The sequence below is a fragment of the Procambarus clarkii genome, unplaced genomic scaffold, assembly GCF_040958095.1.
Source record: "Procambarus clarkii isolate CNS0578487 unplaced genomic scaffold, FALCON_Pclarkii_2.0 HiC_scaffold_539, whole genome shotgun sequence".
NCBI lineage: Eukaryota > Metazoa > Arthropoda > Malacostraca > Decapoda > Cambaridae > Procambarus > Procambarus clarkii.
The window spans coordinates 69,006-139,768 of record NW_027189572.1 but is presented as its reverse complement, the minus strand read 5'-3'; the positions used below and the strand labels follow the sequence as shown (position 1 = coordinate 139,768).

Here is a 70,763-nt window from a genome sequence, read left to right as displayed (position 1 = left end):
CAAGCAAGTATTGACCCCTCCAGTGCTGTAAGTGTTGACCCGTCTCAAGCAAGTATTGACCCCCCCTCCAGTGCTGTAAGTGTTGACACGTCTCAAGCAAGTATTGACCCCTCCAGTGCTGTAAGTGTTGACACGTCTCAAGCAAGTATTGACCCCTCCAGTGCTGTAAGTGTTGACACGTCTCAAGCAAGTATTGACCCCCTCCAGTGCTGTAAGTGTGACACGTCTCAAGCAAGTATTGATCCCTCCAGTGCTGTAAGTGTTGACACGTCTCAAGCAAGTATTGACCCCTCCAGTGCTCTAAGTGTTGACACGTCTCAAGCAAGTATTGACCCCTCCAGTGCTGTAAATGTTGACACGTCTCAAGCAAGTATTGACCCCTCCAGTGCTGTAGGTGTTGACACGTCTCAAGCAAGTATTGACCCCCTCCAGTGCTGTAAGTGTTGACACGTCTCAAGCAAGTATTGACCCCTCCAGTGCTGTAAGTGTTGACACGTCTCAAGCAAGTATTGACCCCTCCAGTGCTGTAAGTGTTGACACGTCTCAAGCAAGTATTGACCCCTCAGTGCTGTAAGTGTTGACACGTCTCAAGCAAGTATTGACCCCTCCAGTGCTGTAAGTGTTGACACGTCTCATGCAAGTATTGACCCTTTAAATGCTGTAAGTGTTGACACGTCTCAAGCAAGTATTGACCCCTCCAGTGCTGTAAGTGTTGACACGCCTCAAGCACGTATTAACCCCTCCTCCAGTGCTGTAAGTGTTGACACGTCTCAAGCAAGTATTGACCCTCCCTCCAGTGCTGTAAGTGTTGACAGGTCTCAAGCAAGTATTGACCACTCCAGTGCTGTAGGTATTGTCACGTCTCAAGCAAGTATTGACCCCTCCAGTGCTGTAAGTGTTGACACGTCTCAAGCAAGTATTGACCCCCCCAGTGTTGCAAGTCTTGACACGTCTCAAGCAAGTATTGACCCCCCCCCCTCCAGTGCTGTAAGTGTTGACACGTCTCAAGCAAGTATTGACCCCTGTAGTGCTGTAAGTGTTGACACGTCCTCAAGCAAGTATTGACCCCTCCAGTGCTGTAAGTGTTGACACGCCTCAAGCAAGTATTGACCCCCCTCCAGTGCTGTAAGTGTTATCACGTCTCAAGCAAGTATTGACCCCTCCAGTGCTGTAAGTGTTGACACGTCTCAAGCAAGTATTGACCCCTCCAGTGCTGTAAGTGTTATCACGTCTCAAGCAAGTATTGACCCCTCCAGTGCTATAAGTGTTGTCACGTCTCAAGCAAGTATTGACCCCCCTCCCTCCCGTGCTGTAAGTGTTGACACGTCTCAAGCAAGTATTGACCCCTCCAGTGCTGTAAGTGTTGTCACGTCTCAAGCAAGTATTGACCCTCCTCCAGTGATGTAAGTATTGACACGTCTCAAGCAAGTATTGACCCCCTCCTCCAGTGCTGTAAGTGTTGACACGTCTCAAGCAAGTACTGACCCCTCCAGTGCTGTAAGTGTTGACCCGTCTCAAGCAAGTATTGACCCTCATCCAGTGCTGTAATTGTTATCACGTCTCAAGCAAGTATTGACCCCTCCAGTGCTGTAAGTGTTGACACGTCTCAAGCAAGTATTGACCCCCTCCAGTGCTGTAAGTGTTATCACGTCTCAAGCAAGTATTGACCCCTCCAGTGCTGTAAGTGTTGACCCGTCTCAAGCAAGTATTGACCCCCCCTCCAGTGCTGTAAGTGTTGACACGTCTCAAGCAAGTATTGACCCCTCCAGTGCTGTAAGTGTTGACACGTCTCAAGCAAGTATTGACCCCTCCAGTGCTGTAAGTGTTGACACGTCTCAAGCAAGTATTGACCCCTCCAGTGCTGTAAGTGTTGACACGTCTCAAGCAAGTATTGATCCCTCCAGTGCTGTAAGTGTTGACACGTCTCAAGCAAGTATTGACCCCTCCAGTGCTGTAAGTGTTGTCACGTCTCAAGCAAGTATTGACCCCTCCAGTGCTGTAAGTGTTGAAACGTCTCAAGCAAGTATTGACCCCTCCAATGCTGTAAGTGTTGTCACGTCTCAAGCAAGTATTGACCCCTCCAGTGCTGTAAGTGTTGTCACGTCTCAAGCAAGTATTGACCCCTCCAGTGCTGTAGGTGTTGACACGCCTCAAGCAAGTATTGACCCCCTCCAGTGCTGTAAGTGAGTCACGTCCCAAGCAAGTATTGACACCACTCCAGTGCTGCAAGTGTTGTCACGTCTCATGCAAGTATTGACCCTCCCCTCCAGTGCTGTAAGTGTTGACACGTCTCAAGCAAGTATTGACCCCTCCAGTGCTGTAAATGTTGACACGTCTCAAGCAAGTATTGACCCCTCCAGTGCTGTAAGTGTTGACACGTCTCAAGTAAGTATTGACCCTTCCAGTGCTGTAAGTGTTGACACGTCTCAAGCAAGTATTGACCCCCCTCCAGTGCTGTAAGTGTTGACACGTCTCAAGCAAGTATTGACCCCTCCAATGCTGTAAGTGTTGACACGTCTCAAGCAAGTATTGACCCCTCCAGTGCTGTAAGTGTTGACACGTCTCAAGCAAGTATTGACCCCTCCAGTGCTGTAAGTGTTGACACGTCTGTAGCAAGTATTGACCCCTCCAGTGCTGTAAGTGTTGACACGTCTCAAGCAAGTATTGACCCCTCCAGTGCTGTAAGTGTTGACACGTCTCAAGCAAGTATTGACCCCTCCAGTGCTGTAAGTGTTGACACGTCTCAAGCAAGTATTGACCCCCCAGTGTTGCAAGTCTTGACACGTCTCAAGCAAGTATTGACCCCCCCCCCTCCAGTGCTGTAAGTGTTGACACGTCTCAAGCAAGTATTGACCCCTGTAGTGCTGTAAGTGTTGACACGTCTCAAGCAAGTATTGACCCCTCCAGTGCTGTAAGTGTTGACACGCCTCAAGCAAGTATTGACCCCCCTCCAGTGCTGTAAGTGTTATCACGTCTCAAGCAAGTATTGACCCCTCCAGTGCTGTAAGTGTTGACACGTCTCAAGCAAGTATTGACCCCTCCAGTGCTGTAAGTGTTATCACGTCTCAAGCAAGTATTGACCCCTCCAGTGCTATAAGTGTTGTCACGTCTCAAGCAAGTATTGACCCCCTCCCTCCCGTGCTGTAAGTGTTGACACGTCTCAAGCAAGTATTGACCCCTCCAGTGCTGTAAGTGTTGTCACGTCTCAAGCAAGTATTGACCCTCCTCCAGTGATGTAAGTATTGACACGTCTCAAGCAAGTATTGACCCCCTCCCTCCAGTGCTGTAAGTGTTGACACGTCTCAAGCAAGTACTGACCCCTCCAGTGCTGTAAGTGTGACCCGTCTCAAGCAAGTATTGACCCTCCATCCAGTGCTGTAATTGTTATCACGTCTCAAGCAAGTATTGACCCCTCCAGTGCTGTAAGTGTTGACACGTCTCAAGCAAGTATTGACCCCTCCAGTGCTGTAAGTGTTATCACGTCTCAAGCAAGTATTGACCCCTCCAGTGCTGTAAGTGTTGACCCGTCTCAAGCAAGTATTGACCCCCCCTCCAGTGCTGTAAGTGTTGACACGTCTCAAGCAAGTATTGACCCCTCCAGTGCTGTAAGTGTTGACACGTCTCAAGCAAGTATTGACCCCTCCAGTGCTGTAAGTGTTGACACGTCTCAAGCAAGTATTGACCCCTCCAGTGCTGTAAGTGTTGACACGTCTCAAGCAAGTATTGATCCCTCCAGTGCTGTAAGTGTTGACACGTCTCAAGCAAGTATTGACCCCTCCAGTGCTGTAAGTGTTGTCACGTCTCAAGCAAGTATTGACCCCTCCAGTGCTGTAAGTGTTGAAACGTCTCAAGCAAGTATTGACCCCTCCAATGCTGTAAGTGTTGTCACGTCTCAAGCAAGTATTGACCCCTCCAGTGCTGTAAGTGTTGTCACGTCTCAAGCAAGTATTGACCCCTCCAGTGCTGTAGGTGTTGACACGCCTCAAGCAAGTATTGACCCCCTCCAGTGCTGTAAGTGAGTCACGTCCCCAAGCAAGTATTGACACCACTCCAGTGCTGCAAGTGTTGTCACGTCTCATGCAAGTATTGACCCTCCCCTCCAGTGCTGTAAGTGTTGACACGTCTCAAGCAAGTATTGACCCCTCCAGTGCTGTAAATGTTGACACGTCTCAAGCAAGTATTGACCCCTCCAGTGCTGTAAGTGTTGACACGTCTCAAGTAAGTATGACCCTTCCAGTGCTGTAAGTGTTGACACGTCTCAAGCAAGTATTGACCCCCTCCAGTGCTGTAAGTGTTGACACGTCTCAAGCAAGTATTGACCCCTCCAATGCTGTAAGTGTTGACACGTCTCAAGCAAGTATTGACCCCTCCAGTGCTGTAAGTGTTGACACGTCTCAAGCAAGTATTGACCCCTCCAGTGCTGTAAGTGTTGACACGTCTGTAGCAAGTATTGACCCCTCCAGTGCTGTAAGTGTTGACACGTCTCAAGCAAGTATTGACCCCTCCAGTGCTGTAAGTGTTGACACGTCTCAAGCAAGTATTGACCCCTCCAGTGCTGTAAGTGTTGACACGTCTCAAGCAAGTATTGACCCCCCCTCCAGTGCTGTTAGTGTTGACACGTCTCAAGCAAGTATTGACCACTCCATTGCTGTAGGTATTGTCACGTCTCAAGCAAGTATTGACCCCTCCAGTGCTGTAAGTGTTGACACGTCTCAAGCAAGTATTGACCCCCCAGTGCTGCAAGTCTTGACACGTCTCAAGCAAGTATTGACCCCCCCTCCAGTGCTGTAAGTGTTGACACGTCTCAAGCAAGTATTGACCCCTGTAGTGCTGTAAGTGTTGACACGTCTCAAGCAAGTATTGACCCCTCCAGTGCTGTAAGTGTTGTCACGTCTCAAGCAAGTATTGACCCCTCCAGTGCTGTAAGTGTTGACACGTCTCAAGCAAGTATTGACCCCTCCAGTGCTGTAAGTGTTGTCACGTCTCAAGCAAGTATTGACCCCTCCAGTGCTGTAAGTGTTGTCACGTCTCAAGCAAGTATTGACCCCTCCAGTGCTGTAGGTGTTGACACGCCTCAAGCAAGTATTGACCCCCTCCAGTGCTGTAAGTGAGTCACGCCTCAAGCAAGTATTGACCCTCCCCTCCAGTGCTGTAAGTGTTGACACGTCTCAAGCAAGTATTGACCCCTCCAGTGCTGTAAGTGTTGTCACGTCTCAAGCAAGTATTGACCCCCCCCTCTCCAGTGCTGTAAGTGTTGACACTTCTCAAGCATGTATTGACCCCTCCAGTGCTGTAAGTGTTGACACATCTCAAACAAGTATTGACCCCTCCAGTCCTTTAAGTGTTGTCACGTCTCAAGCAAGTATTGACTCCTCCAGTGCTGTAAGTGTTGTCACGTCTCAAGAAAGTATTGACCCCTCCAATGCTGTAAGTGTTGACACGTCTCAAGCAAGTATTGACCCCCCCAGTGCTGCAAGTATTGACCACCCCAGTGCTGCAAGTCTTGACACGTCTCAAGCAAGTATTGACCCCCCCCTCCAGTGCTGTAAGTGTTGACACGTCTCAAGCAAGTATTGACCCCTGTAGTGCTGTAAAAGTTGACACGTCTCAAGCAAGTATTGACCCCTCCAGTGCTGTAAGTGTTGTCACGTCTCAAGCAAGTATTGACCCCTCCAGTGCTGTAAGTGTTGACACGTCTCAAGCAAGTATTGACCCCTCCAGTGCTGTAAGTGTTGTCACGTCTCAAGCAAGTATTGACCCCCTCCAGTGCTGTAAGTGAGTCACGTCTCAAGCAAGTATTGACACCACTCCAGTGCTGCAAGTGTTGTCACGTCTCATGCAAGTATTGACCCTCCCCTCCAGTGCTGTAAGTGTTGACACGTCTCAAGCAAGTATTGACCCCTCCAGTGCTGTAAGTGTTGACACGTCTCAAGCAAGTATTGACCCCTCCAGTGCTGTAAGTGTTGACACGTTTCAAGCAAGTATTGACCCTTCCAGTGCTGTAAGTGTTGACACGTCTCAAGCAAGTATTGACCCCCCTCCAGTGCTGTAAGTGTTGACACGTCTCAAGCAAGTATTGACCCCTCCAATGCTGTAAGTGTTGACACGTCTCAAGCAAGTATTGACCCCTCCAGTGCTGTAAGTGTTGACACGTCTCAAGCAAGTATTGACCCCTGCAGTGCTGTAAGTGTTGACACGTCTGTAGCAAGTATTGACCCATCCAGTGCTGTAAGTGTTTGACGTCAACACTTACAGCACTGGATGGGTCAATACTTGCTACAGACGTGTCAACACTTACAGCACTGGCAGGGGTCAATACTTGCTTGAGACGTGTCAACACTTACAGCACTGGAGGGGTCAATACTTGCTTGAGACGTGTCAACACTTACAGCATTGGAGGGGTCAATACTTGCTTGAGACGTGTCAACACTTACAGCACTGGAGGGGGGTCAATACTTGCTTGAGACGTGTCAACACTTACAGCACTGGAAGGGGTCAATACTTGCTTGAAACGTGTCAACACTTACAGCACTGGAGGGGTCAATACTTGCTTGAGACGTGTCAACACTTACAGCACTGGAGGGGTCAATACTTGCTTGAGACGTGTCAACACTTACAGCACTGGAGGGGAGGGTCAATACTTGCATGAGACGTGACAACACTTGCAGCACTGGAGTGGTGTCAATACTTGCTTGAGACGTGACTCACTTACAGCACTGGAGGGGGTCAATACTTGCTTGAGACGTGACAACACTTACAGCACTGGAGGGGTCAATACTTGCTTGAGACGTGTCAACACTTACAGCACTGGAGGGGTCAATACTTGCTTGAGACGTGACAACACTTACAGCACTGGAGGGGTCAATACTTGCTTGAGACGTGTCAACTTTTACAGCACTACAGGGGTCAATACTTGCTTGAGACGTGTCAACACTTACAGCACTGGAGGGGGGGGGTCAATACTTGCTTGAGACGTGTCAAGACTTGCAGCACTGGGGGGTCAATACTTGCAGCACTGGGGGGGTCAATACTTGCTTGAGACGAGTCAACACTTACAGCATTGTAGGGGTCAATACTTGCTTGAGACGTGACAACACTTACAGCACTGGAGGAGTCAATACTTGCTTGAGACGTGACAACACTTAAAGGACTGGAGGGGTCAATACTTGCTTGAGACGTGTCAACACTTACAGCACTGGAGGGGTCAATACATGCTTGAGAAGTGTCAACACTTACAGCACTGGAGAGGGGGGGTCAATACTTGCTTGAGACGTGACAACACTTACAGCACTGGAGGGGTCAATACTTGCTTGAGACGTGTCAACACTTACAGCACTGGAGGGGAGGGTCAATACTTGCTTGAGGCGTGACTCACTTACAGCACTGGAGGGGGTCAATACTTGCTTGAGGCGTGTCAACACCTACAGCACTGGAGGGGTCAATACTTGCTTGAGACGTGACAACACTTACAGCACTGGAGGGGTCAATACTTGCTTGAGACGTGACAACACTTACAGCACTGGAGGGGTCAATACTTGCTTGAGACGTGTCAACACTTACAGCACTGGAGGGGTCAATACTTGCTTGAGACGTGACAACACTTACAGCACTGGAGGGGTCAATACTTGCTTGAGACGTGTCAACACTTACAGCACTACAGGGGTCAATACTTGCTTGAGACGTGTCAACACTTACAGCACTGGAGGGGGGGTCAATACTTGCTTGAGACGTGTCAAGACTTGCAGCACTGGGGGGGTCAATACTTGCTTGAGACGTGTCAACACTTACAGCACTGGAGGGGTCAATACTTGCTTGAGACGTGACAATACCTACAGCAATGGAGTGGTCAATACTTGCTTGAGACGTGTCAACACTAACAGCACTGGAGGGGGGGTCAATACTTGCTTGAGACGTGTCAACACTTACAGCACTGGAGGGGTCAATACTTGCTTGAGACGTGTCAACACTTACAGCACTGGAGGGGTCAATACTTGCTTGAGACGTGTCAACACTTACAGCACTGGAGGGGTCAATACTTGCTACAGACGTGTCAACACTTACAGCACTGGAGGGGTCAATACTTGCTTGAGACGTGTCAACACTTACAGCACTGGAGGGGTCAATACTTGCTTGAGACGTGTCAACACTTACAGCATTGGAGGGGTCAATACTTGCTTGAGACGTGTCAACACTTACAGCACTGGAGGGGGGTCAATACTTGCTTGAGACGTGTCAACACTTACAGCACTGGAAGGGTCAATACTTACTTGAGACGTGTCAACACTTACAGCACTGGAGGGGTCAATACTTGCTTGAGACGTGTCAACACTTACAGCACTGGAGGGGTCAATACTTGCTTGAGACGTGTCAACACTTACAGCACTGGAGGGGAGGGTCAATACTTGCATGAGACGTGACAACACTTGCAGCACTGGAGTGGTGTCAATACTTGCTTGGGACGTGACTCACTTACAGCACTGGAGGGGGTCAATACTTGCTTGAGGCGTGTCAACACCTACAGCACTGGAGGGGTCAATACTTGCTTGAGACGTGACAACACTTACAGCACTGGAGGGGTCAATACTTGCTTGAGACGTGACAACACTTACAGCATTGGAGGGGTCAATACTTGCTTGAGACGTTTCAACACTTACAGCACTGGAGGGGTCAATACTTGCTTGAGACGTGACAACACTTACAGCACTGGAGGGGTCAATACTTGCTTGAGACGTGTCAACACTTACAGCACTGGAGGGATCAATACTTGCTTGAGACGTGTCAACACTTACAGCACTGGAGGGGTCAATACTTGCTTGAGACGTGTCAACACTTACAGCACTGGAGGGGTCAATACTTGCTTGAGACGTGTCAACACTTACAGCACTGGAGGGGTCAATACTTGCTTGAGACGTGTCAACACTTACAGCACTGGAGGGGGGGTCAATACTTGCTTGAGACGGGTCAACACTTACAGCACTGGAGGGGTCAATACTTGCTTGAGACGTGATAACACTTACAGCACTGGAGGGGTCAATACTTGCTTGAGACGTGTCAACACTTACAGCACTGGAGGGGTCAATACTTGCTTGAGACGTGATAACAATTACAGCACTGGATGGAGGGTCAATACTTGCTTGAGACGGGTCAACACTTACAGCACTGGAGGGGTCAGTACTTGCTTGAGACGTGTCAACACTTACAGCACTGGAGGGAGGGGGTCAATACTTGCTTGAGACGTGTCAATACTTACATCACTGGAGGAGGGTCAATACTTGCTTGAGACGTGACAACACTTACAGCACTGGAGGGGTCAATACTTGCTTGAGACGTGTCAACACTTACAGCACGGGAGGGAGGGGGTCAATACTTGCTTGAGACGTGACAACACTTATAGCACTGGAGGGGTCAATACTTGCTTGAGACGTGATAACACTTACAGCACTGGAGGGGTCAATACTTGCTTGAGACGTGTCAACACTTACAGCACTGGAGGGGTCAATACTTGCTTGAGACGTGATAACACTTACAGCACTGGAGGGGGGTCAATACTTGCTTGAGGCGTGTCAACACTTACAGCACTGGAGGGGTCAATACTTGCTTGAGACGTGTCAACACTTACAGCACTACAGGGGTCAATACTTGCTTGAGACGTGTCAACACTTACAGCACTGGAGGGGGGGGGGTCAATACTTGCTTGAGACGTGTCAAGACTTGCAACACTGGGGGGGTCAATACTTGCTTGAGACGTGTCAACACTTACAGCACTGGAGGGGTCAATACTTGCTTGAGACGTGTCAACACTTACAGCACTGGAGGGGTCAATACTTGCTTGAGACGTGTCAACACTTACAGCACTGGAGGGGTCAATACTTGCTACAGACGTGTCAACACTTACAGCACTGGAGGGGTCAATACTTGCTTGAGACGTGTCAACACTTACAGCACTGGAGGGGTCAATACTTGCTTGAGACGTGTCAACACTTACAGCATTGGAGGGGTCAATACTTGCTTGAGACGTGTCAACACTTACAGCACTGGAGGGGGGTCAATACTTGCTTGAGACGTGTCAACACTTACAGCACTGGAAGGGTCAATACTTACTTGAGACGTGTCAACACTTACAGCACTGGAGGGGTCAATACTTGCTTGAGACGTGTCAACATTTACAGCACTGGAGGGGTCAATACTTGCTTGAGACGTGTCAACACTTACAGCACTGGAGGGGAGGGTCAATACTTGCATGAGACGTGACAACACTTGCAGCACTGGAGTGGTGTCAATACTTGCTTGGGACGTGACTCACTTACAGCACTGGAGGGGGTCAATACTTGCTTGAGGCGTGTCAACACCTACAGCACTGGAGGGGTCAATACTTGCTTGAGACGTGACAACACTTACAGCACTGGAGGGGTCAATACTTGCTTGAGACGTGACAACACTTACAGCATTGGAGGGGTCAATACTTGCTTGAGACGTTTCAACACTTACAGCACTGGAGGGGTCAATACTTGCTTGAGACGTGACAACACTTACAGCACTGGAGGGGTCAATACTTGCTTGAGACGTGTCAACACTTACAGCACTGGAGGGATCAATACTTGCTTGAGACGTGTCAACACTTACAGCACTGGAGGGGTCAATACTTGCTTGAGACGTGTCAACACTTACAGCACTGGAGGGGTCAATACTTGCTTGAGACGTGTCAACACTTACAGCACTGGAGGGGTCAATACTTGCTTGAGACGTGTCAACACTTACAGCACTGGAGGGGGGGTCAATACTTGCTTGAGACGGGTCAACACTTACAGCACTGGAGGGGTCAATACTTGCTTGAGACGTGATAACACTTACAGCACTGGAGGGGTCAATACTTGCTTGAGACGTGTCAACACTTACAGCACTGGAGGGGTCAATACTTGCTTGAGACGTGATAACAATTACAGCACTGGATGGAGGGTCAATACTTGCTTGAGACGGGTCAACACTTACAGCACTGGAGGGGTCAGTACTTGCTTGAGACGTGTCAACACTTACAGCACTGGAGGGAGGGGGTCAATACTTGCTTGAGACGTGTCAATACTTACATCACTGGAGGAGGGTCAATACTTGCTTGAGACGTGACAACACTTACAGCACTGGAGGGGTCAATACTTGCTTGAGACGTGTCAACACTTACAGCACGGGAGGGAGGGGGTCAATACTTGCTTGAGACGTGACAACACTTATAGCACTGGAGGGGTCAATACTTGCTTGAGACGTGATAACACTTACAGCACTGGAGGGGTCAATACTTGCTTGAGACGTGTCAACACTTACAGCACTGGAGGGGTCAATACTTGCTTGAGACGTGATAACACTTACAGCACTGGAGGGGGGTCAATACTTGCTTGAGGCGTGTCAACACTTACAGCACTGGAGGGGTCAATACTTGCTTGAGACGTGTCAACACTTACAGCACTACAGGGGTCAATACTTGCTTGAGACGTGTCAACACTTACAGCACTGGAGGGGGGGGGGTCAATACTTGCTTGAGACGTGTCAAGACTTGCAACACTGGGGGGGTCAATACTTGCTTGAGACGTGTCAACACTTACAGCACTGGAGGGGTCAATACTTGCTTGAGACGTGACAATACCTACAGCACTGGAGTGGTCAATACTTGCTTGAGACCTGTCAACACTTACAGCACTGGAGGGAGGGTCAATACTTGCTTGAGACGTGTCAACACTTACAGCACTGGAGGAGGGGTTAATACGTGCTTGAGGCGTGTCAACACTTACAGCACTGGAGGGGTCAATACTTGCTTGAGACGTGTCAACACTTACAGCATTTAAAGGGTCAATACTTGCATGAGACGTGTCAACACTTACAGCACTGGAGGGGTCAATACTTGCTTGAGACGTGTCAACACTTACAGCACTGGAGGGGTCAATACTTGCTTGAGACGTGTCAACACTTACAGCACTGGAGGGGTCAATACTTGCTTGAGACGTGTCAACACTTACAGCACTGGAGGGGTCAATACTTGCTTGAGACGTGTCAACACTTACAGCACTGGAGGGGGTCAATACTTGCTTGAGACGTGTCAACACCTACAGCACTGGAGGGGTCAATACTTGCTTGAGACGTGTCAACATTTACAGCACTGGAGGGGTCAATACTTGCTTGAGACGTGTCAACACTTAGAGCACTGGAGGGGTCAATACTTGCTTGAGACGTGTCAACACTTACAGCACTGGAGGGATCAATACTTGCTTGAGACGTGTCAACACTTACAGCACTGGAGGGGTCAATACTTGCTTGAGACGTGTCAACACTTACAGCACTGGAGGGGTCAATACTTGCTTGAGACGTGTCAACACTTACAGCACTGGAGGGGTCAATACTTGCTTGAGACGTGTCAACACTTACAGCACTGGAGGGGGGGTCAATACTTGCTTGAGACGGGTCAACACTTACAGCACTGGAGGGGTCAATACTTGCTTGAGACGTGATAACACTTACAGCACTGGAGGGGTCAATACTTGCTTGAGACGTGTCAACACTTACAGCACTGGAGGGGTCAATACTTGCTTGAGACGTGATAACACTTACAGCACTGGATGGAGGGTCAATACTTGCTTGAGACGGGTCAACACTTACAGCACTGGAAGGGTCAGTACTTGCTTGAGACGTGTCAACACTTACAGCACTGGAGGGAGGGGGGTCAATACTTGCTTGAGACGTGTCAATACTTACATCACTGGAGGAGGGTCAATACTTGCTTGAGACGTGACAACACTTACAGCACTGGAGGGGTCAATACTTGCTTGAGACGTGATAACACTTACAGCACTGGAGGGGTCAATACTTGCTTGAGACGTGTCAACACTTACAGCACTGGAGGGGTCAATACTTGCTTGAGACGTGATAACACTTACAGCACTGGAGGGGGGGTCAATACTTGCTTGAGGTGTGTCAACACTTACAGCACTGGAGGGGTCAATACTTGCTTGAGACGTGTCAACACTTACATCACTGGAGGGGTCAATACTTGCTTGAGACGTGTCAACACTTACAGCACTGGAAGGGTCAATACTTGCTTGAGACGTGTCAACACTTACAGCACTGGAGGGGGGTCAATACTTGCTTGAGACGTGTCAACACTTACAGCACTGGAGGGGTCAATACTTGCTTGAGACGTGTCAACACTTACAGCACTGGAGGGGTCAATACTTGCTTGAGACGGGTCAACACTTACAGCACTGGAGGGGTCAATACTTGCTTGAGACGTGTCAACACTTACAGCACTGGAGGGGAGGGTCAATACTTGCTTGAGACGTGACAACACTTGCAGCACTGGAGTCGTGTCAATACTTGCTTGAGACGTGACTCACTTACAGCACTGGAGGGGGTCAATACTTGCTTGAGGCGTGTCAACACCTACAGCACTGGAGGGGTCAATACTTGCTTGAGACGTGACAACACTTACAGCACTGGAGGGGTCAATACTTGCTTGAGACGTGACAACACTTACAGCACTGGAGGGGTCAATACTTGCTGGAGACGTGTCAATACTTACAGCACTGGAGGGGTCAATACTTGCTTGAGACGTGTCAACACTTACAGCACTACAGGGGTCAATACTTGCTTGAGACGTGTCAACACTTACAGCACTGGAGGGGGGGTCAATACTTGCTTGAGACGTGTCAACACTTACAGCACTGGAGGGGGGGTCAATACTTGCTTGAGACGTGTCAAGACTTGCAGCTACTAGGGGGGTCAATACTTGCTTGAGACGTGTCAACACTTACAGCACTGGAGGGGTCAATACTTGCTTGAGACGTGACAATACCTACAGCAATGGAGTGGTCAATACTTGCTTGAGACGTGTCAACACTAACAGCACTGGAGGGGGGGTCAATACTTGCTTGAGACGTGTCAACACTTACAGCACTGGAGGGGACAATACTTGCTTGAGACGTGTCAACACTTACAGCACTGGAGGGGTCAATACTTGCTTGAGACGTGTCAACACTTACAGCACTGGAGGGATCAGTACTTGCATGAGACGTGTCAACACTTACAGCACTGGAGGGGTCAATACTTGCTTGAGACGTGTCAACACTTACAGCACTGGAGGGGTCAATACATGCTTGAGAAGTGTCAACACTTACAGCACTGGAGAGGGGGGTCAATACTTGCTTGAGACGTGTCAACACTTACAGCACTGGAGGGGTCAATACTTGCTTGAGACGTGTCAACACTTACAGCACTGGAGGGGGGGTCAATACTTGCTTGAGACGGGTCAACACTTACAGCACTGGAGGGGTCAATACTTGCTTGAGACGTGATAACACTTACAGCACTGGAGGGGTCAATACTTGCTTGAGACGTGTCAACACTTACAGCACTGGAGGGGTCAATACTTGCTTGAGACGTGATAACAATTACAGCACTGGATGGAGGGTCAATACTTGCTTGAGACGGGTCAACACTTACAGCACTGGAGGGGTCAGTACTTGCTTGAGACGTGTCAACACTTACAGCACTGGAGGGAGGGGGTCAATACTTGCTTGAGACGTGTCAATACTTACATCACTGGAGGAGGGTCAATACTTGCTTGAGACGTGACAACACTTACAGCACTGGAGGGGTCAATACTTGCTTGAGACGTGTCAACACTTACAGCACGGGAGGGAGGGGGTCAATACTTGCTTGAGACGTGACAACACTTATAGCACTGGAGGGGTCAATACTTGCTTGAGACGTGATAACACTTACAGCACTGGAGGGGTCAATACTTGCTTGAGACGTGTCAACACTTACAGCACTGGAGGGGTCAATACTTGCTTGAGACGTGATAACACTTACAGCACTGGAGGGGGGTCAATACTTGCTTGAGGCGTGTCAACACTTACAGCACTGGAGGGGTCAATACTTGCTTGAGACGTGTCAACACTTACAGCACTACAGGGGTCAATACTTGCTTGAGACGTGTCAACACTTACAGCACTGGAGGGGGGGGGGTCAATACTTGCTTGAGACGTGTCAAGACTTGCAACACTGGGGGGGTCAATACTTGCTTGAGACGTGTCAACACTTACAGCACTGGAGGGGTCAATACTTGCTTGAGACGTGACAATACCTACAGCACTGGAGTGGTCAATACTTGCTTGAGACCTGTCAACACTTACAGCACTGGAGGGAGGGTCAATACTTGCTTGAGACGTGTCAACACTTACAGCACTGGAGGAGGGGTTAATACGTGCTTGAGGCGTGTCAACACTTACAGCACTGGAGGGGTCAATACTTGCTTGAGACGTGTCAACACTTACAGCATTTAAAGGGTCAATACTTGCATGAGACGTGTCAACACTTACAGCACTGGAGGGGTCAATACTTGCTTGAGACGTGTCAACACTTACAGCACTGGAGGGGTCAATACTTGCTTGAGACGTGTCAACACTTACAGCACTGGAGGGGTCAATACTTGCTTGAGACGTGTCAACACTTACAGCACTGGAGGGGTCAATACTTGCTTGAGACGTGTCAACACTTACAGCACTGGAGGGGGTCAATACTTGCTTGAGACGTGTCAACACCTACAGCACTGGAGGGGTCAATACTTGCTTGAGACGTGTCAACATTTACAGCACTGGAGGGGTCAATACTTGCTTGAGACGTGTCAACACTTAGAGCACTGGAGGGGTCAATACTTGCTTGAGACGTGTCAACACTTACAGCACTGGAGGGATCAATACTTGCTTGAGACGTGTCAACACTTACAGCACTGGAGGGGTCAATACTTGCTTGAGACGTGTCAACACTTACAGCACTGGAGGGGTCAATACTTGCTTGAGACGTGTCAACACTTACAGCACTGGAGGGGTCAATACTTGCTTGAGACGTGTCAACACTTACAGCACTGGAGGGGGGGTCAATACTTGCTTGAGACGGGTCAACACTTACAGCACTGGAGGGGTCAATACTTGCTTGAGACGTGATAACACTTACAGCACTGGAGGGGTCAATACTTGCTTGAGACGTGTCAACACTTACAGCACTGGAGGGGTCAATACTTGCTTGAGACGTGATAACACTTACAGCACTGGATGGAGGGTCAATACTTGCTTGAGACGGGTCAACACTTACAGCACTGGAAGGGTCAGTACTTGCTTGAGACGTGTCAACACTTACAGCACTGGAGGGAGGGGGGTCAATACTTGCTTGAGACGTGTCAATACTTACATCACTGGAGGAGGGTCAATACTTGCTTGAGACGTGACAACACTTACAGCACTGGAGGGGTCAATACTTGCTTGAGACGTGATAACACTTACAGCACTGGAGGGGTCAATACTTGCTTGAGACGTGTCAACACTTACAGCACTGGAGGGGTCAATACTTGCTTGAGACGTGATAACACTTACAGCACTGGAGGGGGGGTCAATACTTGCTTGAGGTGTGTCAACACTTACAGCACTGGAGGGGTCAATACTTGCTTGAGACGTGTCAACACTTACATCACTGGAGGGGTCAATACTTGCTTGAGACGTGTCAACACTTACAGCACTGGAAGGGTCAATACTTGCTTGAGACGTGTCAACACTTACAGCACTGGAGGGGGGTCAATACTTGCTTGAGACGTGTCAACACTTACAGCACTGGAGGGGTCAATACTTGCTTGAGACGTGTCAACACTTACAGCACTGGAGGGGTCAATACTTGCTTGAGACGGGTCAACACTTACAGCACTGGAGGGGTCAATACTTGCTTGAGACGTGTCAACACTTACAGCACTGGAGGGGAGGGTCAATACTTGCTTGAGACGTGACAACACTTGCAGCACTGGAGTCGTGTCAATACTTGCTTGAGACGTGACTCACTTACAGCACTGGAGGGGGTCAATACTTGCTTGAGGCGTGTCAACACCTACAGCACTGGAGGGGTCAATACTTGCTTGAGACGTGACAACACTTACAGCACTGGAGGGGTCAATACTTGCTTGAGACGTGACAACACTTACAGCACTGGAGGGGTCAATACTTGCTGGAGACGTGTCAATACTTACAGCACTGGAGGGGTCAATACTTGCTTGAGACGTGTCAACACTTACAGCACTACAGGGGTCAATACTTGCTTGAGACGTGTCAACACTTACAGCACTGGAGGGGGGGTCAATACTTGCTTGAGACGTGTCAACACTTACAGCACTGGAGGGGGGGTCAATACTTGCTTGAGACGTGTCAAGACTTGCAGCACTAGGGGGGTCAATACTTGCTTGAGACGTGTCAACACTTACAGCACTGGAGGGGTCAATACTTGCTTGAGACGTGACAATACCTACAGCAATGGAGTGGTCAATACTTGCTTGAGACGTGTCAACACTAACAGCACTGGAGGGGGGGTCAATACTTGCTTGAGACGTGTCAACACTTACAGCACTGGAGGGGACAATACTTGCTTGAGACGTGTCAACACTTACAGCACTGGAGGGGTCAATACTTGCTTGAGACGTGTCAACACTTACAGCACTGGAGGGATCAGTACTTGCATGAGACGTGTCAACACTTACAGCACTGGAGGGGTCAATACTTGCTTGAGACGTGTCAACACTTACAGCACTGGAGGGGTCAATACATGCTTGAGAAGTGTCAACACTTACAGCACTGGAGAGGGGGGTCAATACTTGCTTGAGACGTGTCAACACTTACAGCACTGGAGGGGTCAATACTTGCTTGAGACGTGATAACACTTACAGCACTGGATGGAGGGTCAATACTTGCTTGAGACGGGTCAACACTTACAGCACTGGAAGGGTCAGTACTTGCTTGAGACGGGTCAACACTTACAGCACTGGAGGGGTCAATACTTGCTTGAGACGTGATAACACTTACAGCACTGGAGGGGTCAATACTTGCTTGAGACGTGTCAACACTTACAGCACTGGAGGGGTCAATACTTGCTTGAGACGTGATAACACTTACAGCACTGGATGGAGGGTCAATACTTGCTTGAGACGGGTCAACACTTACAGCACTGGAAGGGTCAGTACTTGCTTGAGACGTGTCAACACTTACAGCACTGGAGGGAGGGGGGTCAATACTTGCTTGAGACGTGTCAATACTTACATCACTGGAGGAGGGTCAATACTTGCTTGAGACGTGACAACACTTACAGCACTGGAGGGGTCAATACTTGCTTGAGACGTGTTAACACTTACAGCACTGGAGGGGTCAATACTTGCTTGAGACGTGTCAACACTTACAGCACTGGAGGGGTCAATACTTGCTTGAGACGTGATAACACTTACAGCACTGGAGGGGGGGTCAATACTTGCTTGAGGCGTGTCAACACTTACAGCACTGGAGGGGTCAATACTTGCTTGAGACGTGTCAACACTTACATCACTGGAGGGGTCAATACTTGCTTGAGACGTGTCAACACTTACAGCACTGGAAGGGTCAATACTTGCTTGAGACGTGTCAACACTTTCAGCACTGGAGGGGGGTCAATACTTGCTTGAGACGTGTCAACACTAACAGCACTGGAGGGGTCAATACTTGCTTGAGACGTGTCAACACTTACAGCACTGGAGGGGTCAATACTTGCTTGAGACGGGTCAACACTTACAGCACTGGAGGGGTCAATACTTGCTTGAGACGTGTCAACACTTACAGCACTGGAGGGGAGGGTCAATACTTGCTTGAGACGTGACAACACTTGCAGCACTGGAGTCGTGTCAATACTTGCTTGAGACGTGACTCACTTACAGCACTGGAGGGGGTCAATACTTGCTTGAGGCGTGTCAACACCTACAGCACTGGAGGGGTCAATACTTGCTTGAGACGTGACAACACTTACAGCACTGGAGGGGTCAATACTTGCTTGAGACGTGACAACACTTACAGCACTGGAGGGGTCAATACTTGCTTGAGACGTGTCAATACTTACAGCACTGGAGGGGTCAATACTTGCTTGAGACGTGACAACACTTACAGCACTGGAGGGGTCAATACTTGCTTGAGACGTGTCAACACTTACAGCACTACAGGGGTCAATACTTGCTTGAGACGTGTCAACACTTACAGCACGGGAGGGAGGGGGTCAATACTTGCTTGAGACGTGACAACACTTATAGCACTGGAGGGGTCAATACTTGCTTGAGACGTGATAACACTTACAGCACTGGAGGGGTCAATACTTGCTTGAGACGTGTCAACACTTACAGCACTGGAGGGGTCAATACTTGCTTGAGACGTGATAACACTTACAGCACTGGAGGGGGGTCAATACTTGCTTGAGGCGTGTCAACACTTACAGCACTGGAGGGATCAATACTTGCTTGAGACGTGTCAACACTTACAGCACTACAGGGGTCAATACTTGCTTGAGACGTGTCAACACTTACAGCACTGGAGGGGGGGGGGTCAATACTTGCTTGAGACGTGTCAAGACTTGCAACACTGGGGGGGTCAATACTTGCTTGAGACGTGTCAACACTTACAGCACTGGAGGGGTCAATACTTGCTTGAGACGTGACAATACCTACAGCACTGGAGTGGTCAATACTTGCTTGAGACCTGTCAACACTTACAGCACTGGAGGGAGGGTCAATACTTGCTTGAGACGTGTCAACACTTACAGCACTGGAGGAGGGGTTAATACGTGCTTGAGGCGTGTCAACACTTACAGCACTGGAGGGGTCAATACTTGCTTGAGACGTGTCAACACTTACAGCATTTAAAGGGTCAATACTTGCATGAGACGTGTCAACACTTACAGCACTGGAGGGGTCAATACTTGCTTGAGACGTGTCAACACTTACAGCACTGGAGGGGTCAATACTTGCTTGAGACGTGTCAACACTTACAGCACTGGAGGGGTCAATACTTGCTTGAGACGTGTCAACACTTACAGCACTGGAGGGGTCAATACTTGCTTGAGACGTGTCAACACTTACAGCACTGGAGGGGGTCAATACTTGCTTGAGACGTGTCAACACCTACAGCACTGGAGGGGTCAATACTTGCTTGAGACGTGTCAACATTTACAGCACTGGAGGGGTCAATACTTGCTTGAGACGTGTCAACACTTAGAGCACTGGAGGGGTCAATACTTGCTTGAGACGTGTCAACACTTACAGCACTGGAGGGATCAATACTTGCTTGAGACGTGTCAACACTTACAGCACTGGAGGGGTCAATACTTGCTTGAGACGTGTCAACACTTACAGCACTGGAGGGGTCAATACTTGCTTGAGACGTGTCAACACTTACAGCACTGGAGGGGTCAATACTTGCTTGAGACGTGTCAACACTTACAGCACTGGAGGGGGGGTCAATACTTGCTTGAGACGGGTCAACACTTACAGCACTGGAGGGGTCAATACTTGCTTGAGACGTGATAACACTTACAGCACTGGAGGGGTCAATACTTGCTTGAGACGTGTCAACACTTACAGCACTGGAGGGGTCAATACTTGCTTGAGACGTGATAACACTTACAGCACTGGATGGAGGGTCAATACTTGCTTGAGACGGGTCAACACTTACAGCACTGGAAGGGTCAGTACTTGCTTGAGACGTGTCAACACTTACAGCACTGGAGGGAGGGGGGTCAATACTTGCTTGAGACGTGTCAATACTTACATCACTGGAGGAGGGTCAATACTTGCTTGAGACGTGACAACACTTACAGCACTGGAGGGGTCAATACTTGCTTGAGACGTGATAACACTTACAGCACTGGAGGGGTCAATACTTGCTTGAGACGTGTCAACACTTACAGCACTGGAGGGGTCAATACTTGCTTGAGACGTGATAACACTTACAGCACTGGAGGGGGGGTCAATACTTGCTTGAGGCGTGTCAACACTTACAGCACTGGAGGGGTCAATACTTGCTTGAGACGTGTCAACACTTACATCACTGGAGGGGTCAATACTTGCTTGAGACGTGTCAACACTTACAGCACTGGAAGGGTCAATACTTGCTTGAGACGTGTCAACACTTACAGCACTGGAGGGGGGTCAATACTTGCTTGAGACGTGTCAACACTTACAGCACTGGAGGGGTCAATACTTGCTTGAGACGTGTCAACACTTACAGCACTGGAGGGGTCAATACTTGCTTGAGACGGGTCAACACTTACAGCACTGGAGGGGTCAATACTTGCTTGAGACGTGTCAACACTTACAGCACTGGAGGGGAGGGTCAATACTTGCTTGAGACGTGACAACACTTGCAGCACTGGAGTCGTGTCAATACTTGCTTGAGACGTGACTCACTTACAGCACTGGAGGGGGTCAATACTTGCTTGAGGCGTGTCAACACCTACAGCACTGGAGGGGTCAATACTTGCTTGAGACGTGACAACACTTACAGCACTGGAGGGGTCAATACTTGCTTGAGACGTGACAACACTTACAGCACTGGAGGGGTCAATACTTGCTGGAGACGTGTCAATACTTACAGCACTGGAGGGGTCAATACTTGCTTGAGACGTGACAACACTTACAGCACTGGAGGGGTCAATACTTGCTTGAGACGTGTCAACACTTACAGCACTACAGGGGTCAATACTTGCTTGAGACGTGTCATCACTTACAGCACTGGAGGGGGGGGTCAATACTTGCTTGAGACGTGTCAAGACTTGCAGCACTAGGGGGGTCAATACTTGCTTGAGACGTGTCAACACTTACAGCACTGGAGGGGTCAATACTTGCTTGAGACGTGACAATACCTACAGCAATGGAGTGGTCAATACTTGCTTGAGACGTGTCAACACTAACAGCACTGGAGGGGGGGTCAATACTTGCTTGAGACGTGTCAACACTTACAGCACTGGAGGGGACAATACTTGCTTGAGACGTGTCAACACTTACAGCACTGGAGGGGTCAATACTTGCTTGAGACGTGTCAACACTTACAGCACTGGAGGGATCAGTACTTGCATGAGACGTGTCAACACTTACAGCACTGGAGGGGTCAATACTTGCTTGAGACGTGTCAACACTTACAGCACTGGAGGGGTCAATACATGCTTGAGAAGTGTCAACACTTACAGCACTGGAGAGGGGGGTCAATACTTGCTTGAGACGTGTCAACACTTACAGCACTGGAGGGGTCAATACTTGCTTGAGACGTGATAACACTTACAGCACTGGATGGAGGGTCAATACTTGCTTGAGACGGGTCAACACTTACAGCACTGGAAGGGTCAGTACTTGCTTGAGACGGGTCAACACTTACAGCACTGGAGGGGTCAATACTTGCTTGAGACGTGATAACACTTACAGCACTGGAGGGGTCAATACTTGCTTGAGACGTGTCAACACTTACAGCACTGGAGGGGTCAATACTTGCTTGAGACGTGATAACACTTACAGCACTGGATGGAGGGTCAATACTTGCTTGAGACGGGTCAACACTTACAGCACTGGAAGGGTCAGTACTTGCTTGAGACGTGTCAACACTTACAGCACTGGAGGGAGGGGGGTCAATACTTGCTTGAGACGTGTCAATACTTACATCACTGGAGGAGGGTCAATACTTGCTTGAGACGTGACAACACTTACAGCACTGGAGGGGTCAATACTTGCTTGAGACGTGTTAACACTTACAGCACTGGAGGGGTCAATACTTGCTTGAGACGTGTCAACACTTACAGCACTGGAGGGGTCAATACTTGCTTGAGACGTGATAACACTTACAGCACTGGAGGGGGGGTCAATACTTGCTTGAGGCGTGTCAACACTTACAGCACTGGAGGGGTCAATACTTGCTTGAGACGTGTCAACACTTACATCACTGGAGGGGTCAATACTTGCTTGAGACGTGTCAACACTTACAGCACTGGAAGGGTCAATACTTGCTTGAGACGTGTCAACACTTTCAGCACTGGAGGGGGGTCAATACTTGCTTGAGACGTGTCAACACTAACAGCACTGGAGGGGTCAATACTTGCTTGAGACGTGTCAACACTTACAGCACTGGAGGGGTCAATACTTGCTTGAGACGGGTCAACACTTACAGCACTGGAGGGGTCAATACTTGCTTGAGACGTGTCAACACTTACAGCACTGGAGGGGAGGGTCAATACTTGCTTGAGACGTGACAACACTTGCAGCACTGGAGTCGTGTCAATACTTGCTTGAGACGTGACTCACTTACAGCACTGGAGGGGGTCAATACTTGCTTGAGGCGTGTCAACACCTACAGCACTGGAGGGGTCAATACTTGCTTGAGACGTGACAACACTTACAGCACTGGAGGGGTCAATACTTGCTTGAGACGTGACAACACTTACAGCACTGGAGGGGTCAATACTTGCTTGAGACGTGTCAATACTTACAGCACTGGAGGGGTCAATACTTGCTTGAGACGTGACAACACTTACAGCACTGGAGGGGTCAATACTTGCTTGAGACGTGTCAACACTTACAGCACTACAGGGGTCAATACTTGCTTGAGACGTGTCAACACTTACAGCACTGGAGGGGGGGGTCAATACTTGCTTGAGACGTGTCAAGACTTGCAGCACTAGGGGGGTCAATACTTGCTTGAGACGTGTCAACACTTACAGCACTGGAGGGGTCAATACTTGCTTGAGACGTGACAATACCTACAGCAATGGAGTGGTCAATACTTGCTTGAGACGTGTAAACACTAACAGCACTGGAGGGGGGGTCAATACTTGCTTGAGACGTGTCAACACTTACAGCACTGGAGGGGACAATACTTGCTTGAGACGTGTCAACACTTACAGCACTGGAGGGGTCAATACTTGCTTGAGACGTGTCAACACTTACAGCACTGGAGGGATCAGTACTTGCATGAGACGTGTCAACACTTACAGCACTGGAGGGGTCAATACTTGCTTGAGACGTGTCAACACTTACAGCACTGGAGGGGTCAATACATGCTTGAGAAGTGTCAACACTTACAGCACTGGAGAGGGGGGTCAATACTTGCTTGAGACGTGTCAACACTTACAGCACTGGAAGGGGGGGTCAATACTTGCATGAGACGTGTCAACACTTACAGCACTCGAGGGGGGTCAATACTTGCTTGAGACGTGTCAACACTTACAGCACTGGAGGGTGGGTCAATACTTGCTTGAGACGTGTCAACACTTACAGCATTGGGGGAGGGTCAATACTTGCTTGAGACGTGTCAACACTTACAGCACTGGAGGGGTCAATACTTGCTTGTGACGTGTCAACACCTACAGCACTGGAGGGGTCAATACTTTGCTTGAGACGTGTCAACACTTACAGCACTGGAGGGGTCAATACTTGCTTGTGACGTGTCAACACTTACAGCACTGGAGGGGTAAATACTTTGCTTGAGACGTGTCAACACTTACAGCACTGGAGGGGGGTCAATACTTGCTTGAGACGTGTCAACACTTACAGCACTGGAGGGGGGTCAATACTTGCTTGAGGCATGTCACCACTTACAGCACTGGAGGGGTCAATACTTGCTTGAGACGTGTCAACACTTACAGCACTGGAAGGGTCAATACTTGCTTGAGACGTGTCAACACTTACAGCACTGGAGGGGTCAATACTTGCTTGAGACGTGTCAACACTTACAGCACTGGAGGGGTCAATACTTGCTTGAGACGTGTCAACACTTACAGCACTGGAGGGGTCAATACTTGCTTGAGACGTGTCAACACTTACAGCATTGGAGGGGTCAATACTTGCTTGAGACGTGTCAACACTTACAGCACTGGAGGGGGGTCAATACTTGCTTGAGACGTGTCAACACTTACAGCACTGGAGGGGTCAATACTTGCTTGAGACGTGTCAACACTTACAGCACTGGAGGGGTCAATACTTGCTTGAGACGTGTCAACACTTACAGCACTGGCGAGGAGGGTCAATACTTGCTTGAGACGTGACAACACTTACAGCACCAGAGGGGTGTCAATACTTGCTTGAGACGTGACTCACTTACATCACTGGAGGGGTCAATACTTGCTTGTGGCGTGTCAACACCTACAGCACTGGAGGGGTCAATACTTGCTTGAGACGTGACAACACTTACAGCACTGGAGGGGTCAATACTTGCTTGAGACGTGACAACACTTACAGCACTGGAGGGGTCAATACTTGCTTGAGACGTGTCAACACTTACAGCACTGGAGGGGCCAATACTTGCTTCAGACGTGACAACACTTACAGGACTGAAGGGGTCAATACTTGCTTGAGACGTGTCAACACTTACAGCACCTGAGGGGGGTCAATACTTGCTTGAGAAGTGTCAACACTTACAGCACTGGAGAGGGGGGGTCAATACTTGCTTGAGACGTGTCAACACTTACAGCACTGGAGGGGGGATTAATACTTGCTTGAGACGTGTCAACACTTACAGCACTGGGGGGGGTCAATACTTGCTTGAGACGTGTCAACACTTACAGCACTGGAGGGGTCAATACTTGCTTGTGACGTGTCAACACCTACAGCACTGGAGGGGTAAATACTTGCTTGAGACGTGTCAACACTTACAGCACTGGAGGGGGGTCAATACTTGCTTGAGACGTGTCAACACTTACAGCACTGGAGGGGGGGTCAATACTTGCTTGAGGCGTGTCACCACTTACCGCACTGGAGGGGTCAATACTTGCTTGAGACGTGTCAACACTTACAGCACTGGAAGGGTCAATACTTGCTTGAGACGTGTCAACACTTACAGCACTGGAGGGTTCAATACTTGCTTGAGACGTGTCAACACTTACAGCACTGGAGGAGGGGTCAATACTTGCTTGAGGCGTGTCAACACTTACAGCACTGGAGGGGTCAATACTTGCTTGAGACGTGTCAACACTTACAGCATTTAAAGGGTCAATACTTGCATGAGACGTGTCAACATTTACAGCACTGGAGGGGTCAATACTTGCATGAGACGTGTCAACACTTACAGCACTGGAGAGGTCAATACTTGCTTGAGACGTGTCAACACTTACAGCACTGGAGGGGTCAATACTTGCTTGAGACGTGTCAACACTTACAGCACTGGAGGGGTCAATACTTGCTTGAGACGTGTCAACACTTACATCACTGGAGGGGTCAATACTTGCTTGAGACGTGTCAACACTTACAGCACTGGAGGGGGTCAATACTTGCTTGAGACGTGTCAACACTTACAGCACTGGAGGGGTCAATACTTGCTTGAGACGTGTCAACATTTACAGCACTGGAGGGGTCAATACTTGCTTGAGACGTGTCAACAATTACAGCACTGGAGGGGTCAATACTTGCTTGAGACGTGTCAACACTTACAGCACTGGAGGGATCAATACTTGCTTGAGACGTGTCAACACTTACAGCACTGGAGGGGTCAATACTTGCTTGAGACGTGTCAACACTTACAGCACTGGAGGGGTCAATACTTGCTTGAGACGTGTCAACACTTACAGCACTGGAGGGGTCAATACTTGCTTGAGACGTGTCAACACTTACAGCACTGGAGGGGGGGTCAATACTTGCTTGAGACGTGTCAACACTTACAGCACTGGAGGGGTCAATACTTGCTTGAGACGTGATAACACTTACAGCACTGGAGGGGTCAATACTTGCTTGAGACGTGTCAACACTTACAGCACTGGAGGGGTCAGTACTTGCTTGAGATGTGTCAACACTTACAGCACTGGAGGGGGGGTCAATACTTGCTTGAGACGTGTCAACACTTACAGCACTGGAGGGGTCAATACTTGCTTGAGACGTGTCAACACTTACAGCACTGGAGGGGTCAATACTTGCTTGAGACGTGTCAACACTTACAGCACTGGAGGGGGGGTCAATACTTGCTTGAGACGTGTCAACACTTACAGCACTGGAGGGGTCAATACTTGCTTGAGACGTGATAACACTTACAGCACTGGAGGGGTCAATACTTGCTTGAGACGTGTCAACACTTACAGCACTGGAGGGGTCAGTACTTGCTTGAGACGTGTCAACACTTACAGCACTGGAGGGAGGGGGGTCAATACTTGCTTGAGACGTGTCAATACTTACATCACTGGAGGAGGGTCAAAACTTGCTTGAGACGTGACAACACTTACAGCACTGGAGGGGTCAATACTTGCTTGAGACGTGTCAACACTTACAGCACTGGAGGGAGGGGGTCAATACTTGCTTGAGACGTGTCAACACTTACAGCACTGGAGGGGTCAATACTTGCTTGAGACGTGATAACACTTACAGCACTGGAGGGGGGTCAATACTTGCTTGAGGCGTGTCAACACTTACAGCACTGGAGGGGTCAATACTTGCTTGAGACGTGTCAACACTTACATCACTGGAGGGGTCAATACTTGCTTGAGACGTGTCAACACTTACAGCACTGGAAGGGTCAATACTTGCTTGAGACGTGTCAACACTTACAGCACTGGAGGGGGGTCAATACTTGCTTGAGACGTGTCAACACTTACAGCACTGGAGGGAGGGGGTCAATACTTGCTTGAGACGTGACAACACTTACAGCACTGGAGGGGTCAATACTTGCTTGAGACGTGATAACACTTACAGCACTGGAGGGGTCAATACTTGCTTGAGACGTGATAACACTTACAGCACTGGAGGGGTCAATACTTGCTTGAGACGTGTCAACACTTACAGCACTGGAGGGGTCAATACTTGCTTGAGACGTGATAACACTTACAGCACTGGAGGGGGGTCAATACTTGCTTGAGGCGTGTCAACACTTACAGCACTGGAGGGGTCAATACTTGCTTGAGACGTGTCAACACTTACATCACTGGAGGGGTCAATACTTGCTTGAGACGTGTCAACACTTACAGCACTGGAAGGGTCAATACTTGCTTGAGACGTGTCAACACTTACAGCACTGGAGGGGGGTCAATACTTGCTTGAGACGTGTCAACACTTACAGCACTGGAGGGAGGGGGTCAATACTTGCTTGAGACGTGACAACACTTACAGCACTTTTTTTTTTTTTTTTTTTTTTTTTATTATTTTCTACCACAGACGTGGCCACACATTTACAATGCTAACCAGCATATATACATTTTCTTCTGTCCTCCATGGACAGGGTTAGAGAAGTGTTAAACATACAGTTCAAGGGTTTATTGAACACTCAACCACAGAAGGTGATTCGGTGCTTTTTAAAATGCTAAGCTAACCTACATACGTAAATACAAAGATACACAGATTTACGTACGCCCTACATTAAGTATTAGATGTGTCTTTTACATAGTGTCATTAATGTACATTCACAAAGGTGAAATGTAATTCTGATCAGCTTCCATATTTGCTTTATACCCATACATATACATACACACACACACACATACACATACATATATACACACATACATGCATTCACATACATTTGTCTCATTTACCCTGACAGGGTGAGGTAGCTGATAAAGAAACTAGTGTGCAATTAAGCACTTAATCACTGAAGGTGATGAAGGTGCTTTTACAAGCTACTTACAGCACTGGAGGGGTCAATACTTGCTTGAGACGTGATAACACTTACAGCACTGGAGGGGTCAATACTTGCTTGAGACGTGTCAACACTTACAGCACTGGAGGGGTCAATACTTGCTTGAGACGTGATAACACTTACAGCACTGGAGGGGGGTCAATACTTGCTTGAGGCGTGTCAACACTTACATCACTGGAGGGGTCAATACTTGCTTGAGACGTGTCAACACTTACATCACTGGAGGGGTCAATACTTGCTTGAGACGTGTCAACACTTACAGCAATGGAAGGGTCAATACTTGCTTGAGACGTGTCAACACTTACAGCACTGGAGTGGTGTCAATACTTGCTTGAGACGTGACTCACTTACAGCACTGGAGGGGGTCAATACTTGCTTGAGGCGTGTCAACACCGACAGCACTGGAGGGGTCAATACTTGCTTGAGACGTGACAACACTTACAGCACTGGAGGGGTCAATACTTGCTTGAGACGTGACAACACTTACAGCACTGGAGGGGTCAATACTTGCTTGAGACGTGTCAACACTTACAGCACTGGAGGGGTCAATACTTGCTTGAACCGTGACAACACTTACAGCACTGGAGGGGTCAATACTTGCTTGAGACGTGTCAACACTTACAGAACTACAGGGGTCAATACTTGCTTGAGACGTGTCAACACTTACAGCACTGGAGGGGGGGGGTCAATACTTGCTTGAGACGTGTCAAGACTTGCAGCACTGGGGGGGGTCAATACTTGCTTGAGACGTGTCAACACTTACAGCACTGGAGGGGCCAATACTTGCTTGAGACGTGACAATACCTACAGCACTGGAGTGGTCAATACTTGCTTGAGACCTGTCAACACTTACAGCACTGGAGGGAGGGTCAATACTTGCTTGAGACGTGTCAACACTTACAGCACTGGAGGAGGGGTCAATACTTGCTTGAGGCGTGTCAACACTTACAGCACTGGAGGGGTCAATACTTGCTTGAGACGTGTCAACACTTACAGCATATAAAGGGTCAATACTTGCATGAAACGTGTCAACATTTACAGCACTGGAGGGGTCAATACTTGCATGAGACGTGTCAACACTTACAGCACTGGAGGGGTCAATACTTGCTTGAGACGTGTCAACACTTACAGCACTGGAGGGGTCAATACTTGCTTGAGACGTGTCAACACTTACAGCACTGGAGGGGTCAATACTTGCTTGAGACGTGTCAACACTTACAGCACTGGAGGGGTCAATACTTGCTTGAGACGTGTCAACACTTACAGCACTGGAGGGGGTCAATACTTGCTTGAGACGTGTCAACACTTACAGCACTGGAGGGGTCAATACTTGCTTGAGACGTGTCAACATTTACAGCACTGGAGGGGTCAATACTTGCTTGAGACGGGTCAACACTTATAGCACTGGAGGGGTCAATACTTGCTTGAGACGTGTCAACACTTACAGCACTGGAGGGATCAATACTTGCTTGAGACGTGTCAACACTTACAGCACTGGAGGGGTCAATACTTGCTTGAGACGTGTCAACACTTACAGCACTGGAGGGGTCAATACTTGCTTGTGACGTGTCAACACTTACAGCACTGGAGGGGTCAATACTTGCTTGAGACGTGTCAACACTTACAGCACTGGAGGGGGGGGTCAATACTTGATTGAGACGTGTCAACACTTACAGCACTGGAGGGGTCAATACTTGCTTGAGACGTGATAACACTTACAGCACTGGAGGGGTCAATACTTGCTTGAGACGTGTCAACACTTACAGCACTGGAGGGGTCAATACTTGCTTGAGACGTGATAACACTTACAGCACTGGATGGAGGGTCAATACTTGCTTGAGACGGGTCAACACTTACAGCACTGGAGGGGTCAGTACTTGCTTGAGACGTGTCAACACTTACAGCACTGGAGGGAGGGGGGGGTCAATACTTGCTTGAGACGTGTCAATACTTACATCACTGGAGGAGGGTCAATACTTGCTTGAGACGTGACAACACTTACAGCACTGGAGAGGTCAATACTTGCTTGAGACGTGTCAACACTTACAGCACTGGAGGGAGGGGGTCAATACTTGCTTGAGACGTGACAACACTTACAGCACTGGAGGGGTCAATACTTGATTGAGACGTGATAACACTTACAGCACTGGCGGGGTCAATACTTGCTTGAGACGTGTCAACACTTACAGCACTGGAGGGGTCAATACTTGCTTGAGACGTGATAACACTTACAGCACTGGAAGGGGGTCAATACTTGCTTGAGGCGTGTCAACACTTACAGCACTGGAGGGGTCAATACTTGCTTGAGACGTGTCAACACTTACAGCACTGGAGGGAGGGGGTCAATACTTGCTTGAGACGTGACAACACTTACAGCACTGGAGGGGTCAATACTTGCTTGAGACGTGTCAACACTTACAGCACTGGAGGGGTCAATACTTGCTTGAGACGTGTCAACACTTACAGAACTGGAGGGGTCAATACTTGCTTGAGACGTGTCAACACTTACAGCACTGGAGGGATCAGTACTTGCATGAGACGTGTCAACACTTACAGCACTGGAGGGGTCAATACTTGCTTGAGACGTGTCAACACTTACAGCACTGGAGGGGTCAATACTTGCTTGAGACGTGTCAACACTTACAGCACTGGAGGGGTCAATACTTGCTTGAGACGTGTCAACACTTACAGCATCAGCAGCAGGTGGTGTGGGGTCAGCAGCAGGTGGTGTGGGGTCAGCAGCAGGTGGTGTGGGGTCAGCAGCAGGTGGTGGTGTGGGGTCAGCAGCAGGTGGTGTAGGGTCAGCAGCAGCTGGTTTAGAGTCAGCAGCAGCTGGAGTAGAGTCAGCAGCAGCTGGTGTGGGGTCAGCAGCAGCAGCTGGTGTGGGGTCAGCAGCAGCTGGTGTGGGGTCAGCAGCAGCTGATGTAGGGTCAGCAGCAGCTGGTGTGGGGTCAGCTGCAGGTGGTGTAGGGTCAGCAGCAGCTGGTGGTGTAGGGTCAGCAGCAGCAGCTGGTGTAGGGTCAGCAGCAGCAGCTGGTGTAGGGTCAGCAGCAGCAGCTGGTGTAGGGTCAGCAGCAGGAGCTGGTGTATGGTCAGCAGCAGCAGCTGGTGTAGGGTCAGCAGCAGCAGCTGGTGTAGGGTCAGCAGCAGCAGCTGGTGTAGGGTCAGCAGCAGCTGGTGTAGGGTCAGCAGCAGGTGGTGAAGGGTCAGCAGCAGGTGGTGTAGGGTCAGCAGCAGCTGGTGGTGTGGGGTCAGCAGCAGCTGGTGTAGGGTCAGCAGCAGCTGGTGTGGGGTCAGCAGCAGCTGGTGTGGGGTCAGCAGCAGCTGGTGTGGGGTCAGCAGCAGCAGGTGTAGGGTCAGCAGCAGGTGGTGTAGGGTCAGCAGCAGCTGGTGTGGGCTCAGCTGCAGGTGGTATAGGGTCTGCAGCAGCTGGTGGTGTAGGGTCAGCAGCAGCAGCTGGTGTAGGGTCAGCAGCAACAGCTGGTGTAGGGTCAGCAGAAGCAGCTGGTGTAGGGTCACCAGAAGCAGCTGGTGTAGGGTCAGCAGCAGCAGCTGGTGTAGGGTCAGCAGCAGCAGCTGGTGTAGGGTCAGCAGCAGCAGCTGGTGCAGGGTCAGCAGCAGCAGCTGGTGTAGGGTCAGCAGCAGCAGCTGGTGTAGGGTCAGCAGCAGCTGGTGTAGGGTCAGCAGCAGGTGGTGAAGGGTCAGCAGCAGCTGGTGTAGGGTCAGCAGCAGCTGGTGGTGTGGGGTCAGCAGCAGGTGGTGTATGGTCAGCAGCAGCTGGAGTAGAGTCAGCAGCAGCTGGAGTAGAGTCAGCAGCAGCTGGTGTGGGGTCAGCAGCAGCAGCTGGTGTGGGGTCAGCAGCAGCTGGTGTGGGGTCAGCAGCAGCTGATGTAGGGTCAGCAGCAGCTGGTGTGGGGTCAGCTGCAGGTGGTGTAGGGTCAGCAGCAGCTGGTGGTGTAGGGTCAGCAGCAGCAGCTGGTGTAGGGTCAGCAGCAGCAGCTAGTGTAGGGTCAGCAGCAGCAGCTGGTGTAGGGTCAGCAGCAGCAGCTGGTGTATGGTCAGCAGCAGCAGCTGGTGTAGGGTCAGCAGCAGTAGCTGGTGTAGGGTCAGCAGCAACCAGCTGATGTAGGGTCAGCAGATGGTGTAGAGTCAGCAGCAGCAGCTGGTGTAGGGTCAGCAGCAGCAGCTGGTGTAGGGTCAGCAGCAGCAGCTGGTGTAGGGTCAGCAACAGCAGCTGGTGTAGGGTCAGCAGCAGCAGTTGGTGTAGGGTCAGCAGCAGTAGCTGGTGTAGGGTCAGCAGCAGCAGCTGGTGTAGGGTCAGCAGCAGCAGCTGGTGTAGGGTCAGCAGCAGCAGCTGGTGTAGGTTCAGCAGCAGCAGGTGGTGTAGGGTCAGCAGCAGCAGGTGGTGTAGGGTCAGCAGCAGCAGGTGGTGTAGGGTCAGCAGCAGCAGGTGGTGTGGGGTCAGCAGCAGTAGGTGGTGTAGGGTCAGCAGCAGCAGGTGGTGTAGGGTCAGCAGCAGCAGGTGGTGTAGGGTCAGCAGCAGCAGCTGGTGTAGAGTCAGCAGCAGCAGCTGGTGTAGGGTCAGCAGCAGCAGCTGGTGTAGGGTCAGCAGCAGCAGCTGGTGTAGGGTCAGCAGCAGCAGGTGGTGTAGGGTCAGCAGCAGGTGGTGTAGGGTCAGCAGCAGCAGGTGGTGTAGGGTAAGCAGCAGCAGGTGGTGTAGGGTCAGCAGCAGCAGGTGGTGTAGGGTCAGCAGCAGCAGGTGGTGTAGGGTCAGTAGCAGCAGGTGGTGTAGGGTCATCAGCAGCAGGTGGTGTAGGGTCAGCAGCAGCAGGTGGTGTAGGGTCAGCAGCAGCAGGTGGTGTAGGGTCAGCAGCAGCAGGTGGTGTAGGGTCAGCAGCAGCAGGTGGTGTAGGGTCAGCAGCAGCAGGTGGTGTAGGGTCAGCAGCAGCAGCTGGTGTAGGGTCAGCAGCAGCAGCTGGTGTAGGGTCAGGAGCAGCAGCTGGTGTAGGGTCAGCAGCAGCAGCTGGTGTAGGGTCAGCAGCAGCAGCTGGTGTAGGGTCAGCAGCAGCAGCTGGTGTAGGGTCAGCAGCAGCGGTGGTGTAGGGTCAGCAGCAGCAGCTGGTGTAGGGTCAGCAGCAGCAGGTGGTGTAGGGTCAGCAGCAGCAGGTGGTGTAGGGTCAGCAGCAGCAGGTGGTGTAGGGTCAGCAGCAGCAGGTGGTGTAGGGTCAGCAGCAGCAGGTGGTGTAGGGTCAGCAGCAGCAAGTGGTGTAGGGTCAGCAGCAGCAGGTGGTGTAGGGTCAGCAGCAGCAGCTGGTGTAGGGTCAGCAGCAGCAGGTGGTGTAGTGTCAGCAGCAGCAGGTGGTGTAGGGTCAGCAGCAGCAGGTGGTGTAGGGTCAGCAGCAGCAGGTGGTGTAGGGACAGCAGCAGCAGGTGGTGTAGGGTAAGCAGCAGCAGGTGGTGTAGGGTCAGCAGCAGCTGGAGTAGAGTCAGCAGCAGATGGAGTAGATTCAGCAGCAGCTGTTGTAGGGTCAGCAGCAGCTGGGTTAGGGTCAGCAGCAGCAGCTGGTCGGGGGTCAGCAGCAGCAGCTGGTGTAGGGTCAGCAGCAGCTGGTGGTGTGGGGTCAGCAGCAGGTGGTGTAGGGTCAGCAGCAGCTGGTTTAGAGTCAGCAGCAGCTGGAGTAGAGTCAGCAGCAGCTGGTGTGGGGTCAGCAGCAGCAGCTGGTGTGGGGTCAGCAGCAGCTGGTGTGGGGTCACCAGCAGCTGATGTAGGGTCAGCAGCAGCTGGTGTGGGGTCAGCTGCAGGTGGTGTAGGGTCAGCAGCAGCTGGTGGTGTAGGGTCAGCAGCAGCAGCTGGTGTAGGGTCAGCAGCAGCAGCTGGTGTAGGGTCAGCAGCAGCAGCTGGTGTAGGGTCAGCAGCAGGAGCTGGTGTATGGTCAGCAGCAGCAGCTGGTGTAGGGTCAGCAGCAGCAGCTGGTGTAGGGTCAGCAGCAGCAGCTGGTGTAGGGTCAGCAGCAGCAGCTGGTGTAGGGTCAGCAGCAGCAGCTGGTGTAGGGTCAGCAGCAGCTGGTGTAGGGTCAGCAGCAGGTGGTGAAGGGTCAGCAGCAGGTGGTGTAGGGTCAGCAGCAGCTGGTGGTGTGGGGTCAGCAGCAGCTGGTGTAGGGTCAGCAGCAGCTGGTGTGGGGTCAGCAGCAGCTGGTGTGGGGTCAGCAGCAGCTGGTGTGGGGTCAGCAGCAGCTGGTGTAGGGTCAGCAGCAGGTGGTGTGAGGTCAGCAGCAGGTGGTGTGGGGTCAGCAGCAGCTGGTGTGGGGTCAGCAGCAGCTGGTGTAGGGTCAGCAGCAGCTGGTGTGGGCTCAGCTGCAGGTGGTATAGGGTCTGCAGCAGCTGGTGGTGTAGGGTCAGCAGCAGCAGCTGGTGTAGGGTCAGCAGCAGCAGCTGGTGTAGGGTCAGCAGAAGCAGCTGGTGTAGGGTCACCAGAAGCAGCTGGTGTAGGGTCAGCAGCAGCAGCTGGTGTAGGGTCAGCAGCAGCAGCTGGTGTAGGGTCAGCAGCAGCAGCTGGTGTAGGGTCAGCAGCAGCAGCTGGTGTAGGGTCAGCAGCAGCAGCTGGTGTAGGGTCAGCAGCAGCAGCTGGTGTAGGGTCAGCAGCAGCTGGTGTAGGGTCAGCAGCAGGTGGTGAAGGGTCAGCAGCAGCTGGTGTAGGGTCAGCAGCAGCTGGTGGTGTGGGGTCAGCAGCAGGTGGTGTATGGTCAGCAGCAGCTGGAGTAGAGTCAGCAGCAGCTGGAGTAGAGTCAGCAGCAGCTGGTGTGGGGTCAGCAGCAGCAGCTGGTGTGGGGTCAGCAGCAGCTGGTGTGGGGTCAGCAGCAGCTGATGTAGGGTCAGCAGCAGCTGGTGTGGGGTCAGCTGCAGGTGGTGTAGGGTCAGCAGCAGCTGGTGGTGTAGGGTCAGCAGCAGCAGCTGGTGTAGGGTCAGCAGCAGCAGCTAGTGTAGGGTCAGCAGCAGCAGCTGGTGTAGGGTCAGCAGCAGCAGCTGGTGTATGGTCAGCAGCAGCAGCTGGTGTAGGGTCAGCAGCAGTAGCTGGTGTAGGGTCAGCAGCAGCAGCTGGTGTAGGGTCAGCAGATGGTGTAGAGTCAGCAGCAGCAGCTGGTGTAGGGTCAGCAGCAGCAGCTGGTGTAGGGTCAGCAGCAGCAGCTGGTGTAGGGTCAGCAACAGCAGCTGGTGTAGGGTCAGCAGCAGCAGTTGGTGTAGGGTCAGCAGCAGTAGCTGGTGTAGGGTCAGCAGCAGCAGCTGGTGTAGGGTCAGCAGCAGCAGCTGGTGTAGGGTCAGCAGCAGCAGCTGGTGTAGGTTCAGCAGCAGCAGGTGGTGTAGGGTCAGCAGCAGCAGGTGGTGTAGGGTCAGCAGCAGCAGGTGGTGTAGGGTCAGCAGCAGCAGGTGGTGTGGGGTCAGCAGCAGCAGGTGGTGTAGGGTCAGCAGCAGCAGGTGGTGTATGGTCAGCAGCAGCAGCTGGTGTAGGGTCAGCAGCAGTAGCTGGTGTAGGGTCAGCAGCAGCAGCTGGTGTAGGGTCAGCAGATGGTGTAGAGTCAGCAGCAGCAGCTGGTGTAGGGTCAGCAGCAGCAGCTGGTGTAGGGTCAGCAGCAGCAGCTGGTGTAGGGTCAGCAACAGCAGCTGGTGTAGGGTCAGCAGCAGCAGTTGGTGTAGGGTCAGCAGCAGTAGCTGGTGTAGGGTCAGCAGCAGCAGCTGGTGTAGGGTCAGCAGCAGCAGCTGGTGTAGGGTCAGCAGCAGCAGCTGGTGTAGGTTCAGCAGCAGCAGGTGGTGTAGGGTCAGCAGCAGCAGGTGGTGTAGGGTCAGCAGCAGCAGGTGGTGTAGGGTCAGCAGCAGCAGGTGGTGTGGGGTCAGCAGCAGCAGGTGGTGTAGGGTCAGCAGCAGCAGGTGGTGTAGGGTCAGCAGCAGCAGGTGGTGTAGGGTCAGCAGCAGCAGGTGGTGTAGGGACAGCAGCAGCAGGTGGTGTAGGGTAAGCAGCAGCAGGTGGTGTAGGGTCAGCAGCAGCTGGAGTAGAGTCAGCAGCAGCTGGAGTAGATTCAGCAGCAGCTGTTGTAGGGTCAGCAGCAGCTGGTGTAGGGTCAGCAGCAGCAGCTGGTCGGGGGTCAGCAGCAGCAGCTGGTGTAGGGTCAGCAGCAGCTGGTGGTGTGGGGTCAGCAGCAGGTGGTGTAGGGTCAGCAGCAGCTGGTTTAGAGTCAGCAGCAGCTGGAGTAGAGTCAGCAGCAGCTGGTGTGGGGTCAGCAGCAGCAGCTGGTGTGGGGTCAGCAGCATCTGGTGTGGGGTCAGCAGCAGCTGATGTAGGGTCAGCAGCAGCTGGTGTGGGGTCAGCTGCAGGTGGTGTAGGGTCAGCAGCAGCTGGTGGTGTAGGGTCAGCAGCAGCAGTTGATGTAGGGTCAGCAGCAGCAGCTGGTGTAGGGTCAGCAGCAGCAGCTGGTGTAGGGTCAGCAGCAGGAGCTGGTGTATGGTCAGCAGCAGCAGCTGGTGTAGGGTCAGCAGCAGCAGCTGGTGTAGGGTCAGCAGCAGCAGCTGGTGTAGGGTCAGCAGCAGCAGCTGGTGTAGGGTCAGCAGCAGGTGGTGAAGGGTCAGCAGCAGGTGGTGTAGGGTCAGCAGCAGCTGGTGGTGTGGGGTCAGCAGCAGCTGGTGTAGGGTCAGCAGCAGCTGGTGTGGGGTCAGCAGCAGCTGGTGTGGGGTCAGCAGCAGCTGGTGTGGGGTCAGCAGCAGCTGGTGTAGGGTCAGCAGCAGGTGGTGTGAGGTCAGCAGCAGGTGGTGTGGGGTCAGCAGCAGCTGGTGTGGGGTCAGCAGCAGCTGGTGTAGGGTCAGCAGCAGCTGGTGTGGGCTCAGCTGCAGGTGGTATAGGGTCTGCAGCAGCTGGTGGTGTAGGGTCAGCAGCAGCAGCTGGTGTAGGGTCAGCAGCAGCAGCTGGTGTAGGGTCAGCAGAAGCAGCTGGTGTAGGGTCACCAGAAGCAGCTGGTGTAGGGTCAGCAGCAGCAGCTGGTGTAGGGTCAGCAGCAGCAGCTGGTGTAGGGTCAGCAGCAGCAGCTGGTGTAGGGTCAGCAGCAGCAGCTGGTGTAGGGTCAGCAGCAGCAGCTGGTGTAGGGTCAGCAGCAGCTGGTGTAGGGTCAGCAGCAGGTGGTGAAGGGTCAGCAGCAGCTGGTGTAGGGTCAGCAGCAGCTGGTGGTGTGGGGTCAGCAGCAGGTGGTGTATGGTCAGCAGCAGCTGGAGTAGAGTCAGCAGCAGCTGGAGTAGAGTCAGCAGCAGCTGGTGTGGGGTCAGCAGCAGCAGCTGGTGTGGGGTCAGCAGCAGCTGGTGTGGGGTCAGCAGCAGCTGATGTAGGGTCAGCAGCAGCTGGTGTGGGGTCAGCTGCAGGTGGTGTGGGGTCAGCAGCAGCAGCTGGTGTGGGGTCAGCAGCAGCTGGTGTGGGGTCAGCAGCAGCTGATGTAGGGTCAGCAGCAGCTGGTGTGGGGTCAGCTGCAGGTGGTGTAGGGTCAGCAGCAGCTGGTGGTGTAGGGTCAGCAGCAGCAGCTGGTGTAGGGTCAGCAGCAGCAGCTAGTGTAGGGTCAGCAGCAGCAGCTGGTGTAGGGTCAGCAGCAGCAGCTGGTGTATGGTCAGCAGCAGCAGCTGGTGTAGGGTCAGCAGCAGTAGCTGGTGTAGGGTCAGCAGCAGCAGCTGGTGTAGGGTCAGCAGATGGTGTAGAGTCAGCAGCAGCAGCTGGTGTAGGCTCAGCAGCAGCAGCTGGTGTAGGGTCAGCAGCAGCAGCTGGTGTAGGGTCAGCAACAGCAGCTGGTGTAGGGTCAGCAGCAGCAGTTGGTGTAGGGTCAGCAGCAGTAGCTGGTGTAGGGTCAGCAGCAGCAGCTGGTGTAGGGTCAGCAGCAGCAGCTGGTGTAGGGTCAGCAGCAGCAGCTGGTGTAGGTTCAGCAGCAGCAGGTGGTGTAGGGTCAGCAGCAGCAGGTGGTGTAGGGTCAGCAGCAGCAGGTGGTGTAGGGTCAGCAGCAGCAGGTGGTGTGGGGTCAGCAGCAGCAGGTGGTGTAGGGTCAGCAGCAGCAGGTGGTGTAGGGTCAGCAGCAGCAGGTGGTGTAGGGTCAGCAGCAGCAGCTGGTGTAGAGTCAGCAGCAGCAGCTGGTGTAGGGTCAGCAGTAGCAGCTGGTGTAGGGTCAGCAGCAGCAGGTGGTGTAGGGTCAGTAGCAGCAGGTGGTGTAGGGTCATCAGCAGCAGGTGGTGTAGGGTCAGCAGCAGCAGCTGGTGTAGGGTCAGCAGCAGCTGGTGTAGGGTCAGCAGCAGGTGGTGAAGGGTCAGCAGCAGCTGGTGTAGGGTCAGCAGCAGCTGGTGGTGTGGGGTCAGCAGCAGGTGGTGTATGGTCAGCAGCAGCTGGAGTAGAGTCAGCAGCAGCTGGAGTAGAGTCAGCAGCAGCTGGTGTGGGGTCAGCAGCAGCAGCTGGTGTGGGGTCAGCAGCAGCTGGTGTGGGGTCAGCAGCAGCTGATGTAGGGTCAGCAGCAGCTGGTGTGGGGTCAGCTGCAGGTGGTGTGGGGTCAGCAGCAGCAGCTGGTGTGGGGTCAGCAGCAGCTGGTGTGGGGTCAGCAGCAGCTGATGTAGGGTCAGCAGCAGCTGGTGTGGGGTCAGCTGCAGGTGGTGTAGGGTCAGCAGCAGCTGGTGGTGTAGGGTCAGCAGCAGCAGCTGGTGTAGGGTCAGCAGCAGCAGCTAGTGTAGGGTCAGCAGCAGCAGCTGGTGTAGGGTCAGCAGCAGCAGCTGGTGTATGGTCAGCAGCAGCAGCTGGTGTAGGGTCAGCAGCAGTAGCTGGTGTAGGGTCAGCAGCAGCAGCTGGTGTAGGGTCAGCAGATGGTGTAGAGTCAGCAGCAGCAGCTGGTGTAGGCTCAGCAGCAGCAGCTGGTGTAGGGTCAGCAGCAGCAGCTGGTGTAGGGTCAGCAACAGCAGCTGGTGTAGGGTCAGCAGCAGCAGTTGGTGTAGGGTCAGCAGCAGTAGCTGGTGTAGGGTCAGCAGCAGCAGCTGGTGTAGGGTCAGCAGCAGCAGCTGGTGTAGGGTCAGCAGCAGCAGCTGGTGTAGGTTCAGCAGCAGCAGGTGGTGTAGGGTCAGCAGCAGCAGGTGGTGTAGGGTCAGCAGCAGCAGGTGGTGTAGGGTCAGCAGCAGCAGGTGGTGTGGGGTCAGCAGCAGCAGGTGGTGTAGGGTCAGCAGCAGCAGGTGGTGTAGGGTCAGCAGCAGCAGGTGGTGTAGGGTCAGCAGCAGCAGCTGGTGTAGAGTCAGCAGCAGCAGCTGGTGTAGGGTCAGCAGTAGCAGCTGGTGTAGGGTCAGCAGCAGCAGGTGGTGTAGGGTCAGTAGCAGCAGGTGGTGTAGGGTCATCAGCAGCAGGTGGTGTAGGGTCAGCAGCAGCAGGTGGTGTAGGGTCAGCAGCAGCAGCTGGTGTAGGGTCAGCAGCAGCAGCTGGTGTAGGGTCAGCAGCAGCAGCTGGTGTAGGGTCAGCAGCAGCAGCTGGTGTAGGGTCAGCAGCAGCGGTGGTGTAGGGTCAGCAGCAGCAGGTGGTGTAGGGTCAGCAGCAGCAGGTGGTGTAGGGTCAGCAGCAGCAGGTGGTGTAGGGTCAGCAGCAGCAGGTGGTGTAGGGTCAGCAGCATCAGGTGGTGTAGGGTCAGCAGCAGCAGGTGGTGTAGGGTCAGCAGCAGCAAGTGGTGTAGGGTCAGCAGCAGCAGGTGGTGTAGGGTCAGCAGCAGCAGCTGGTGTAGGGTCAGCAGCAGCAGGTGGTGTAGTGTCAGCAGCAGCAGGTGGTGTAGGGTCAGCAGCAGCAGGTGGTGTAGGGTCAGCAGCAGCAGGTGGTGTAGGGACAGCAGCAGCAGGTGGTGTAGGGTAAGCAGCAGCAGGTGGTGTAGGGTCAGCAGCAGCAGCTGGTGAAGGGTCAGCAGCAGCAGGTGGTGTGGGCTCAGCAGCAGCAGGTGGTGTGGGGTCAGCAGCAGCAGGTGGTTTGGGCTCAGCAGCAGCAGGTGGTGTGGGGTCAGCAGCAGCAGCTGGTGTGAGGTCTGCAGCAGCAGGTGGTGTGGGGTCAGCAGCAGCTAGTGTGGGGTCAGCAGCAGGTGGTGTGGGGTCAGCAGCAGGTGGTGTGGGGTCAGCAGCAGCAGGTGGTGTGGGGTCAGCAGCAGCAGGTGGTGTGGGGTCAGCAGAAGCTGGTGTAGGGTCAGCAGCAGGTGGTGTGGGGTCAGCAGCAGGAGGCGTGGGGTCAGCAGCAGCTGGTGTGGGGTCAGCAGCAGCTGGTGTGGGGTTAGCAGTAGCTGGAGTAGAGTCAGCAGCAGCTGGTGTAGAGTCAGCAGCAGGTGGTGTGGGGTCAGCAGCAGGTGGTGTGGGGTCAGCAGCAGGTGGTGTAGGGTCAGCAGCAGGTGGTGTGGGGTCAGCAGCAGCTGGTGTAGGGTCAGCAGCAGATGGTGTAGGGTCAGCAGCAGCAGCTGGTGAAGGGTCAGCAGCAGCAGGTGGTGTGGGGTCAGCAGCAGCAGGTAGTGTGGGGTCAGCAGCAGCAGGTGGTGTGGGGTCAGCAGCAGCAGGTGGTGTGGGCTCAGCAGCAGCAGGTGGTGTGGGGTCAGCAGCACCAGCTGGTGTAGGGTCAGCAGCAGCAGCTGGTGAAGGGTCAGCAGCAGCAGGTGGTGTGGGGTCAGCAGCAGCAGGTGGTGTGGGGTCAGCAGCAGCAGGTGGTGTGGGGTCAGCAGCAGCAGGTGGTGTGGGCTCAGCAGCAGCAGGTGGTGTGGGGTCAGCAGCAGCAGGTGGTGTGAGGTCTGCAGCAGCAGGTGGTGTGGGGTCAGCAGCAGCTAGTGTGGGGTCAGCAGCAGGTGGTGTGGGGTCAGCAGCAGGTGGTGTGGGGTCAGCAGCAGCAGGTGGTGTGGGGTCAGCAGCAGCAGGTGGTGTGGGGTCAGCAGAAGCTGGTGTAGGGTCAGCAGCAGGTGGTGTGGGGTCAGCAGCAGGAGGCGTGGGGTCAGCAGCAGCTGGTGTGGGGTCAGCAGCAGCTGGTGTGGGGTTAGCAGCAGCTGGTGTAGAGTCAGCAGCAGCTGGTGTAGAGTCAGCAGCAGGTGGTGTGGGGTCAGCAGCAGGTGGTGTGGGGTCAGCAGCAGGTGGTGTAGGGTCAGCAGCAGGTGGTGTGGGGTCAGCAGCAGCTGGTGTAGGGTCAGCAGCAGCTGGGGTAGAGTCAGCAGCAGCTGGTGTAGGGTCAGCAGCAGGTGGTGTAGGGTCAGCAGCAGCTGGAGTAGAGTGAGCAGCAGCTGGTGTAGGTTCAGCAGCAGCTGGTGTAGGGTCAGCAGCAGCAGCAGGTGGGGGGTCAGCAGCAGCTGGTGGTGTGGGGTCAGCAGCAGGTGGTGTAGGGTCAGCAGCAGGTGGTGTGGGGTCAGCAGCAGGTGGTGTAGGGTCAGCAGCAGGTGGTGTGGGGTCAGCAGCAGCTGGTGTAGGGTCAGCAGCAGGTGGTGTAGGGTCAGCAGCAGCTGTTGTTGGATCAGCAGCAGCTGGGGTAGAGTCAGCAGCAGCTGGTGTAGGGTCAGCAGCAGCTGGTGTGGGGTCAACAGCAGCTGGTGTGGGGTCAGCAGCAGCTGGTGTACGGTCAGCAGCAGCTGGTGTACGGTCAGCAGCAGCTGGTGTACGGTCAGCAGCAGCTGGTGTACGGTCAGCAGCAGCTGGAGTACGGTCAGCAGCAGCTTGTGTAGAGTCAGCAGCAGCTGGTGTAGGGTCAGCAGCAGGTGGTGTAGGGTCAGCAGCAGGTGGTGTGGGGTCAGCAGCAGGTGGTGTAGGGTAAGCAGCAGGTGGTGTGGGGTCAGCAGCAGCTGGTGTAGGGTCAGCAGCAGGTGGTGTAGGGTCAGCAGCAGCTGGTGTAGGGTCAGCAGCAGCAGCTGTTGGGGGGTCAGCAGCAGCTGGTGGTGTGGGGTCAGTAGCAGGTGGTGTAGGGTCAGCAGCAGCTGGAGTAGAGTCAGCAGCAGCTGGTGTGGGGTCAGCAGCAGCAGCTGGTGTGGGGTCAGCAGCAGATGGTGTATGGTCAGCAGCAGCTGGTGTATGGTCAGCAGCAGCTGGTGTGGGGTCAGCTGCAGGTGGTGTAGGGTCAGCAGCAGGTGGTGGTGTAGGGTCAGCAGCAGCAGCTGGTGTAGGGTCAGCAGCAGCAGCTGGTGTAGGGTCAGCAGCAGCAACTGGTGTAGGGTCAGCAGCAGCAGCTGGTGTAGGGTCAGCAGCAGCTGGTGTAGGGTCAGCAGCAGCTGGTGTAGGGTCAGCAGCAGCTGGTGTAGGGTCAGCAGCAGAAGCTGGAAAGGGGTCAGCAGCAGCAGCTGGTAGGGGGTCAGCAGCAGCAGCTGAAGGGGGGGTCAGCAGCAGCAGCTGGAGGGGGGTCAGCAGCAGCAGCTGGTGTGGGGTCAGCAGCAGCAGCTGGTGTGGGGTCAGCAGCAGCAGCTGGTGTGGGGTCAGCAGCAGCAGCTGGTGTAGGGTCAACAGCAGCTGGTGTGGGGTCAGCAGCAGGTGGTGTAGGGTCAGTAGCTGGTGTAGGGTCAGTAGCTGGTGTAGGGTCAGCAGCAGCTGGTGTGGGGTCAACAGCAGCTGGTGGTGTGGGGACAGCAGCAGCTGGTGTAGGGTCAGCAGCAGCTGGAGTACGGTCAGCAGCAGCTGGTGTAGGGTCAGCAACAGCTGGTGTGGGGTCAGCAGCAGCTGGTGTGGGGTCAACAGCAGCTGGTGTGGGGTCAGCAGCAGCTGGTGTACGGTCAGCAGCAGCTGGTGTACGGCCAGCAGCAGCTGGTGTACGGTCAGCAGCAGCTGGAGTACGGTCAGGAGCAGCTGGTGTAGAGTCAGCAGCAGCTGGTGTAGGGTCAGCAGCAGCTGGTGTAGGGTCAGCAGCAGCTGGTGTAGGGTCAGCAGCAGCTGGTGTAGGGTCAGCAGCAGCTGGTGTACGGTCAGCAGCAGCTGGTGTACAGTCAGCAGCAGCTGGAGTACGGTCAGCAGCAGCTGCTGTAGGGTCAGCAGCAGCTGGTGTAGGGTCAGCAGCAGGTTGTGTAGGGTCAGCAGCAGCTGGTGTAGGGTCAGCAGCAGCTGGAGTAGAGTCAGCAGCAGCTGGTGTAGGGTCAGCAGCAGGTGGTGTAGGGTCAGCAGCAGCTGGTGTAGGGTCAGCAGCAGCTGGTGTAGGGTCAGCAGCAGCTGGTGTAGGGTCAGCAGCAGCTGGTGTACGGTCAGCAGCAGCTGGTGTACGGTCAGCAGCAGCTGGTGTACAGTCAGCAGCAGCTGGAGTACGGTCAGCAGCAGCTGCTGTAGGGTCAGCAGCAGCTGGTGTAGGGTCAGCAGCAGGTTGTGTAGGGTCAGCAGCAGCTGGTGTAGGGTCAGCAGCAGGTTGTGTAGGGTCAGCAGCAGCTGGTGTAGGGTCAGCAGCAGCTGGAGTAGAGTCAGCAGCAGCTGGTGTAGGGTCAGCAGCAGGTGGTGTAGGGTCAGCAGCAGCTGGTGTAGGGTCAGCAGCAGCTGGTGTAGGGTCAGCAGCAGCTGGTGTAGGGTCAGCAGCAGCTGGTGTACGGTCAGCAGCAGCTGGTGTACGGTCAGCAGCAGCTGGTGTACAGTCAGCAGCAGCTGGAGTACGGTCAGCAGCAGCTGCTGTAGGGTCAGCAGCAGCTGGTGTAGGGTCAGCAGCAGGTTGTGTAGGGTCAGCAGCAGCTGGTGTAGGGTCAGCAGCAGCTGGAGTAGAGTCAGCAGCAGCTGGTGTAGGGTCAGCAGCAGGTGGTGTAGGGTCAGCAGCAGCTGGAGTAGAGTCAGCAGCAGCTGGTGTAGGGTCAGCAGCAGCTGGTGTATGGTCAGCAGCAGCAGCTGGTGGGGGGTCAGCAGCAGCTGGTGGTGTGGGGTCAGCAGCAGGTGGTGTAGGGTCAGCAGCAGCTGGAGTAGAGTCAGCAGCAGCTGGTGTGGGGTCAGCAGCAGCTGATGTAGGGTCAGCAGCAGCTGGTGTGGGGTCAGCTGCAGGTGGTGTAGGGTCAGCAGCAGCTGGTGGTGTAGGGTCAGCAGCAGCAGCTGGTGTACGGTCAGCAGCAGCAGCTGGTGTAGGGTCAGCAGCAGCAGCTGGTGGGGGGTCAGCAGCAGCAGCTGGTGGGGGGTCAGCAGCATCAGCTGGAGGGGGGTCAGCAGCAGCAGCTGGTGTGGGGTCAGCAGCAGGTGGTGTGGGGTCAGCAGCAGGTGGTGTGGGGTCAGCAGCAGGTGGTGTAGGGTCAGCAGCAGGTGGTGTGGGGTCAGCAGCAGGTGGTGTAGGGTCAGCAGCAGGTGGTGTGGGGTCAGCAGCAGCTGGTGTAGGGTCAGCAGCAGGTGGTGTAGGGTCAGCAGCAGCTGTTGTAGGGTCAGCAGCAGCTGGGGTAGAGTCATCAGCAGCTGGTGTAGGGTCAGCAGCAGGTGGTGTAGGGTCAGCAGCAGCTGGAGTAGAGTCAGCAGCAGCTGGTGTAGGGTCAGCAGCAGCTGGTGTAGGGTCAGCAGCAACAGCTGGTGGGGGGTCAGCAGCAGCTGGTGGTGTGGGGTCAGCAGCAGGTGGTGTAGGGTCAGCAGCAGCTGGAGTAGAGTAAGCAGCAGCTGGTGTGGGGTCAGCAGCAGCAGCTGGTGTGGGGTCAGCAGCAGCTGGTGTATGGTCAGCAACAGCTGGTGTTTGGTCAGCAGCAGCTGGTGTGGGGTCAGCTGCAGGTGGTGTAGGGTCAGCAGCAGCTGGTGGTGTAGGGTCAGCAGCAGCAGCTGGTGTATTGTCAGCAGCAGCAGCTGGTGTAGGGTCCGCAGCAGCAGCTGGTGTAGGGTCAGCAGCAGCAGCTGGTGTAGGGTCAGCAGCAGCTGGTGTAGGGTCAGCAGCAGCTGGTGTAGGGTCAGCAGTAGCAGCTGGTAAGGGGTCAGCAGCAGCAGCTGGTAGGGGGTCAGCAGCAGCAGCTGGAGGGTGGTCAGCAGCAGCAGCTGGAGGGGGGTCAGCAGCAGCAGCTGGTGTGGGGTCAGCAGCAGCAGCTGGTGTGGGGTCAGCAGCAGCAGCTGGTGTGGGGTCAGCCGCAGCAGCTGGTGTAGGGTCAACATCAGCTGGTGTGGGGCCAGCAGCAGGTGGTGTAGGGTCAGTAGCTGGTGTAGGGTCAGTAGCTGGTGTAGGGTCAGCAGCAGCTGGTGTGGGGTCAACAGCAGCTGGTGGTGTGGGGTCAGCAGCAGCTGGTGCAGGGTTAGCAGCAGCTGGAGTACGGTCAGCAGCAGCTGGTGTAGGGTCAGCAACAGCTGGTGTGGGGTCAGCAGCAGCTGGTGTGGGGTCAACAGCAGCTGGTGTGGGGTCAGCAGCAGCAGCTGGTGTAGGGTCAGCAGCAGCAGGTGGTGTAGGGTCAGCAGCAGGTGGTGTAGGGTCAGCAGCAGCAGGTGGTGTAGGGTAAGCAGCAGCAGGTGGTGTAGGGTCAGCAGCAGCAGGTGTACGGTCAGCAGCAGCTGGTGTACGGTCAGCAGCAGCTGGAGTACGGTCAGCAGCAGCTGGTGTAGAGTCAGCAGCAGCTGGTGTACGGTCAGCAGCAGCTGGTGTACGGTCAGCAGCAGCTGGTGTACGGTCAGCAGTAGCTGGTGTAGAGTCAGCAGCAGCTGGTGTAGGGTCAGCAGCAGCTGGTGTAGGGTCAGCAGCAGCTGGTGTACGGTCAGCAGCAGCTGGTGTACGGTCAGCAGCAGCTGGTGTACGGTCAGTAGCAGCTGGTGTACAGTCAGCAGCAGCTGGAGTACGGTCAGCAGCAGCTGCTGTAGGGTCAGCAGCAGCTGGTGTAGGGTCAGCAGCAGGTGGTGTAGGGTCAGCAGCAGGTGGTGTAGGGTCAGCAGCAACTGGAGTAGAGTCAGCAGCAGCTGGTGTAGGGTCAGCAGCAGCTGGTGTATGGTCAGCAGCAGCAGCTGGTGGGGGGTCAGCAGCAGCTGGTGGTGTGGGGTCAGCAGCAGGTGGTGTAGGGTCAGCAGCAGCTGGAATAGAGTCAGCAGAAGCTGGTGTGGGGTCAGCAGCAGCTGATGTAGGGTCAGCAGCAGCTGGTGTGGGGTCAGCTGCAGGTGGTGTAGGGTCAGCAGCAGCTGGTGATGTAGGGTCAGCAGCAGCAGCTGGTGTAGGGTCAGCAGCAGCAGCTGGTGTAGGGTCAGCAGCAGCAGCTGGTGTAGGGTCAGCAGCAGCTGGTGTAGGGTCAGCAGCAGCTGGTGTAGGGTCAGCAGCAGCAGCTGGTAAGGGGTCAGCAGCAGCAGCTGGTGGGGGGTCAGCAGCAGCAGCTGGTGGGGGGTCAGCAACAGCAGCTGGAGGGGGGTCAGCAGCAGCAGCTGCTGTGGGGTCAGCAGCAGCAGGTGGTGTGGGGTCAGCAGCAGCAGGTGGTGTGGGGTCAGCAGCAGCAGCTGGTGTGGGGTCTGCAGCAGCAGGTGGTGTGGGGTCAGCAGCAGCTGGTGTGGGGTCAGCAGCAGGTGGTGTGGGGTCAGCAGCAGGTGGTGTGAGGTCAGCAGCAGCAGGTGGTGTGGGGTCAGCAGCAGCAGGTGGTGTGGGGTCAGCAGCAGCTGGTGTAGAGTCAGCAGCAGGTGGTGTGGGGTCAGCAGCAGGTGGTGTGGGGTCAGCAGCAGGTGGTGTGGGGTCAGCAGCAGGTGGTGTGGGGTCAGCAACAGGTGGTGTGGGGTCAGCAGCAGGTGGTGTGGGGTCAGCAGCAGGTGGTGTGGGGTCAGCAGCAGGTGGTGTGGGGTCAGCAGCAGCTGGTGTGGGGTCAGTAGCAGCTGGTGTGGGGTCAGCAGCAGCTGGTGTGGGGTCATCAGCAGCTGGTGTAGAGTCAGCAGCAGTTGGTGTAGAGTCAGCAGCAGGTAGTGTGGGGTCAGCAGCAGGTGGTGTACGGTCAGCAGCAGCTGGTGTACGGTCAGCAGCAGCTGGAGTACGGTCAGCAGCAGCTGGTGTAGGGTCAGCAGCAGCTGGTGTAGGGTCAGCAGCAGCTGGTGTAGGGTCAGCAGCAGGTGGTGTAGGGTCAGCAGCAGCTGGTGTAGGGTCAGCAGCAGCTGGAGTAGAGTCAGCAGCAGCTGGTGTAGGGTCAGCAGCAGGTGGTGTAGGGTCAGCAGCAGCTGGAGTAGAGTCAGCAGCAGCTGGTGTAGGGTCAGCAGCAGCTGGTGTAGGGTCAGCAGCAGCAGCTTGTGGGGGGTTAGCAGCAGCTGGTGCAGGGTCAGCAGCAGCTGGTGTGGGGTCAGCTGCAGCTGGTGGTGTGGGGTCAGCAGCAGATGGTGTAGGGTTAGCAGCAGCTGGAGTAGAGTCAGCAGCAGCTGATGTGGGGTCAGCAGCAGCAGCTGGTGTGGGGTCAGCAGCAGCTGGTGCAGGGTCAGCAGCAGCGGGTGTGGGGTCAGCTGCAGGTGGTGTAGGGTCAGCAGCAGCTGGTGGTGTAGGGTCAGCAGCAGCAGCTGGTGTAGGGTCAGCAGCAGCAGCTGGTGTAGGGTCAGCAGCAGCAGCTGGTGTAGGGTCAGCAGCAGCTGGTGTAGGGTCAGCAGCAGCTGGTGTAGGGTCAGCCGCAGCAGCTGGTAAGGGGTCAGCAGCAGCAGCAGGTGGGGGGTCAGCAGCAGCAGCTGGTGGGGGGTCAGCAGCAGCAGCTGGAGGGGGGGTCAGCAGCAGCAGCTGGTGTGGGGTCAGCAGCAGCAGCTGGTGTGGGGTCAGCAGCAGCAGCTGGTGTGGAGTCAGCAGCAGCAGCTGGTGTGGGGTCAGCAGCAGCTGGTGTAGGGTCAACAGCAGCTGGTGTGGGGCCAGCAGCAGGTGGTGTAGGGTCAGTAGCTGGTGTAGGGTCAGCAACAGCTGGTGTGGGGTGTCACGTGGAGGTGGTCCGGTCGGGGCTCTGCTAACCCTCGGCTGCTAGGGGCTCAAAAGGCTCAAATACTCAGCCCCTCCGACTCCCTGGATTCACAGGAGTCTCCTTGGTCACACAAGAGAGGACCAACAATGCCCACCTCCGCAGGTCTTTGCTTCCACCACAAAAGGGGGTGACACTGATTCACCCTGGAAGCCCTTCAGTCAAATACGGGGAAACTGCTGTTAACAGTTCCGGCCTAGACCCGTGGGGGAGTGAAGGAAGACTCAGGCTTACCTATAACCATAACCTCCCTGAATCTTGCCTGCCAGACAAAAAAGGTTGCAGGAACTCCTTTCCCGCCTGTCTTCTCTATCTTCCTCTTAGCAAGGTCGCCAGCTGGGTTATTATATCTGCACCCCAGCAATGCAGTTCAGTGGGTGTATTATATATTGTTTGTAGCCAGAAGGTTGCTACACCCATAGATCTGCTACTAGACTGTTGGCCCAGGGTACTCCCCCAGGAAGGTCTGTGTAGCTTTACCTCTCTATAGCCACTACGTTAATAGTTGCCACCATTCAGGCACCGATACTGATCGGATGGCTAAGGGTACACTTTTATGTAAGTCTGTGCTGTCTTTACCACCCTCCAGGCAATAAGAACTGCTATAGAGAACGTAGTGTTCCCTAGGTGGTACTATGATAACCTTCGTGTATGCTCATAGAGAAATATCATAAATGGAGGCACACTCAAACACAGTGATAAAATGTGTGAATTTACTGATGCAAATTACATGAACACACACACACAATCACAAGTAATACATGAATATGGAAATATGGATAATAAGTCTCGAGATTGTCAGCTTCTTCTTCCATGACCTCCAACACTCCTTCAACTGGGCAAGGAAGACAGGAGTCCCACACTCTCACAGGAGGGCCTCTTCACCACGTCGGCGCCTCTTCTTCACTGTCCTGCCATCCCTACACACTGTCCCCTCTGACAGTCCTGCACACAAGCTGCCTTGCAGCCTATTCTACTACTAAAGAATTAAAGTCCTGTTGTCACATACATAAGCAAATATTGTGGCCTAACTAGCCTACTCACACAAGGGGTAATGGGAGGGAAAATGATCTACCTTACATTCCTGGCTCACGACGCCTGTCCCTCGATGGTGTGAGGTTCCCACGCTTCCTTGGGTCGATCCTTGACGATCCAGGACGTTCCACAGGTCCTCAGGTGTCGTGGAGCCTTCGCGTCGTCGCCGTTCCAATCCCTGAGATTCAGCTGCCCCCAATCCTGGTTCATCGATGGGCGCTGAGCTAATCACTATTTTTCCCACACTCGCCCCTTCCACAAGGCGTTGCTCCTTGTCATAGGCACGGTGTCGTCCTTCCAAGATTCTCAGTGGATGTGACCCGGTCACAGCTAGGCCTGCCCACCGCACCTTCCAGACCTCACGTCCAGCGGCGCCGCCCCAGCGTCGTCGCCGACTATTTTCCAAGTTTGGCACTTCTCTGCTCAATGAACTTGGTTCCTTATTTGCTTCCCAGAAGCGCAGGGTCTCCAATAACTGATGGTGGGCTGCGATGGCTAGTCAATCCACTGAATAAGGCTTGTAGAGCCTCTAATCCTTGAGAGCAGACCGAGGCGCGTCCTGTCGCTTCAAAGGTCAGATCAACTCTCACATTGGCGCCGCCCGGGGCACTCGGTGACGTCATAGCGGGCCCTGATTGGTCGCCCGCGACCCACGTCGGCCAATCCGTGATCGGCTAATGTCCCTTCCAAAAGGTCATATCTGCCGTAGGGGATACTGTTTCATTTTATATCAGGGCGCCAATTTCTCCTTATTTACAACTTATAATGTAACCTCCTTCCATTAAATGGCAGCCGGTCTGGTCGCCACATATATCATTAGATTCCCTGAACCTCAGAGAATCAGTAGGGAGAGCTGATATGACTCTTTAAGCCGACAAACGAAAGAAATAGGAGAGGGCACCGTAACATACCCCTCCCCTTAAAATAAGAGTCATATCGGAAGAGCGGCACTCAAGAGGGCAACCTATACTCTTGCTCCCTCCGTTCCTGAAGTGTCACTCCTCCAGTTGGTGACGTGGCTCATACCACCTTGCCAGTTACTTGCCTCATTGTATCTCCACCTCGCATAGGACCGGGTGTGATGGGTGTTCCCTGAACACCTACAAGAAATCCTCTCTCCGTGGCTACGAGTGTACTCCCACGGCTCGTTACCACTGTAAGATTCAGTGCATGCAGCGCCTCCACCGCGTCGTGCACTCCGAGATAGTCTTGCACTTCCACCACGTCCTACAGGTACTCCATGTTTCCTCTCATGATCTCCTCTTCGCCAATCTTCTTTCTTCTCGGTTCCTCTTCTCCCATAGGTGCGTTGTCTCCTCACAGTGGCACTTGTAACCTGTACTCCATCCAGCAGCTTCCTCTCTTCCACACTAGGCTTTTGCGATGGCCCAATGCCCCTCTGGTTAGGCTGGCGCCTATCCTGGGTGTACCTATTCCCTGCTTTCTTCGTATTGCCTTTCCTATACCACTCGCTCCTTCGTTCCCGACGAACATCTTCACTCCTCCATGAGATTCTCTTCCCTGCAGACGTCTTCTCCGGTTCGTGATTGGGCTCATCCACCTCCCTGTGGCTCACCTCACCACGGTGCTTCATCTTGCACCTACCACTATTCATCTGGCCGGCATAGGGTGCACTGCGTCGTGGCTCCTCCACTCTGCCCTTCACCGCCGTTCGCTCATCCACTGAGCTTACTTTATTCACGTTTCTGTATGGAGGGAGTGCGGTCTGCAGCCTCTTCACCGCCCCAGGCGTTTGTGGCTCCTCCACTCTGCCCTTCACCGCCGTTCGCTCATCCACTGAGCTTTCTTTATTCACGTTTCTGTATGGAGGGAGTGCGGTCTGCAGCCTCTTCACTGCCCCAGGCGTTTGTACGGCTGCTCCTCGTCACTCCTCCACACACATCATCAGGCTTAGTCGGAGGGCTTCGTCGGGGTTTCCCACAACCTCCGACGACCTTTCTGCACTCTCGCCCTCGTTGTCGTCGTCTCTGGCGACGTTTCCCCTGGCGAAGTCGGCTTCCTCACTACCATCTGGAACGACCGATACCTCACCCGGCAGGGTTGTACCGCTGCTTGCAACATAGGCACTCCTGGCCCAATCGGGTTGTATCCTGCCTCCTCTGAGGTCATTACCCAGCACCATCTGTACATGCTCTAGGGGTAATTTAGGGGCTACAGCTACTATAGCTTTCTCGACTCCGCAGTCGGCCATCAGCTGTACTTCGTGAAGTGGCAACCTGTATTCCTCCCCCACACTGCGTATCCTCACCACTCCTACAGGTGAATCATTAAATTCCTTGGGGAGAATACTCCTGGTCACCATACTTATGTCAGCACCCGTATCTCGAAGCACGGCAACCTCCACTGGGTCTGACTTTCCAAACTTCACGTTGGCCCCAAAAACGAAGGGATGTTCACCCAACTTCATTTCCCAACCATTCACGTTGGGTCCACTATAATATGGAGTGAGAACAAACACTCTCTCCTCTTCCAACATTAGTCCCATATTCCTTTGGTGCTCCTCACACTCGCGGGCATAATGTCCTCTCACGCCACAGTTGTAGCATCGGCTGCCTCCCCTGGGCGGCCACTCGCTAGTCACTCTGGCGGTACCACTTGCAGACGTCCCCTGGGTCCTCCTTGGACTCCCTGTCGTCGTGTCCGGGACTGCAGCACTTGCTCCCGAGCTAGGTCTACTGCTCACAGCTTGGGGCTTCCTCCCCGCGTCTCTTGAGCTCTTGAACTGGGTTACCTCATTGGGTACACTACTCTTGGGAGAGTCCCCACCCGTCCTCGCTCCTCCTGAACTCCTAAAGTTCCCTCCCGACCTGGGGTAAGGCGAGTGTCTGGGTGGCCCCTCCCTCCTGAGATGTAGTGCCTCCTCCAGCATGTCGGCTCGGTCCACTGCAGCCTTCAGGTCCTTAATACCTGCTTCTCTCACCCTTACTCGCAACTCAGGATGGAGCACCGACATAAACTTCTCCATCACTATCAGTCGTTTGATATCATCCGCCGACTCCGTTTCCTCCGCCTTCAACCATCGTAGGAATTTCGGTTCCATATCCCTGGCGGTCTCGGCGTAAGTCTTTCCCGACGCTCTTGTACACTCTCTGAACCGCTTCCGGTACATCTCCGGAGTCAGCCGGAATGAGTGGAGCACCGCATTCTTAATCGCGTCATAACTAGTACACTCCTCTAGGTCCAGCATGTTATAGGCTTCCCGGGCCTCACCAGTCAACCTGCCCTGGACCAGAGCAGCCCAATCATCTTCCGGACACTCCTTCAGAGTTGCTATCCGTTCAAAGTGTTCGAAGAACGCCTCAGCTTCCTGTGGTTCGAACGTAGGTAAGTCACGTTCCCTTACCTTGAGGTCATCCCGCCGTGCAGGTAGTGAGGGCAGACCACGTTCAACGCGACGCAATTCGACTTCTTTCTTTGCCTTTATCTCCTCCAGTCGCAGTTGTCTCTATCCTTCTTCTCGCTGCAGCCGAGCTTCTCGCTCCTCTCGCTGCAGCTCAGCCGCACGTTCCTCTCGCTGCAGCTCAGCCGCACGTTCCTCTCGCTGCATTTGCGCTTCTCTCTCCTCTCGTCGCAGCTGGGCTTCCAGTTGCATCTTCATTATTTCCAGTTGCAGGCTCCTCTTACTACAGCTGGACCTTCCACTGCTCCCAAGTTCACTGTGAATTCTCTCCACACTGGTAGGCGCTTGGGGTGGCCCTAGTCGGGACAGTTCACCTTGCGACGGCTCTCCTCGGGACGGCTCCTCTTGAGATGGCTCCTCTCCCGTCGCTTCCTCTCGAGCTGTGAGCTGTGCCATGATCTCTATCCTTCGCTCTGCTACCTTAGTCGTCCTCAACCTGATCCCAAAGTGGTTTGCCACTTGTTGGAGCTGGGCCTTGGTACACTCTTCCAAAATTCTCTCGTCCCTTGTGTCAATAAATTTCTTTATTTTGTCTTCCTCCATCTCTATATCATTGAGCATACACGACAGCACAGACAAGTTAGTAGGCACTAATTTCACCGTTTCAGTCCCTTAGCTGGTTGAGTAACAGTACCACTGAATTCACTGGCCACACTGTATTAGTACCCTGGCAACCTTGTCTTGAAATTTGGGCCACACTGTAGTTTGATCCACCCTTCCTGGCGAAGTTCCCAGTTCTTGGCTACTGGGGTTCGAATCCTGGCAAGGTCGCCTGTTCTCTGTCACGTGGAGGTGGTCCGGTCGGGGCTCTGCTAACCCTCGGCTGCTAGGGGCTCAAAAGGCTCAAATACTCAGCCCCTCCGACTCCCTGGATTCACCGGAGTCTCCTTGGTCACACAAGAGAGGACCAACAATGCCCACCTCCGCAGGTCTTTGCTTCCACCACAAAAGGGGGTGCCACTGATTCACCCTGGAAGCCCTTCAGTCAAACACGGGGAAACTGCTGTTAACAGTTCCGGCCTAGACCCGTGGGGGAGTGAAGGAAGACTCAGGCTTACCTATAACCATAACCTCCCTGAGTCTTGCCTGCCAGACAAAAAAGGTTGCAGGAACTCCTTTCCCGCCTGTCTTCTCTATCTTCCTCTTAGCAAGGTCGCCAGCTGGGTTATTATATCTGCACCCCAGCAATGCAGTTCAGTGTGTGTATTATATATTGTTTGTAGCCAGAAGGTTGCTACTCCCATAGATCTGCTACTAGACTGTTGGCCCAGGGTACTCTCCCAGGAAGGTCTGTGTGGCTTTACCTCTCTATAGCCACTACGTTAATAGTTGCCACCATTCAGGCACCGATACTGATCGGATGGCTAAGGGTACACTTTTATGTAAGTCTGTGCTGTCTTTACCACCCTCCAGGCAATAAGAACTGCTATAGAGAACGTAGTGTTCCCTAGGTGGTACTATGATAACCTTCGTGTATGCTCATAGAGAAATATCATAAATGGAGGCACACTCAAACACAGTGATAAAATGTGTGAATTTACTGATGCAAATTACACGAACACACACACACAATCACAAGTAATACATGAATATGGAAATATGGATAATAAGTCTGGAGATTGTCAGCCTCTTCTTCCACGACCTCCAACACTCCTTCAACTGGGCAGGAAGATAGGAGTCCCACACTCTCACAGGAGGGCCTCTTCACCACGTCGGCGCCTCTTCTTCACTATACTGCCATCCCTACACACTGTCCCCTCTGACAGTCCTGCACTCAAGCTACCTTGCAGCCTATTCTACTACTAAAGAATTAAAGTCCTGTTGCCACATACATAAGCAAATATTGTGGCCTAACTAGCCTACTCACACAAGGGGTAATGGGAGGGAAAATGATCTACCTTACATTCCTGGCTCACGACGCCTGTCCCTCGATGGTGTGAGGTTCCCACGCTTCCTTGGGTCGATCCTTGACGATCCAGGACGTTCCACAGGTCCTCAGGTGTCGTGGAGCCTTCGCGTCGTCACCGTTCCAATCCCTGAGACTCAGCTGCCCCCAATCCTGGTTCATCGATGGGCGCTGAGCTAATCACTATTTTTCCCACACTCGCCCCTTCCACAAGGCGTTGCTCCTTGTCCTCTGCACGGTGTCGTCCTTCCAAGATTCTCAGTGGATGTGACCCGGTCACAGCTAGGCCTGCAGGGTCTCCAATAACTGATGGTGGGCTGCGATGGCTAGTCAATCCACTGAATAAGGCTTGTAGAGCCTCTAATCCTTGAGAGCAGACCGAGGCGCGTCCTGTCGCTTCCAAGGTCAGATCAACTCTCACATTGGCGCCGCCCGGGGCACTCGGTGACGTCATGGCGGGCCCTGATTGGACGACCGCGACCCACGTCGGCCAATCCGCGATCGGTTAATGTCCCTTCCAAAAGGTCATATCTGCCGTAGGGGATACTGTTTCATTTTATATCAGGGCGCCAATTTCTCCTTATTTACAACTTATAATGTAACCTCCTTCCATTAAATGGCAGCCGGTCTGGTCGCCACATATATCATTAGATTCCCTGAACCTCAGAGAATCAGTAGGGAGAGCTGATATGACTCTTTAAGCCGACAAACGAAAGAAATAGGAGAGGGCACCGTAACAGGGGTCAACAGCAGCTGGTGGTGTGGGGTCAGCAGCAGCTGGTGTATGGTCAGCAGCAGGTGGAGTACGGTCAGCAGCAGCTGGTGTAGGGTCAGCAGCAGCTGGTGTGGGGTCAGCAGCAGCTGGTGTAGGGTCAGCAGCAGCTGGTGTACGGTCAGCAGCAGCTGGTGTAGGGTCAGCAGCAGCTGGTGTGGGGTCAGCAGCAGCTGGTGTGGGGTCAACAGCAGCTGGTGTGGGGTCAGCAGCAGCTGGTGTACGGTCAGCAGCAGCTGGTGTACGGTCAGCAGCAGCTGGTGTACGGTCAGCAGCACCTGGAGTACGGTCAGCAGCAGCTGGTGTAGAGTCAGCAGCAGCTGGTGTAGGGTCAGCAGCACCTGGAGTACGGTCAGCAGCAGCTGGTGTAGAGTCAGCAGCAGCTGGTGTAGGGTCAGCAGCAGCTGGTGTACGGTCAGCAGCAGCTGGTGTACGGTCAGCAGCAGCTGGTGTACGGTCAGCAGCACCTGGAGTACGGTCAGCAGCAGCTGGTGTAGGGTCAGCAGCAGCTGGTGTAGGGTCAACAGCACCTGGAGTACGGTTAGCAGCAGCTGGTGTAGAGTCAGCAGCAGCTGGTGTAGGGTCAGCAGCAGCTGGTGTAGGGTCAGCAGCAGCTGGTGTAGGGTCAGCAGCAGCTGGTGTAGGGTCAGCAGCAGCTGGTGTACGGTCAGCAGCAGCTGGTGTACGGTCAGCAGCAGCTGGAGTACGGTCAGCAGCAGCTGGTGTAGAGTCAGCAGCAGCTGGTGTAGGGTCAGCAGCAGCTGGTGTAGGGTCAGCAGCAGCTGGTGTAGGGTCAGCAGCAGCTGGTGTAGGGCCAGCAGCAGCTGGTGTAGAGTCAGCAGCAGTAGGTGGTGTGGGGTCAGCAGCAGGTGGTGTGGGGTCAGCAGCAGGTGGTGTGGGGTCAGCAGCAGGTGGTGTATAGGTCATCAGCAGCAGTTGGTGTAGGGGTCAGCAGCAGCAGTTGGTGTAGGGGTCAGCAGCAGCAGTTGGTGTAGGGGTCAGCAGCAGCAGCTGGTGTAGAGGTCAGCAGCAGCAGCTGGTGGTGTAGGGTCAGCAGCAGCAGCTTGTGATGGGGTCAGCAGCAGCAGCAGCTGGTGGTGTAGGGGTCAGCAGCAGCAGCAGCTGGTGATGTAGGGGTCAGCAGCAGCAGCAGCTGGTGTAGGGGTCAGCAGCAGCAGCAGCTGGTGTAGGGGTCAGCAGCAGCAGCTGGTGTAGGGGTCAGCAGCAGCAGCTGGTGGTGTAGGGTCAGCAGCAGCAGCTGGTGTATGGGTCAACAGCAGCAGCAGCTGGTGGTGTAGGGGTCAGCAGCAGCAGCAGCTGGTGGTGTAGGGGTCAGCAGCAGCAGCAGCTGGTGGTGTAGGGGTCAGCAGCAGCAGCAGCTGGTGGTGTAGGGGTCAGCAGCATCAGCAGCTGGTGGTGTAGGGGTCAGTAGCAGCAGCAGCTGGTGGTGTAGGGGTCAGCAGCAGCAGCAGCTGGTGGTGTAGGGGTCAGCAGCAGCAGCAGCTGGTGGTGTAGGGTCAGCAGCAGCAGCTGTTGTAGGGGTCAGCAGCAGCAGCAGCTGGTGGTGTAGGGGTCAGCAGCAGCAGCAGCTGGTGGTGTAGGGGTCAGCAGCAGCAGCAGCTGGTGGTGTAGGGGTCAGCAGCAGCAGCAGCTGGTGGTGTAGGGGTCAGCAGCAGCAGCAGCAGCTGGTGGTGTAGGGGTCAGCAGCAGCAGCAGCTGGTGGTGTAGGGGTCAGCAGTAGCAGCTGGTGTAGGGTCAGCAGCTGCTGGTGGTGTAGGGTCAGCAGCAGCAGCTGGTGTGGGGTCAGCAGCAGCTGGTGGTGTGGGGTCAGCAGCAGCTGGTGGTGTAGGGTCAGCAGCAGCTGGTGGTCTAGGGTCAGCAGCAGCATCTGGTGTAGGGTCAGCAGCAGCTGGTGTAGGGTCAGCAGCAGGTGGTGTAGGGTCAGCAGCAGCTGGTGTAGGGTCAGCAGCAGGTGGTGTAGGGTCAGCAGCAGCTGGTATAGAGTCAGCAGCAGCTGGTGTAGGGTCAGCAGCAGGTGGTGTAGGGTCAGCAGCAGCTGGTGGTGTAGGGTCAGCAGCAGCAGCAGCTGGTGTAGGGTCAGCAGCAGGTGGTGTAGGGTCAGCAGCAGCAGCTGGTGTAGGGTCAGCAACAGCAGGTGGTGTAGGGTCAGCAGCAGCAGCTGGTGGTGTAGGGTAAGCAGCAGCAGCTGGTGTAGGGTCAGCAGCAGGTGGTGTAGGGTCAGCAGCAGCAGCTGGTGTAGGGTCAGCAGCAGCAGGTGGTGTAGGGTCAGCAGCAGAAGCTGGTGTAGGGTCAGCAGCAGCAGCTGGTGTAGGGTCAGCAGCAGCAGGTGGTGTAGGGTCAGCAGCAGCAGCTGGTGGTGTAGGGTCAGCAGCAGCTGCTGGTGGTGTAGGGTCAGCAGCAGCTGGTGTAGGGGTCAGCAGCAGGTGGTGTGGGGTCAGCAGCAGGTGGTGTAGGGGTCAGCAGCAGGTGGTGTAGGGGTCAGCAGCAGCTGGTGTAGGGGTCAGCAGCAGGTGGTGTAGGGTCAGCAGCAGCAGCTGGTGGTGTAGGGGTCAGCAGCAGGTGGTGTAGGGGTCAGCAGCAGCTGGTGTAGGGGTCAGCAGCAGGTGGTGTAGGGTCAGCAGCAGCAGGTGGTGTAGGGTCAGCAGCAGGTGGTGTAGGGTCAGCAGCAGCAGCTGGTGGTGTAGGGTCAGCAGCAGCAGCTGGTGGTGTAGGGTCAGCAGCAGCTGGTGTAGGGGTCAGCAGCAGGTGGTGTGGGGTCAGCAGCAGCTTGTGGTGTAGGGTCAGCAGCAGCTGGTGTAGGGGTCAGCAGCAGGTGGTGTAGGGTCAGCAGCAGCAGCTGGTGGTGTAGGGGTCAGCAGCAGGTGGTGTAGGGGTCAGCAGCAGCTGGTGTAGGGGTCAACAGCAGGTGGTGTAGGGTCAGCAGCAGCTGGTGTAGGGTCAGCAGCAGCAGGTGGTGTAGGGTCAGCAGCAGCTGGTGTAGGGTCAGCAGCAGCAGCTGGTGTAGTGGGAGGAACAGTGACTGACAGCGGGTCTACAAGAGTGGCAGTGTTTACAGTAATGTCAGGGTCAGGAACTGAGGTGGAAGCTGAGGCCGAGGTGGGGAAGACTTCATCAGGCACGGTAATGGTCTGGAGACCGTCAGCCTCGTACAGGACGTTGACAGTCCTCACAAATTCACAGTAATTGGAGCCAGTAATTTTACTCGCTAAACATGTAATATAATATGTAGTGTTAAGGTCGGTGGAAGTAGCCGGTACCTGCCGTGGCGAAACCTGGGTCGACGATTGGCTGGAGTCTGGTGGTGATGAAGGCTGGGTCGGTGATTGGTTGACTGGCTGGCTGCCGGACTGCATGCTGGGTCCCCATTGGCTGGGACGCTGCTGGGCGGCTCCTTTTCCCGGGAGCTCCGAGAAAATGGCGGCTTGCAAGTAAATAATAAATAAATAAATATTTTTTTATTCGTGAAAAGTACATAGATAGTTGATTTACAAAGCTAATGTTGGATTTATAGATAGAGCAAATACATACAATACCTAAAGTCACTAATAGTATAGCGTTACAGGCAAGTTGAACGGTGAGGGAGCTCGGCGAGCCTCAGAAGCCCCTCCAGCTCTCGCAACTTCTTAATGTCATCATTGTGCACAGGACACAGATGAGGTATGGCAATATGGTCATCACCTACACAACGCGTGACGCGACACTGTTTATAGTGGTGGTCCTGGGCACTAACTCTGCACTTATTCACACTCTGAGGGCACTTCCTGGTCTCGTGAGAGTACTGGTAGCACTTGTAGCACTGGCTTCCCTCGTAATAACCTTCCATGTGTACTGAAGCAGGTGGTGTGTTGACGCCTAAGACCTAAATCCTGTGGTGGCGGCGGCCAGGTCCGCTGCGGCAGCTGTAGTGAAGGTAACCTCAAGATAACCTCAAGGTCACTATCAAGGTGGAGCGAGTGTGTTTGTTGTTGGTGGTGGTGATCTTGGCTGAGACAGCTGTCATGTTGACGTTTTCAGAGTTGATGTTGTCCAGGATGACGTCCACCTCGTGCTCGGTGATCCCCGAGCTGACTCTCCTAGCCAAGATGGTCCCTTCATAGTGTACAGACGTGGCGGCAGGTGTGAACAGGCGTTCAGGGTCGTCTTCAGAGGAGCCAGAGAGGACGACACCCTCGTCGTCCTGCTGGATATCGTCGGGTACGGTGTTGGTCGCGGCGGTGAGTGTTTCATCTCGTCCGAATGCGTGGTTCTCTAGGAACCTTAACTCTGAAGGTCATGGTACAGTGTGGCTAGTACCCGCGAGGACCCAGGAGCCGAGGCGAAGCGAAAATGTCCAAAGAGCTGGCAAGCAGGGATGGAAGAGGCACGCGAAGGATTTAGGAAAACATGAAGGAGGATTAGGAGGTTGGGCAAAGAGTGGGGAGGACTGGGTAGTGGCCCAACCACTTTGGCATTGAGAGTGATTATGGAGTGATATGAGTTGATATGTGAATTGATGGCGAGGGAAGACTGCACTCATAGATGATGATGGTGATTTATTTTTTATTTTTTTTTTATTAATGATTGCTGGGTGCCAGTAGCAGGAAGCTGTAGCTGTTGCACAACAGGAGGAGAGAAGTTGCCATGCGAGGACAGAGTTATAGTCTTGGTGCCACACCTGGAGAGCAGTGCTGTGGTGACTTGCAGATGTGGGGTTGTAGGTGATGTACACAATGATTTTGTCCTGGTTGGTAGAGATATTGGTGTCTGATGTTGACTTGTTAGTTCATAGTTCGTGCCTGTTAGATGTATAATGGTTCCCATTCCTCATCGTCCTCACGTGGTGGGTTACTAAGTATTCTGGGCCGTGGCTGACTCTCTGTTGTAGTGACATCCTCCTTGTACTGTGGGGGCTGGTCTCGTGTCTCATAGTTAATAGTGTTGTATACCGTAAAGGGATCGTCACCATGTGGTAAGTTGGTGTACTTCATTTTGTATACCTGCTTTACTGAGAGTTTGTGGAGACGTCTATTCAACGGTTCTATCTTTAATTGGATGTCGAGTCTGTCGGTCCGAATTTTCTCAGCAAGTGTCACTCCTGCTACAAATCTGAGTGCTCTATTTAGAGCCCTTTAAAGTTTCAACATATTTGACTGTTTAGTAAGAGCAAGCGGGATGTATGGGGTATTCCAGGATGGGTCGAATAAGCATTCTGTATAGATGTAGCTTCACATGCTGTGAATCTGCACAGCCGAGCTAGTTGTGCTTTGGCTAAGGCTACTTTCTTATTGATATGCTCAGTGGAATTCAAGTCTCGATATTACGTAGCCCAGAATTGTGGTGGAGTTCTGTACCTGTATTAACGTGCCACAATGTTGATGACCCCAAGTGTACTAGCCCAGCTGCCCACCGAGCACAGTTGAATCTTGTTAGAGTTTGTCACGATTTTCCAGTCTTGTTCCCAACTTGCTGTGGCTGCTAGTTCCTCTTTCGTCTTCCTTATGACTGAATGTTGTTTAGTTCCTTGGCCAGCAGGCATCCACGACACTACATGGATGACATCGTCCGCGAATTGAGTGATAATAGTGTCGTTATAAATAGGGTGTGGCAATAGGGCGTGGCAATAGAGCGTGGCAATATTGTGTGGCAATAGGGCGTGGTAATGGGGCGTGGCAAATCGTTTACAAAGAGATTGAAGAGGAGTGGGCTGATGCACGATCCCTGAGGAACTCCTGCTGTCGGGATAAAGGCTTCAGCTTCCTCATTGTTAAACATTGGAATTATTGTTCTATGGCTTAGAATTATTTGTACTAGTCTTAGGAGGGTCCAGTTGTGGTGTGGTAAGGATTGCAGCTTGAAGAGCAGACCATTATGCCATAGACTGTTAAAGGCCTTGTTGACATCTCTGGTTGCTATTAATGCTGTCTGGTGCTGTTTCCTGATACCGGCGTTCTGCCTCATAAATGATGTTGATGGCATGTTGCGTTGATCTGTGGTTCCTGAAACCAAACTGTTTTTCTGTATACAGATGGTGGTACTCCATGTAATAGTTAATACGATTTGACAGTATTTTCTCAAAGCACTTTCCTGTCGACTCCAACAGGGAGATAGGCCTATGGTTTCCAGTGACATGTCTGCTGTTGCCTGGCTTCGGGATAAATATCATTTTGGTAGTTTTAAATACTTGTGGGTAGTGGCCTGAGACGAGGATGGCGTTGAAGACATTGATCAGGGACTGCAGGTAGTTTAGAGGTAGACACATCAGTTGGTTGACTGTTATTCCTGACAAACCTGGCGCTTTGTTCCTCGTTTTCTTTAATACTTCTATCAGCTCCCGTAAGGTGATGGATCGAGTGATCGGGTGGTCAGGGTCGAGGAGTGCGGTGTCAACTAGAGGCCTGCTAGACAGGTTCTCCACATTTTCAGCAACTCATTGGTCGACTGTACGGTGGTTGTCATTGTTAATTTGGCTGTTGTTTTCTGTAAAGATTTCCTCCCAAACTAATCCCCTAAGATTAGCCTGCAGGTGTGCATCTTCCACTCTGGTGGTCATTGCCTCGTTGTTGTCATCAGTATATGTATAGCTGAGGAGCGACAGCGGCGTCTTTGACGATACTAGGAGTTGTCTGATCTTTCCCCAGACTCTGGCAGGTTCTCTCTTGTACTGGTTCGCTTGGTTGACTAGTGTACCCCAAATATGACGTTTGTGTAGGAGTGTGAGGCCTAAGACTTCACGTCTGAGGGACTGAATGATTTGGAGGGATGACTGGCCTGTTCGTAGGTGCCTCACACATTCTTGTTGGTAATGCCTCATTTTATCCTTGATCTCTCTGGTCGGTTTGTATTGCTGAATTATTCTGGTGTTAGTTAGGTCACAATTGGCCATAGTTGCTTCAGTGATGCGAGTATGAATGGAGGTAATTACTGCGTCAATATCCTGGACCGGTTGGTTGTCAAGATCAGCGGTTGGATCAGTGCCAAGGCACTCTATATATGGACGAAGTCGAAGTGTGGTTTAGATTGGGTCTGGGGCGTCCCAGAATTCTAAAGGGAGATGCTTGGAGGTGGAGAATAACAGGTATGTGATCTGAACCCACATCACTACCTGGGAGTATTCTACTGTGAAAGATATTGCATTCAACATTCGTCAGTATAATATCAGGTTTTTCTTGGTGGTTACCTACAAAGGTAACCACCAAGTAGGGTTACTTGGTTACTTTTAAAGTAGGGACCCAAGAAGGTTAAGTTCCTCGCTGTCATGAGGTTATATATTAGTCGACCATTTATGTCATCTCGTCCATTGGTGTCATTGAAAAATACTGCTGCATGGTGTGCATTAAAGTCCCCTGTATTGGGGAAAGGGGAAAGTCAAAACTGTATTGGTCCAAACACTCAGGTCTGATAGGAAAAAAATTACTGACTCCCAACGACCTGAAAGCACTAGTATGAAAAGCTATGATTTGTTCAGATCTGAAACCTATATCTATGGGCAGCACAAAACGTCCACTAGACTGTGCGACACAGTGGTTGCCAGGATCAGGTTGGGTTACCGTTACCTGTGGCAGGTGGCTGCAGGTGACGGGTCTCCCAATCCTGAGCACTCCAGGTGCAAACTCTGTGAGCAGGAACTACGGCATGATCTCCCGCACTACATCACCGAATGCCCAGTTATTAGACCTTTCAGACCCGTTGGCATGAGGTACCTGGAGCTTTGCAATTACTTTATTCACTCTCGTGTTCTTGATGATATCCTCACAGTGTACCCAAAATTTGCCAGTGCAGGCTACTAAACACAGGGCTCTGTATGACTAACCATCCTGTGAGATGGGGACTTTTAGTATCACTGCTGCCTTATTCACTCTTGTGTTGATGATATCCTCATAATGCACCCAGAGTCTACCAGTGCAGACCGCTTATCACATGCCTCTGTATGACTAACTATCCTGTGTGATGGGGATTTTTTAGCATCACGTAGCTAGCTTTTTGACACACTGTACTCCCCTTCATATAGTCTAGGGTAGCTGCACGAATGCTGATGTACCTAATGTATTAATAATAATAAAAAATTCAAGTCCCCTGCAAGGATCGTTGGGACATTTCTGTTGAGCACCTTGAGAATGGCTCTCGAGGGGATGGGGTGCTGGCCTGGGGAAATGTAGGCAGTTAAAATACCAAGTGGGCCATGATTCGTGACTATTTCCACAGCTAAGGAGCATATTTCCACAGCTAAGGAGCATATTTCCACAGCTAGGGAGCATATTTCCACAGCTAGGGGGCATATTTCCACAGCTAGGGAGCATATTTCCACAGCTAGGGAGCATATTTCCACAGCTAGGGAGCATATTTCCACAGCTAGGGAGCATATTTCCACAGCTAGGGAGCATATTTCCACAGCTAGGGAGCATATTTCCACAGCTAGGGAGCATATTTCCACAGCTAGGGAGCATATTTCCACAGCTAGGGAGCATATTTCCACAGCTAGGGAGCATATTTCCACAGCTAGGGAGCATATTTCCACAGCTAGGGAGCATATTTCCACAGCTAGGGAGCATATTTCCACAGCTAGGGAGCATATTTCCACAGCTAGGGAGCATATTTCCACAGCTAGGGGCATTTTCCTCTTGGAGGTAGATGTTGGTGAAGGAGCAGCCCAGCTTGATGAGCACCGCAACACCTCTATTATGCCCAGAGTTCCTTTCAGTGGTCGTGTATCCATGAAGTTTAATGTGTTGGTCTGGGCGTGCAGAAGTCTCGTTTAATAGGATGACTTCAGGGTGATAGTTACATGCTTCCAGCTCTAGTAAATATTTCTTGTTGAAAAAGTGCCTTATGTAAGTGCCTTATGTTAACTTGCATAATTGTAATCCCCATTAGTGTTTGATGTTTCTGAAGGGGTATGGTGACCTTTCAGGTGGCTTCTTTTGGTGGCCTTTTTTCTTAGCTGTCTGTACAGGTTTCGTTTCCCTTATCTGGTGTGCTTCCCCTGCCCCTCGCTTGTGCTCTGCTTCCTCTTCCTCTTCCGTTTCATCATCATCTTCGTCATCTTCATCTCCTGAGGCTTGTTCGTCTTCTACTACTTCAGTGGTCACTTGTGGAACTGTTTGTTTGTGAACGATGTGGGCGCCGGGCTGGGAGTGTCACAGTGGGCGCCGGGCTGGGAGTGTCACAGTGGGCGCTGGGCTGGGTGTGTCACAGTGGGCGCCGGGCTGGGAGTGTCACAGTGGGCGCCGGGCTGGGAGTGTCACAGTGGGCGCCGGGCTGGGAGTGTCACAGTGGGCGCCGGGCTGGGAGTGTCACAGTGGGCGCCGGGCTGGGAGTGTCACAGTGGGCGCCGGGCTGGGAGTGTCACAGTGGGCGCCGGGCTGGGAGTGTCACAGTGGGCGCCGGGCTGGGAGTGTCACAGTGGGCGCCGGGCTGGGAGTGTCACAGTGGGCGCCGGGCAGGGTGTGTCACAGTGGGCGCCGGGCAGGGTGTGTCACAGTGGGCGCCGGGCTGGGTGTGTCACAGTGGGCGCCGGGCAGGGTGTGTCACAGTGGGCGCCGGGCTGGGTGTGTCACAGTGGGCGCCGGGCTGGGTGTGTCACAGTGGGCGCCGGGCTGGGAGTGTCACAGTGGGCGCCGGGCAGGGTGTGTCACAGTGGGCGCCGGGCTGGGTGTGTCACAGTGGGCACCGGGCTGGGAGTGTCACAGTGGGCGCCGGGCTGGGTGTGTCACAGTGGGCGCCGGGCTGGGAGTGTCACAGTGGGCGCCGGGCAGGGTGTGTCACAGTGGGCGCCGGGCTGGGAGTGTCACAGTGGGCGCCGGGCTGGGAGTGTCACAGTGGGCGCCGGGCTGGGAGTGTCACAGTGGGCGCCGGGCAGGGTTTGTCACAGTGGGCGCCGGGCTGGGAGTGTCACAGTGGGCGCCGGGCTGGGTGTGTCACAGTGGGCGCCGGGCTGGGTGTGTCACAGTGGGCGCCGGGCTGGGAGTGTCACAGTGGGCGCCGGGCTGGGAGTGTCACAGTGGGCGCCGGGCTGGGAGTCTCACAGTGGGCGCCGGGCTGGGTGTGTCACAGTGGGCGCCGGGCTGGGTGTGTCACAGTGGGCGCCGGGCTGGGAGTGTCACAGTGGGCGCCGGGCAGGGTGTGTCACAGTGGGCGCCGGGCTGGGTGTGTCACAGTGGGCGCCGGGCTGGGAGTGTCACAGTGGGCGCCGGGCTGGGTGTGTCACAGTGGGCGCCGGGCTGGGAGTGTCACAGTGGGCGCCGGGCTGGGAGTGTCACAGTGGGCGCCGGGCTGGGAGTGTCACAGTGGGCGCCGGGCTGGGTGTGTCACAGTTGGCGCCGGGCTGGGTGTGTCACAGTGGGCGCCGGGCTGGGAGTGTCACAGTGGGCGCCGGGCTGGGAGTGTCACAGTGGGCGCCGGGCAGGGTGTGTCACAGTGGGCGCCGGGCTGGGAATGTCACAGTGGGCGCCGGGCTGGGTGTGCCACAGTGGGCGCCGGGCAGGGTGTGTCACAGTGGGCGCCGGGCAGGGAGTGTCACAGTGGACGCCGGGCTGGGTGTGTCACAGTGGACGCCGGGCAGGGTGTGTCACAGTGGACGCCGGGCTGGGTGTGTCACAGTGGACGTCGGGCTGGGAGTGTCACAGTGGGCGCCGGGCTGGGAGTGTCACAGTGGACGCCGGGCTGGGAGTGTCACAGTTGACGCCGGGCTGGGAGTGTCACAGTGGGCGCCGGGCTGGGAGTGTCACAGTGGGCGCCGGGCTGGGTGTGTCACAGTGGGCGCCGGGCCGGGTGTGTCACAGTGGGCGCCGGGCTGGGTGTGTCACAGTGGGCGCCGGGCTGGGAGTGTCACAGTGGGCGCCGGGCTGGGAGTGTCACAGTGGGCGCCGGGCTGGGAGTGTCACAGTGGGCGCCGGGCTGGGAGTGTCACAGTGGGCGCCGGGCTGGGAGTGTCACAGTGGGCGCCGGGCTGGGAGTGGCACAGTGGGCGCCGGGCTGGGTGTGTCACAGTGATACCTGGTTGATACCTGGTTGATGGGGTTCTGGGAGTTCTTCTACTCCCCAAGCCCGACCCGAGGCCAGGCTTGACTTGTGAGAGTTTGGTCCACCAGGCTGTTGCTTGGAGCGGCCCGCAGGCCCACATACGCACCACAGCCCGGTTGGTCCGGCACTCCTTGGAGGAATAAATCTAGTTTCCTCTTGAAAATGTCCACGGTTGTTCCGGCAATATTTCTTATGCTTGCTGGGAGGACGTTGAACAACCGCGGACCTCTGATGTTTATACAGTGTTCTCTGATTGTGCCTATGGCACCTCTGCTCTTCACTGGTTCTATTCTACATTTACTTCCATATCGTTTACTCCAGTACGTTGTTATTTTACTGTGTAGATTTGGTACTTGGCCCTCCAGTATCTTCCAGGTGTATATTATTTGATATCTCTCTCGTCTTCTTTCTAGTGAGTACATTTGGAGGGCTTTGAGACGATCCCAATAATTTAGGTGCTTTATTGCATCTATGCGTGCCGTATATGTTCTCTGTATTCCCTCTATTTCAGCAATCTCTCCTGCTCTGAAGGGGGAAGTGAGTACTGAGCAGTACTCAAGACGGGACAACACAAGTGACTTGAAGAGTACAACCATTGTGATGGGATCCCTGGATTTGAAAGTTCTCGTAATCCATCCTATCATTTTTCTGGCTGTCGCAATATTTGCTTGGTTATGCTCCTTAAACGTTAGGTCGTCAGACATTATTATTCCCAAATCCTTTACATGCTGTTTTCCTACTATGGGTACATTTGATTGTGTTTTGTACTCTGTATTATGTTTAAGGTCCTCATTTTTACCGTACCTGAGTACCTGGAATTTATCACTGTTAAACATCATGTTATTTTCTGATGCCCAGTCGAAAACTTTATTAATATCAGCTTGAAGTTTTTCAATATCCTCAGCCGAGGTAATTTTCATACTGATTTTTGTGTCATCTGCAAAGGATGATACGAAGCTGTGACTTGTATTTTTGTCTATATCTGATATGAGAATAAGGAAAAGCAGCGGTGCAAGGACTGTACCCTGAGGTACAGAGCTTTTCACTGCACTTGGACTCGATTTTATATGGTTGACAGTTACTCGCTGAGTCCTGTTTGACAGAAAACTGAGTATCCAGCGTCCTACTTTACCGGTTATTCCCATTGACTTCATTTTGTGTGCTATCACGCCATGGTCACATTTATCGAAAGCCTTTGCGAAGTCCGTGTATATCACATCAGCATTCTGTTTCTCTTCTAATGCCTCAGTGACTTTGTCGTAGTGCTCAAGTAGCTGTGAGAGGCACGATCTTCCCGCTCGAAATCCATGTTGGCCTGGGTTGTGAAGGTCATTGGTCTCCATGAAATTGGTGACCTGACTCCTAATCACTCTCTCAAATACTTTTATGATGTGCTATGTTAGTGCAACTGGTCTATAATTTTTTGCCAATGCTTTGCTCCCTCCCTTGTGTAGAGGGGCTATGTCTGCTACTTTAAGTGCATCTGGTATCTCCCCCGTGTCCAAGCTCTTCCTCCACACTATACTGAGTGCCTGTGCTACCGGCACTTTGCATTTCTTTATAAATATTGAATTCCATGAGTCTGGACCTGGGGCCGAGTGCATGGGCATGTTTTCAATTTATTTTTCAAAATTTAGTGCGCTCGTGTTTATATCAGTTATATTTACAGGGGTTTGAATATCCCGCATAAAGAAATTGTCTGGATCTTCCACCTTCATGTTGTTTATTGGAGTGCTAAACATGTCCTCATACTGCTTTTTTAGGATTTCACTAATTTCTTTGTCATCCTCCGTGTATGAACCTTCACTTGTACGAATAGGTCCAATACTGGCAGTGGTTTTTGCTTTTGATTTCGCATATGAGAAGAAATATTTTGGATTTTTCTTTATTTCCTGAATGGCTTTCTGTTCTAATTGCCTTTCTTCAGTTTTATATGAGTGTTTCAATTTCCGCTCGATTTCTTCAATCTCCCTATTTAAATTATTCCTTCTTTGACGGGAAATTCGTGTCTGCATAAGCAGTTCCGTTATTTTTTTTCTGCGTTTATAGTGTCGTCTGCGTTCTCTTTCTACGTTAGATCTCTTTCTGGCTTTCCTCAAAGGAACATGTTTCAGACAGACTTGATACGCTTCTGAAGTCAGTTTTTCTATTCCTTCTGTAAGACTTGTATTACTTAGAACAGTTCCCCATGGAATGTTTGTAAGTTCCCTGTTTATTATCTCCCAGTCTATCCTTTAATTATTAAAATTGAATTTACTGAATAGCCCCTCTCGCTTTATCAACGTTTTAGGTCTATTCTGAGTATTGATGGTCGTTTGCACTTCAATGAGCTTGTGATCTGAATATGTGGTATCTGATATCGTAATGTCTCTGATAACGTCTTCATTGTTCGTAAAGACCAGATCTAGAATATTTTCATTTCTCGTTGGCTCCGATATCTGCTGATTGAGTAAAAATTGGTCACAGAATCTAAGTAGTTCTCTAATCTGTGGTTGGTTAGGTCCTGATAGAGTTCCTGGTATAATATTATTGTTTGCTATTTTCCACCTGAGACTAGGCAAGTTGAAGTCACCTAGGAAGATAATATCAGGTATCGGGTTCTCCAAATTATCAAGGCTATTCTCTATTTTGCTTATCTGTTCTGTGAATTCCTCAGCCGTTGCATCTGGCGGTTTGTATATTAGTATAATCACTAAATTTATTTTCTCTATTTTTAATCCCAGTACCTCTACCACCTCATTTGTAACGTTTAGGAGCTCCGAGCATACAAGGTCTTCCCTAATATGCAGACCCACTCCTCCATGTGACCTAATTTTCCTATCACACCTGTATAGGTTATATCCTGGAATCCAGATCTCACTGTCCAACAATTCCCCTGCATGGGTTTCTGTGAAAGCTCCAAATACTGCATTTGACTCCGTGAGGAGGCCATTTATGAACTGTACTTTGTTGTTTGTTCTTGTTTTCAGTCCTTGTATGTTGGCAAAGATGAATGAGGTTACTCTGTTAGTGATAGTTTGAATGGGAGACTTTTTCGGCAAGTCCATTATTCGTGGACATAATGAGTTTGTTCTGACCAGTACTGATTGTTGTAGGGCAGTTGTCGCCGGGCTGGGTGTGTCACAGTGGGCGCCGGGCTGGGAGTGTCACAGTGGGCGCCGGGCAGGGTGTGTCACAGTGGGCGCCGGGCAGGGTGTGTCACAGTGGGCGCCGGGCTGGGTGTGTCACAGTGGGCGCCGGGCTGGGTGTGTCACAGTGGGCGCCGGGCAGGGTGTGTCACAGTGGGCGCCGGGCTGGGTGTGTCACAGTGGGCGCCGGGCTGGGTGTGTCACAGTGGGCGCCGGGCAGGGTGTGTCACAGTGGGCGCCGGGCTGGGAGTGTCACAGTGGGCGCCGGGCTGGGTGTGTCACAGAGGGCGCCGGGCTGGGAGTGTCACAGTGGGCGCCGGGCTGGGTGTGTCACAGAGGGCGCCGGGCTGGGAGTGTCACAGTGGGCGCCGGGCTGGGTGTGTCACAGTGGGCGCCGGGCTGGGTGTGTCACAGAGGGCGCCGGGCTGGGAGTGTCACAGTGGGCGCCAGGCTGGGTGTGTCACAGTGGGCGCCGCGCAGGGAGTGTCACAGTGGGCGCCGGGCAGGGTGTGTCACAGTGGGCGCCGGGCTGGGTGTGTCACAGTGGGCGCCGGGCTGGGAGTGTCACAGTTGGCGCCGGGCAGGGTGTGTCACAGTGGGCGCCGGGCAGGGTGTGTCACAGTGGACGCCGGGCTGGGAGTGTCACAGTGGGCGCCGGGCTGGGTGTGTCACAGTGGGCGCCGGGCAGGGTGTGTCACAGTGGGCGCCGGGCTGGGAGTGTCACAGTGGGCGCCGGGCTGGGTGTGTCACAGAGAGCGCCGGGCTGGGAGTGTCACAGTGGGCGCCGGGCTGGGTGTGTCACAGTGGACGCCGGGCTGGGAGTGTCACAGTGGGCGCCGGGCTGGGTGTGTCACAGTGGGCGCCGGGCTGGGAGTGTCACAGTGGGCGCCGGGCTGGGTGTGTCACAGAGGGCGCCGGGCTGGGAGTGTCACAGTGGGCGCCGGGCTGGGTGTGTCACAGTGGGCGCCGGGCTGGGAGTGTCACAGTGGACGCCGGGCTGGGTGTGTCACAGTGGGCGCCGGGCAGGGTGTGTCACAGTGGACGCCGGGCTGGGAGTGTCACAGTGGGCGCCGGGCTGGGAGTGTCACAGTGGGCGCCGGGCTGGGTGTGTCACAGTGGGCGCCGGGCTGGGAGTGTCACAGTGGGCGCCGGGCTGGGTGTGTCACAGAGGGCGCCGGGCT

At 53.5% G+C, this 70,763-nt stretch overlaps 1 protein-coding gene across 1 annotated transcript; it reads right to left on the bottom strand.

Moving 5' to 3' along the window:
- Positions 1-11,594: 11,594 nt before the first annotated feature.
- On the bottom strand, positions 11,595-58,809 carry LOC138361637 (uncharacterized; the record flags this gene model as incomplete). Its single annotated transcript, XM_069320861.1, has 5 exons — positions 58,481-58,809; positions 21,889-22,007; positions 19,465-19,698; positions 15,062-15,295; positions 11,595-11,803 (listed from the first exon to the last, which is right to left on the bottom strand). Coding segments are annotated over exons 1-5 (1,125 nt in total), but the record flags the coding sequence as incomplete, so codon positions are not given.
- Between the last annotated feature and the right edge of the window lie 11,954 nt (positions 58,810-70,763).